Source organism: Micromys minutus (assembly GCF_963924665.1).
Source record: "Micromys minutus genome assembly, chromosome: 20".
Taxonomy (NCBI): Eukaryota; Metazoa; Chordata; class Mammalia; order Rodentia; family Muridae; genus Micromys; species Micromys minutus.
The window spans coordinates 24,886,786-24,939,725 of record NC_137955.1 but is presented as its reverse complement, the minus strand read 5'-3'; the positions used below and the strand labels follow the sequence as shown (position 1 = coordinate 24,939,725).

At 39.1% G+C, this 52,940-nt stretch overlaps 1 protein-coding gene and 2 pseudogenes across 3 annotated transcripts; 1 reads left to right on the top strand and 2 right to left on the bottom strand.

Moving 5' to 3' along the window:
• Nucleotides 1–933: 933 nt before the first annotated feature.
• NUP155 (nucleoporin 155) lies at nt 934–44,818 on the bottom strand. Its single transcript, XM_080933592.1, has 35 exons — nt 44,642–44,818; nt 42,121–42,258; nt 41,005–41,101; nt 39,229–39,299; nt 38,432–38,524; nt 37,705–37,871; nt 37,015–37,120; nt 35,820–35,893; nt 34,848–34,939; nt 33,938–34,035; nt 33,387–33,539; nt 32,715–32,815; nt 32,158–32,328; nt 31,304–31,414; nt 30,145–30,239; nt 27,409–27,497; nt 26,954–27,016; nt 25,878–26,022; nt 23,718–23,784; nt 22,681–22,796; nt 21,488–21,585; nt 20,117–20,247; nt 18,260–18,451; nt 17,234–17,372; nt 16,378–16,513; nt 14,977–15,130; nt 14,689–14,793; nt 13,820–13,974; nt 12,132–12,261; nt 10,917–11,030; nt 9,761–9,881; nt 9,222–9,332; nt 5,571–5,707; nt 3,941–4,047; nt 934–3,128 (listed from the first exon to the last, which is right to left on the bottom strand). The coding sequence occupies exons 1-35, from the start codon at nt 44,793–44,795 to the stop codon at nt 2,990–2,992; spliced, it is 4,170 nt and encodes a 1,389-aa protein (XP_080789718.1). The 5' UTR covers nt 44,796–44,818; the 3' UTR covers nt 934–2,989.
• LOC308433452 (small ribosomal subunit protein eS27-like) lies at nt 29,449–29,600 on the top strand (annotated as a pseudogene). The gene has a single exon. The product of its transcript is annotated as a small ribosomal subunit protein eS27-like (transcript).
• Nucleotides 44,819–50,625: 5,807 nt separating the features above from the next.
• LOC308433543 (COP9 signalosome complex subunit 2-like) lies at nt 50,626–51,946 on the bottom strand (annotated as a pseudogene). Its single transcript has one exon. The product of its transcript is annotated as a COP9 signalosome complex subunit 2-like (transcript).
• Nucleotides 51,947–52,940: the final 994 nt, after the last annotated feature.

The window sequence follows — 52,940 nt, the reverse complement described above, 5'->3', positions numbered from 1 at the left end:
ACTAGTGAAAGAGAGGGACAACATGGAGATACAAAATATCTCAAGGAAGAGAATAAACAATCTGTGATAGACTTCTGAGATCAAACTAACTATAAAAGATAAACAGAAGCCAATGTGATTCCATGTACAATGAAGAAGTCACTAGTTAGCAATTAAAAACCTACCAAGTGCATATTGCATGAGAATCAGGTCAATAATGTGTGTCTTGCATAAATGAAGTTTGTCTCTTCCCTAACCATTCTGCCATACAAAAACTATCTAAAAATACATCACAATCAATGAACTCTCCTAAGAATTATTCATTGCCTGTACATATGCAATACTTACTGACCAAAGTCTGGGAACATACTTACATAATGGATAATATGCCAGAATGTTGCCATTGTTACATCTGACCAATGACTTCCAGGTTAGCATCCCTTTCGAGGTTCAAATCAGACATCTGAATGGATAGGGTATTTAGACGGATGTCATTTGATGAATGTTCAGCTTTTAGCAACAATGGATTAGCAGTGTCTTTCCTTTTAGGAAGGCCATTGCAAATATCAGCTGTGGAACTAAAACTCTTAAGCTCCCTGTAAATATACTGTAATAATAAAGGGGGTTGTGTTCAGACAGTTGTCAATTACATCCTTTTTGACATAGAGTCCTGCAGATCTAATTAGACACTGTGCATATGTGTGTACAGCCATATCTATTCTCAACACTCCTACTGAACATCCTAAGTATAGTGAACAGATGCAAGAGCTACCTCACCCAGATGATTAAGTATATATAACACACATATTAATACGTAAACACGCTTACAACAGAGCTGGAGATAGTGTCATGTATTTCTAGCAGAAATGGATCCACATCTAAATTAAAGCATTTAAACAAGACCATTTTAAAATAAGCATGACAGAATTTTAAATGCATAAAACCATTAATATATCAAATGCATTTATTTTATAGACTACAAAGTTTCTTAAGATGAAAAACTGAAAAATATGAGGTAGTGACACCCAATCAGCGTTACTTTGATCTTTTATGAAATATATATTCAAAGACTGTAGGTGAAAGTGGAACTGAATTCTAAGGTGTTGTGGAAAAAGAAATCCATAATCTCAGAAAAAGATAAAAGTTGAAATATATAAAATATATTTACAAAACCATCCAATCTTTATCATTGACAACAATACTCCCAATTGCATAAATAAGAGTGGAAGCCGGGTATGGTAGCATACACTTGGATTTCCAGTACTTGGAAGCCTGAGGCGGGAGAATAAGCCTATGTTTGCAGCTAGGCTGAGCTATATAGTGAGTCCTTGTCAAAAATAAGGGGGGGGGGTGGTGGTGTTTGAAGACGAGGAACATAACTCGGTTGCTAAGGTGCTCATATGGAACTCTGGGTTTAACACCCTGCACCACAAAAAGTGGGCACTGTGACGCATACCTAGTGAGCACTCAGGTGGTGGAGCCTGGAGGGTGGGAAATTCAGGAACACTCTAGGCAGTCAGAGTTTCTCACTAGCGTAGGCTATGTCAGCATCTGTTGCAAAAATAAGTAGACAACTAAGAAGTAGAGAGCAGTTGTTTTTTCTTTTCCTGGTTAGCCTTAGTAATTCTCAGTCTTTCCTTTTGTCTTTGATAATAATTTGGAACACTTAAAGTTTAGTTAGTTCTTCTAACATGATAATTCAGGGGATGAGGATATACCTTCAGTGGAAGCATACTTACCTGCTCAGCTGGAAAGCCCTGTATTCAACCCAACACTACCAAAAACAAAACCAAACTAGATTACTAAAAATATTGCTTTATACATTATGTCTTGGATAACACTTGTGTTGTGGTTATTGGTAAAAAAAAAAAAAAAAAAAAAAAAGAGGGTTTAAAAAAAACAAATCAGAGAGGAAACTCATCCATATAGAAACAGAGGATTTACAAGTAGGATCATCAATGGGACACGAATCTGGAAGGGTTGTTAAAACAGGAAGATAGCCATTTATGCCAGTTTTTGGTTTGGTGGATCTGACCAGAGACCCAGGATTTAATTTGTAAGACACTCTGGATGTTGCTGCTGTTACTGACTTTAAGACAGTTTGACAGTGAGGATTCTAAGGAAACAGAAGTCACTGCACAAGCATGGCTGAATTGTAGCTCAACTGACTAGACTGGCAACCTACCTCCACAGGTGCTCAGACTGATCAAAGGAAAGAGCCATCTCAGATGGCTGATCGTGAAGGTGTTAAATACAAACAAGTGTTACAAGTTTATCACATGCTCAAACAATCCTGTATATACATACAACAAACATACACATCCTGCACACACATATATAAATGTATACATAAGTCTAATGTACATATTTATGGTGAGAGGGAGAGAAAAAAAAGAAAAAACAGAAAGGACTATAATTGATAAAATTAGTGGTTCAGGAGATCTCTAAAAAATTAACTTAAAAATGAATAATTAAGAACTGTTATAGAACCTATACTTTTTTTTTTTTTTTTTAAAGACAAGGTCCTTTGCCTAGAAATTTCAGTGAGTCCTAGAGATCTACCTGCCACTGCTTCCCCAAGTACTGGATTCAAAGGCATGGACACCAAGCCTGGCATAGCCTACAAGTTTTAATACTGACACAAATCTGGAGATAAATAATACAAACTCAAAAATTGTTACCATTAGTAAAATTCAAAATCTTTGTGTGTCAGAATCATACATAATCTTATTTCAGCTTTTTATAAACTGATGTGTCCATGTGTAGCACTGGCTTTTTACATACTATACAAACATTTTACCACTGAACTACATATCTGGGCCCAAGTTATCAATTAAAAAAAAATACTAGTCATAAAACAAATCATTTGGCAAATGCACTATTTGTAGATGACTATCATTAAAAAAAAAATGTCTACCAAAATTCTTAAGTATACAACACCTGATTTCTGGACCCATCTGAGCTTTTATTTTACAGAACAAAATGCAAGCAAGAAAATATACTACAGTAATCAATGGAGCCGTTCCAACTTTGCTTGGAGAGATTTAAAATTCCCAGTGATGGCTTGAACTGCTACTGAAGAACTCATTGACTGAAGTTCAACCAGATAACCACAGACGGCATCCAGGCAGAGATTTGTAAACCTTCTCCTGTGATGAGAAAAACATCAGGTCACTCATTTACTTTTGTTTGTCTAATATCTACTCATTTATTTTCATGTGTATGAGTGTTTTGCCTGCATGTTTGTACATGCACCATGTACCTCTCCAGTACCCTCAGAAGCTCGAAGAGGGCACCAGACACCCACTCTGCCACAGTCCTGAACTGCTATGTGGTTGCTGAGACGTGAACTCAGCAACTCAGCCAAAGCAGAAAGTGTTCTTAATCACTGAGCCCTTGATTGCTTCAGACCCTCAACCAGCTATACTTAAGCCCATGTATCTCAAAGAGTTGTTTTAGTCCAAGATTTGATTAACTTTCTTAAAGTCCCAGTGAAAAGCAAGGAGAAGATAGCTCAGTAAACAGTAAGTGGCTGAAAGCAGAAGGGGGCCTTAGCACGGTCAGCTACTTCTGAAGCACCATTTTCAATCTGAAGATTGTTAGCCGAGGGGGCAGTAAAGGATGATTCCTGTTAATATTTACATTCTCTCAGGTTTTTAAAAAGACTTTTCCTTAAAATCACACAAATGTAGAACCAAAATGTCTTAGTCCTATGTTATAACACCAAAAACAAAGAAACACACAGTGTTTATAAATTTTCACTTTAGAAAATCTAGCACCACAGATGAAAATTTTCTGATCTTTTATGAATGCTAACGGTTAGGTTATTACCCAAATAGTTATTGCTAATGTATATAAGACAGTCCCTAATGCTCCTTTGTAATGTCTAGAGCATTCCATATCCATTCCCAACTCTTCACCCAGGTACATACTAGAAATACAATATTTAGTTTATAGTTACCTCTCACAATTTAAGACTAGGCTAGGATTCTCAACATATCTTGTCAACAGTACATGGATACAATCCAAAAGGTGCAGTGGGCTTTTCACTCTGTTCCAGAATGGATCCTAGGAAGAGAAAAAAAACATGTATGTATATATGTATATATATCGTATGCATATATACACAGACACAGTCTCTCATAACTTTTCAACTGTGTGTGTGTTTGTGTATTTTTCCTAATTATTTGTTGATTAGTCTTTGGAGTCCACACAAAATTTCTATTAAAAAACATTAGAAGTTGAACGTGGTGGTGCATATCCTTAATCCTTATACACTGGAGGCAGAGACAAGCAGATCTCAGTGAGTTTACTTCTAGATCAGCCAAAGCTACAAAACAAAACAAACCAACAACCCCAAACCGGATATGTAGTTTCTAAATTATGTACTAGATTAAGGTCAGTATTTGAAAAAAAGACCATTATTTGTGAGACAGACAGATGTGGGCTTAGTGGTGCACACCTTTAATTCCAGTACTTGGTGGGCAAAGGCAGGCAGATCTCTGTGAGAATGAGGCCAGCCAGGTCTACATATTGAGTTCTAGAACAGCTAGAGCTAGGGCTGCATAGTAAAACCCTGTATCAAAAAAACAAACAAAAGTTTAAAAAAAATAAGGAAAAAAACTATATTATGATACTTTTACAAAGAATTGATTTATCATTAGAGCATATAATGTGAAATTAAAGGAAAAAACACTATTTCTATGGACTGTGGCCCACTTTCCTTTGCATTTATGCAGTCTGAATGTAGAGTAAAAGAAACTTACAGAACAGTAATCTGTTATTTCCCACATAACTAGAACATGCTGGTGTCTCCATCGTCTTTTAGTAATGTATGATGAAGTATTATTCCCATTATGTGGCTCAGCTGAGTTATTAGTGAACAAGGCAAAATGCCTTAGAGGACACTGCTACAAGATAGCTGCTGTGCCACGTCATGCACTTAGGAAGCTAAGGCCATCTTAGACTATGTAAGGCAGAACCCTGTCTCAGGAAACCAAAAAGCACGGATACCACTATTGGGTGGACACACACACACACACACACACACACACACACACACACACACACACTAACAACACAATCAGACAGGTGTCTCATTGGACACACAGCTAGAAGGCACCAGGATGCACCTGTCTGTCTTTCCAGTATTGGGAATATAATGATACACCACTGCATTGAGTTTTTAAGTTAAGGAATCAACCTTAGGATGAGAAGCACTTTATTGGCTGACTATCTTCCTATCTCTTACAAGAGACATGTATAAATGTGCTGTTATTTTGAGAGCTTAAATCAAGTAGCTGAGAATTATAGTTTGGTGGTATAGCACTCATAAAACATGCAAGGATTTGATCCCCAGAAATCGGATTATGTATGAAGACAAGAGTAAATATAAATGATTATGTTTACCAATGCAAAATATACAGCAAAACAACTCTCAGTTAAGAGCCCAAGGTTTATTTTACTTGCACCATTGAAGCATATGTCCACTGAAAACATTAACCTAAATGATAGATACCTATATATGCAGTCCAAGTACCCCCCTCTGTATCATGGAAAAATCAGTTACAGAAGGTCATTGTTTTCCTTACCCTTGACTTGAAGAGCTGATCATAAACTTCTAGTAGCCTAGGTAAAGGCACGCCAATTTCATTCATGGTCTGTATCACAAACCCTACATCCCAGTTTAACGTACAAACTTGCTGCTCCAAGAACTGTATGATAAAATCTGTGGGGAAAGCCAGAAATAGAAATGATTAAAAGAATCATTTTTATTGCTTAACGATATGAGTGCTATGCGTGCATGCATGCATATATACCACATGTATTACTTGGTGTCACATTCCTGGAACTGCAGTCGCACAGCTTTTGAGCACCCGTATGGATGCAGGGAACTGAACTCAGGCACGTGGCAAGAGCAAGTGTTCTCACTGCCCAGCCAACTATCAAGTCCCAGACTGTCCACCTGAAAGTGAATTTCACACGTTTGAGGGCCAGTGAGGTAGGTCATTAGGGAAAACATTTTTCTTTAAGGTATTAAAACATGACTTTGACACCATAAAAAAAAGATTTAGATGTGGTATGAGCTTGTAATTTTGGCACTGAGGAGCCAGAGATAGGTTGGGTCCTGTGGCTTGCTTGCCAATCAAGAACCAGAAACTCTCCAGGCTATCTCCTTCTCCCCACCCCACACAATAATTCTAAGGGAAGTCTTCTGACTTCCATATTCATGTTTGTATGCACAAACACCTACACCCATGTGAGCATATCTTTCTAAACAAAAACATAATAAACACATCACTTTGGGCGCAGGCTCTTTGTATGTAGAAGGCCTTGGGTATAATCTCCAGGACCAAAAAACAAAATAAAAAATGTGAAGAAAAATAATAAAAGTAAAATATAGCATGCTGATGGGAGACAGAAAGTAAACTTTCATGGTTGTCTACGGCTAGAGGGGAGGAGTGAAAACTACAGGTCCTTTTGGGGACAATGAAAGTGTCCTACAGTTAGACCAGGTCAGATTATACACAGATATTAAGAGGAAATTATAAATATGAAAAATGTGGAGAATAATTTCACTACTGGAGAAGACTTGATAAGAGTAATACCTCTATTCAAGGAAAATCTATATACTCAACAGTCTGTTGTAAAGAACTACTGCATCCCAACAATAAATATACACATTCACTCCCCGCCCCGCTAAGGAGTGTGGCAGAGTTGTAGAGACAGCCACAAAACAGATAGAAGCGACCGTCTGGATTCCCTCTGCTCTGCTATAGCACTGCCTGTCCCCAGACCGGCACCAAGCAGCAGGCCTGGGAAAGATTTGAGTGCAGTAAAATATATTCTTAATACTCTATCCTTCATGTACTTAATGGTTTTGATGCAGAGTTTACTTAAAACCATACACTGGTTGGCCTCAAAATCTCTACACAGTGGTTAACCTTAAATATTTGATCTTGTCACATTGTCTAGACAGCTGGGATTACGTGGCAAACACCAAACACCTGGCTTTAATTTAAAATAAATTTACAATTATAATACTTGAAATTTGAAAGCAACCATATAAATATTTATGGATAAGTGCTATTGCTGATAACAAAATAACACCTGAACATATGCTTACTATAGAATATATCTACCTACCTACCAACCTACCTACCTTTGAACCTTTGAGGGAGGGTCTCTATACAGCTGTCTTGGAACTATTTAGACCAGTCTGTCCCTTCCTCCCAAGTTCTGGGATTAATGGTGTGCGCTACCATGTCAGAGCAAATATTAAGATTCTTCTCTTTTCTTTTAAAGTTGGGGATCTCACTATGAAACCTTGGCTGGACTAGAACTTGCTATGTAGACCAGGCTAGCCTGTAACAATTAGAATGTTGCCCACCTCTGCTTTCTGGATCTGTGTGAAGTCTTGTTGCAGTAATATTAAAAATAAACAATGGTTTATCTCTATCGGCCTTGATGAGGTCTCACTCCTCAAGCCCGACCCTGATGCGGAGTCACCCAATCTGAGCTGCCCTCACAGCCCAACCCTGTCAGCTCAACTTCCTTCCCTTGGCAGTCTTCCTCTGCCTGCTTTCCACCCCCCTCCCGGGTGTTCATTTACCCCAAAACTTAACATAAACACAACTACAGCCCGATAGCTTTTCATACAGGTTTATATATTCAACACTCAATCCACAAACCCTCTACACAACAAGATTGCATCAAATAGACAAAGATACAAACTTGGGACTTGCTAAACCATTGAACCTATACTACTCTAAACTCCACAGGTTTATACAAATTAAGAATCTAAATCCAAGCCAATGTCCCTTAAGTAGTCCCAATGTAACTATTTTCTCATACTGATTAAAAAAGTCCAAAGAATACATAAACCAATCTGTTAATTTTGCTTTCATATAATATGCATGACTTTATGTGTACCATGTTTGTTTAGGAGCTTATGCAGGCCAGAAGAGGTTATTTACGAATTTACACTTGGGTCTCAGGTGCTCTGAAAGAGCATCAAGTGCCCCTACATAGCCACTTTCCTTATTTCCCCACTACTGAAGAGGCACAGACACAAGGCAGTTTTGAGTATCTCTGACAACATCTGAATGTTCATTTCAAAAACAGCGGAAGAGTTAGGAATGATAAATAATTCAGTGTCACTTCCTTAACATGTACAAGGCCCTGCCTGGGCCAAACCCTAAGCAAGGCAAGACAGATCAAATAGGTAATTTAATGTGCGATTATAAATACTTCTAAATACTTTTTAAAAATTATGTAAGCACTCAGCATCCTACCTCATAGTGATACTGTTTCATAGCAGAGAAAACAGTGAGTTATCAATAGGCTCATAACAATTACAATCAGCATATTTGGTTTAGAAGCAAGCTCAAATTATTAAAATTTTAGCTTATGTGTTCTTTAAAAAAAAAAAAAAAAAAAAAAAGCCAGCATGCTAATACACAGCTTGGATCCCATGGTTAAGTCCAGCTTAGACTGTATAGCTAGAACCTATTTCAAAAAACACAAGAGGTGCACATAAAAGGACATGGGTTCAAATTCAAGACACTCACACACACACAAAAGGGAAGAGGAAGTGAGAAGCCTGAGAAAGACGGTGAGATGAAGAATGATCAGGTATGGTGCACATCTTTAAACCCGTGATCCTGGTCCGTACTCAGAAGGCTGGGGCAAGAACAGCCCGGGTTTGAAGTCAATATGGGTTTCAGAGCAAAATGCTGTCACACAGACACACAGACACACACACACACACACACACACACACACAGACACACACACACACACACAGACACACACACACACACACAGACACACACACACACACACACACACACACAAGCCCATCACTTTAATGCAATAGAACAGCTGAATCTCAAATTACTACTGATATACAAAATCACTAGCCATTCTTATTTTTTATTTGATACTTGCATTGGTTGGTTCTCCTACAGTCTAATCACTTAAACTATATTGTTTATCTGTAAACATAATCCCCCAAAATGACATAAAAACTTGAAAAACTATTCAAGGAAACATTTCATAGTCAACTGTTCACTAATAAATTTGGTTATCCTTCAGGGTTTTTTCACCCCTGGAGAGTCAGAATGAAAACTACTGAACAAAACAGTAAAAAGAATAGCAAAAAGAAACTCTCTAGGCCAATGAAGGTTTCCAATAGAGAAAAACTATTAAACAGAAAATAAGACAGCAAGGTCAACGCTTACCCAGAGGGAAAAAACGAGGCGTGCCAGCATAGATTTTACCAAGGAGGACAAGCTTGAGGCTAAGAGCATGCATTCGATCTGATGAGCTCAACGTTACGCTATCATTCAATTCTGGAAGAGACAAGTCAAGATAAATCACAATTATTTTCAATGTGAAATGTTTACATTGGCTACTTAGTTGCTTAAAGATGCAAAATACTTCAGGACTGATATCTGCATTGTAATTAGCAGATTCTGTGCTTCAGAGTTTCTGATACATGTCTCACTGGTGACTGGTAAATGGCTAATAGCACTGGTTACAAGATTTTGAGTGAAGTGTGTGAGTTATTTATGAGGTGGTATACATCAAATGAACTACACAGTCTACCACAAATATTCACCAGGTCACACTGTACAATCACCTGTCCACTGTATGCACACGTCCTCCACATCCCTTTTAGTAGGTATGCATAGCCCACTGCCATAAGCTACTGTTAGCAGCTTGTATTCATCTGGATCCCTAAAAACTATGAAGTAAAGTATCTAAACTGAGCACTTACCTTTCTCTATGATATCTTGCCAAAGTGTGTGTACCAAGATGGGATCTGAATAACCAGCACAATGAATGATTGCAAGTTTACATTCTGCAAGTTTAAATGGGTCAGCAAATTCTCCATAAAGCTGTGGAAAGAAATTCCAAAATTAAACATTTAACTACTGGTCTGTGTTTAGAGATTAACAGTGAAGTGTACCTTTCAATTAAAAACAATTAAATATTTTTCTAAAATATATAAAATACCTTATAAGTTGAGTAGCCGTTATAGAGAATACTTTGAAACACGTATTTTAAAATATGTGCACACACTTAAAATACACTAGGGATGGGAGCCCAGTTTAAATGTGAGGTTCGCATGTTTCACATATCCTATACATGGAGTCCCAGGGAAATTACTAACAACCCCAGGTATTCCGCTGGCGACTCATCACAGAAGATCATGTGTGGAGTTTTCCATTTGCAGTATCATGCTAGTTGTCAAAGTTTCAGTTTTTAGGATGCTGCTTCATATCCTAGAATCAGTGGGAAATGCTGGGCTACAGTGTTGCACACCTTTAATCCCAGCCCTTGGGAGGCAGATCTGGGAATTCGAGGTTAACTTGGTGTATAGAGCAAGTTCCAGGACAAGCAACACTACACAGAGACACCATGTACAAATCACTTGGAGCCATGTACAAGAGTGTCTACTGGAGAAGACACTGTAAAAACCATGCAGAGAGAAAGAGGCTCAACTAGATAAGCAAACAAATAAGGCTATTAATCATCTGGTGTTAAGCTCGGTGTGATGGCACATGCCTGAAATGCCAGCAGAGGCAGGAATGCCACAACACCAGCAGGGTTACACAGTGAGACCTTGTCTCAAAATACCAAATCAAAACTTTATCCATAAAAACAGCAACAACAGAAACGCCTACTGGTTTTAACAGGAGTCATATGAGGCTAACAAGGTTGCTACTGTGACTGGTCTGGCAGGAGCAGCTCTGCCTTTTCTAGGAGTTATACTAAAGTCGTGTGCAGCAGCTGGAACCTAGCAGGGGACAAGCTGTCAGAGAGAGCTTTAGTTATGTTGCCATGAAGCAAATCAATCTCTATTTCTCCACTGCCCACCCCAAGATTTCTAAAAACAAAGTAACTATCATAGGAGTATCATTGGGTTTTACCTTAGTGATGTCCATGAGCTCAGAATCCAGCTGAGAGATGGCATCCTGCACTGAAGAATGATGTGAATACTGCCTTTGTAGTGTCTCTTGTATTTGAAGTTGGATCCTAGCAACCTAGTTTCAACAGAAAATCCGATGTATTAGTATTTTCGTAATACTCAACAGGTTCAGGTACTTGAAGAAATAATCTCTCGTCTAAAGGTTTAAGTTGGCTAAAGTGAGACAGTATATCAACACTACAGACTTATACTGCAAGAGACTATCCTCTCAAGGTAACTGATGCCACAGGAAAAGAGCTGTGACAAGAACATTTGCTACCCAAAGTCACTGCCAATAGTAACCCAATAATCACGGACAGACAAATTTCTAGGCTGGATCTCCAGCTACCAATGCCATTGGATCTAAATCACTCCAGAAGTGAGAAAGAAAGGAAGTCAAACATTTTATGTCAGAGCTGTGGTTTGTAAAGAGTAAATGTTTATCTTGTCAAGTTTATCTTGCCTTCCTCCATGAGATAAAGCAATTTTATCATTGGGAATTGTAGCATCAGAAAACACAACCTGGGGCTGGAGAGATGTCTCAGTGGTGAAGAACACTGACTGCTCTTCCAGAGGTCCTGAGTTCAAATCCCAGTAACCACATGGTAGCTCACAACCATCTGTGATGGGATCTGATGCCCTCTTCTGGTGTGTCTGAAAACAGCTACAGTGTACTTATATATAATAAATAAATAAATCTTTAAAAAATAAAATAAAATAAAAAGATAGAAAGAGTCTGTATTTCTAAGGTGAACCTGAAAGGAAAAGCCGGAAGGACATTTGCCTAATTCTTGTAGAAATAAGCTCCTTCCTTCAGACAACCAGAAGATTTTTAAATCTTAGTTAAGCAGCCCAGTCTACTCCTTACATTTACTTATTAGATCCCAGAATATATAAATACCACATGATCTACCTGCTGCAAACCAGTTGAGAAAATGAAGAACAAAAGTTGTAGATAAACTAAGGAAGAATCTTCCAATTTATACCTTGATGTCCCAAACACAGTTTCCTTAACATTTACAGCCTAACATAACAACAAGTGCACATTCATAAGCGTATCAATCATTTAGGATTAATAATGACTTCAGGAGAATCTGAATCATGGTATGAATAGACAGTAGTGTAACCATGGCAGCTACACTGTAACAGTGATGAGGCCTAAGTATTTAGTACTTACTTCCATTTTCTCTTCTAATTCATGCAGAAATTCACCATCTGCAGCTATGGATGAAATAGCAGTGGAACTTTTTGCACTAAGAATGGCTCGAGCAATGTATTCTAGTCGCTGCTGAAGTGAAATTTCTGTGCTAGGAAGGAAAATCTGTAATTTTAGCTACAGTTTCTTAAAATCTTAAATATTCAATACATATCTAGATTCAAATATATAAAGAAAGACATACTATTTAAAAACAGAACAGAAAAGGCTTTTAAACAAATGTAAAGAATCATTATTATTATTAGAAGTGGTCATGTGAGGAGCTAGGAGAGTCAGAGGCAAAGGCAGGTAGATCTGTGTAGCATAAAGGCTAAGCACAGATACAATGATAAAGGCCAAAAAATTGGGGAATTCGAGGCTTTGGAAAAATAGATAGAGATAGACAAAAAAGAAAAACAATGACTGAGAAAGGTGACTAAAGCGAGGCAGTGGTTTCTTCAAGAGTAAGAGAATTATCTGATTAAGGGAACTCCCTGTCCCTAGCATGTCTTCATGTGAACTAGCTTTCCTGTGGACTAGACTCATGGACAGATGACTGACAGGCCAACTGGATTAACTCTTGTTTTTAAAGATGTCACAGGTATGAAATGGGACTGAGCCACATGAGGAGTACAGCCCGTTAGACTCCATGCACTTTGTCTAGCATTCACTCATATGGATTAACTTTTAACAGAGGACATCTACTGTCACATAACAGTGTGGAATATTTAATCGGAATGTCCCTTAATGGTTGGGGACTCAATAGAGTCCTGATACCCATCTTCAATGGACTCCCAAGACTACTTTGACACCCCTCTGAAGAGCTGAGATCCTAGAGATAGTATGAAATCACATATGCATGAAACTGTCTCAGTAACGAAACAAGCATTCAATCACTGTCAGATAAACCAGTTGCAAGGTGCTGACAAGGTAACTCTGTAGACACAGGCAATTTCAGCTGAGCCTCACAAATCAACTTTGACCCAGGGTGGAAAGAGAGACTGACTACCTCAGGTTGTCCTCTGACCTTCACACCTATGCAGGACACCCGACACAAAGATGAATATAATAGAAAATAGATGCAAACCCAGGTCTAATCTGCATCAGAGAGAAACCAGATTCCTTTCTTTACAAGGCCTCACTGCCAGGGGTACTGCATTCCTTTAATTGCTCACCCCAAAAAGTTACACGGAAAGTTCTCTGTGCATTTAAAAGATTCCCTGTAGTCACTATCTCTACCCCAATTAAACTAAACATCTTTTTAATTTTTAAAAAAGTTTTATGTATATGAGCATGCTGTCACTGACACCAGAAGAGGGCATCAGATCTCATTACAGATGGTTGTGAGCCACCATGTGGTTGCTGGGATTTGAACTCAGGACCTCTGGAAGAGCAGTTAGTGCTCTTAACCTCTGAGCCATCTCTCCAGCCTACTAAACTAAACATGCTAAAACTAAATAAAGCCTTAAAAGAGATGTCTTAGCATCCAAGTCAGTTGGCTGACAAATGCTCACAGATCAAGTTCTAGAAGATTTGATGCTTCTACAGTGTAGGCGGGTGGGTGTGCGCGCGCGCGCACACACACACACACACACACACACACACACACACACACACACACACACACACACACACAGAGCCCTACTCTGAGATTCTGATGCCTTCCTCACCTGTGCATGTCAGCCAACTTGGACAGAACCCGAGCAGCACTGCTGAAACTCCTGTTCTTCTCATAATACCTCCAGAGTAAATCCATATAGCGAACTCGGTTTTGATCCACTTTGGCCATTCGGACAAGATGTGGCTCCAGAAATGGAGATGCAATCTAGAAATTACAGTCACACAGAAAATGTTTGCAATCACCTAGGTGCTTTTAAAGTAGAAACCAGTGTTTTTATGTGTTTATGGGTTTGTGTGTGCCTTGTTTTTTGAAAATATGGAAAACCGAATCCAATATCAATAGGTGAAGTGGAAAATTTACTCATTAAGTGATTTTTGTTACACTAATTAATAGAGAACTTTCTGTAACACACTAGTAAAAGATAGATTCTAATTTCATTTCTAATTCTAATTCTTTTAATGAACTTTGATAATACAGTTACTGGCTCAAAAGGTGCCCTTGGCACTGACAAGTCCCAAGTCTTAAATTTATACATCAATGAACAATAATTCTTAGGAAAAAAAATCTTTGGCTGGGTATGATGGCACATGCCTTTAATCCCAGGACTCAGAAGGCAAGAGGCAGGGGGATCTCTGGGAGTTTGAGGCCAGCCTGGTCTACAGATTGAGTTCCAAGTACTCAAATGACTTGAAGACAGAGCCTAATTTAAAGACAATGCTACTATTCAAATCAGCCTCTAAACAATATTAAAACAGGATATTTTGCTTCTTAGAAAAGTAAGTTATATACTTAGCCACATGCTAACACCTATATGTTATACATAGGATAAAAAACAAATGTCATATATCTACAAGAACGATTGTTATGTAATTTGGGAATATAAATTGACAAACTATATTGCACAAACAGTATTTTCACCTGTAGTAGTTTATCTGCTAGGTCAGCTTGTATTAGCCAGTTATAAAGAGCAATACTGAAGAGCTCATCCTTGGATCGCTGAGCCAATTTAAGCATTTGTTCAAACTAAAAGAAAACAGTGAAAATTAGCTTGGCTAAAGGCTTACTTGCTTGATAACACCCTCCCCACACCCCACCACTGACCTTAGGACAAGGAGACAAGTTTAGCAGTAAGAAGAGCAACTACCATTCCCAGTGATTATGCCTCAACTACCCAGCCCACTTCCAGGAAGCACGCCTGTCCCTTACATGATGCCCTGCTTCTTCATTGCTCAGCATATTGGGGTCAGATGACAGCACCGGAGGACCAGGCTTCTTGGGTACACTAGGAGACTGAGGGGCTGCTTTACTTTGATTTACCAGTTCTTGAAGAGTATCAGTAATGCACTTGTAACTGTTTAATCTGAAAAAGAAAAGGGTCAATCACGTTGTTTAACTAGAACGTGTTTTCTCATCTATCAGGCCAGGATATATAAGCCCTATCTCAAACAATCAAGCAAACAAATAAACAAACAAACAGACAGACAGTCTTTATGTTAATGCCTCAAAATCTAACCAGAGGCTGAGGCAGCATTGAGTTTGAAGCTTGTTTGGAATTGGAGAGATGGTTCAGTGGTTAATGACCCGCCACACTGCCAGATGACTAGGGTTCAATTTCCAGCACCTCCAAGACAGTCAAAAATATATCAGGCACAAAAAATGATGCAGGTAAAACATCATATACATAAAATGATGATGACATTTATATCAATTCACCCTACATCTTTTATCTCTCTTTTTAAAAAATCCAATATATTTTCAAAAGATCTGAAAACTACTTGGTATATTTCTTTAAATCTCTACAGATTTGTGGCCATTTAATACTTTCCTTTTTGAAAAACAAATAAACAAACAAACTTAACTTATTTTCACCTGGAACAGGTGTGAGGGGAGCCAGTTTTGCTCTCAAAATAGAGATCTCAAAAACTACAAGAATTAAAAAAAGAAAAAAAAAAAGGATAAAAGGAAGACAATCCCACGGGTATTGAACTAAAACCATTTATAAGAAACAGGATTTGAGAGGAAGGGAGAAACTGATCACCGAGTTTGCAGCCAGACTGGTTTACAAAGATTTCCAGACTGACAAGGGATACACATTTCAAAAAGTAAAGACCAACAAAGCCATTTGTAAGGCTGAGAAGGCAGCTCAGCAAATAAAACTGGCTGCTACGCAAACATGCGGACCTGGGTCCAATTTTCCAGGACCCATGTGAAAATGCAGGGGTGGCCATCTCTGTCCATGCTAATAGCTCCAGCACTGCTTGGACTTGCTGACTGCCAGCCTAACTGCAGCTTTAGTGAGAAGCCCCCTAAAGGAGAAGATTGGAGAGTGACAGGAAACAGGTTACCTGACTTCCAATGTACACATGTACATATCACATGCATAAACACACAAAACACGCTTTCTCAATTTTCATAAAGCTAAAATTATAACCTGGATTTAGGACTTTATGATAAAGACCCAGTTCTTTTTAACTGAGAACATAGTTAATTTTATAAGGGTTGTACTTGAAATGTTTTTTTTTTTTTTTTAATGATATCAAAAAAATTTTATACAATGAAAGGGCTGTCTCTAAAAGCCCAACAATCATCTAAGGGTTGAGAACTCACCTCTCTTGGAAAGTCTGAAGACCAACTACATCCTCTTCTGGTTCCCCATGTTTATAGAAATGGAGTCCAAGACCTTGAGGATCTTTTTTCTCGGCAGCAGTAAGAGAAAGTTCCACCACACCCTCATAAAAACGAACTAATGGGAAAAGCAAAGGCCAAGGGCTTAGAGCTTACTACTAAGCTGCAAACGCTTTTCAAGAATGGAATGCTGCATTGCTGTTAAACACTTGTTATTCTGGTAATGGCACTGCAAAATATTTCTAATGTGCTTACTTATAGAAAAAAAGGTCTAATATGGCTAGAGGGCAGATATTAATGGATCCCTTCTTTGGGGGGAAAAAAAACTCTTGCTATATAAAATAAACAAGTTCAGAGGAAAAAAAACATGTTGTTCAAACCTGTGCTCATACTTAAGTTTTTACTTTTAAAATTAGTCAAAAATTCTAGGCATTTTAAAATTAAGTATCATTTAGTAGTATGGCTTAAAAAGAACTGAAACTCCAAAAATGTATTAGCCAGAAACAGGGGCACGTGCATAAAGTCAGGCTTTGAAGGAGGCAGAAAGAGCAACCCCAGACTATCCTTGACTACAGCGAGTTCAGTTCATGGCCAGCCTGAGTTACATATAAGATATCTCAGAAAAGAAATAAGCACTTGTCTCACATGTACAGGTGTTAGTTTGCTCTCCAGTATGATAATGAAAAATTAAAGCAAATCTCACAATTCAAAGTATCACTCTGGCCAAAGATGCTAGAAGATCTGCCTCTGAGAAGAGACTCCAAATCATTATGCTGTATTCATACACGGCCTTGTGTCCTCTGAGTTAAGAAAACATAAAGAAGGATTTGGTGCTCACCTTGCCTATACTGAGCACAAACACTGGGAAGGTCTACTTGGCTGCTAATTTTCTGGTACTCCTTCAGGGACTCCCTTAGCATTCTCTCTCTCTCGCCCTTACTCTGAACTTGTCGGGAACGCTGAAGAAGCTCATTTGCCTAAAGAGAAGACAAAAGTTTAAACAGAGGCAAAAACAAGCAGGCAGACGATGCTGTCCATATGTTTTAGTCTGTCTAAATTTACATGTGGCTTATTATCATTATAAATAAAAATTCTACAAACTTACTTCTTACTTTTAGGCAGAAAAGTTTTTGACCAAAATAGTCCTAGCTAGTCTTTCCCAGATAGCCTTGTCTGGGAATGCTCTTGCCTAGTCAATACATTATTGGTCAGCAGGCAGTTCATCATGTGACACTTAAATTTTTTTTTTCACCTGTAGGAAAGGATCAATAAGAATTGCCTCATTAACTTTGATTCACTCCAAATTTACTTAAAGTTTTAGTCATTTTCCTTATTTTCTAAGGAAGGAAACAAACTCCAATTTTCTTAACTATCAAATTAAGTGATTTTTTTCCCCTTAATTGCTAACTTTTACCTTTTTAAAATTTATGTGTGTGGGTATTTTTCTTGCATGTATACCTGTGTAGCATGTTCCTGATGCCCATGAATGTCAGGTCAAAACAACAGAACCCTTGGGACTGGTTTTATAGACAGTAGTAGCTGCGATCTGGGTTCTGGGAGTTGAACCTGGGTCCTCTGGAAAAACAGTCTTAACCACTGAGCCAAAACCACCACTGTCCAGTCCTATATGCTTTGTGTTTTAAATGGTGGCCTAAAAATACTGCTAAAGATCATCAATATGTAACACTTAAGAGAGTGTACATGCATTTTTAAGAACCATGTGTTTCACCCCATCTCTTAGTTGAGGATTCTGACACTGGAACATTAAGAACGATCTTGAGGAGATCTATGGAAAGACCGAGATTCTCCATCCCACTCATCACTATGGGGCCTCACATGAAAACACTGAGGCAGCCACACACACCTTAGAACAAACCGCATCATCTGTGCTATAGAGGAGCGGACAGGTGTCCTGCAGATGTAGACTAATGCCATCCACTGCAGCATTGTCTCTGATGTAACAGTTGATAAGAGAAGCAATTAATGCTCCAGTGACCTCTTTGTCCCTGATTACCAGGTCCTTAAAGGAAGTGATCTTCAGCTGCTCTTGAAACTCCTAGAAAGAGAGAAAGAAGCTTTCATCAAAATCAAACAATACTTTATTTCCTCACAAAGTAAAATTTGTTTATTTGGTTTTTGGAACAGGGCCTCACTAGTTAGCACTTGTGGCCTAGAACTTACTATGTAGATCTGGCTGGCCTTAAATATAGACCTACCTGCCTCGGCTTCCCAAATGTTAGGATTAAAGGTATGAGCTACCTTGCTGAAATTTCATTAGTAATAAAAGACTCTACCAATAGACTCTAATTTAATAAAAATAGGGCGGGGATTTGATTCCCAGCACTAACAAAACAAAAACAAAAAAAACACATAACTGTAATAAATATAAAATTGGAGCTAGTCTACACTAGGTTTAAGTCAAACTTCTAACTTTATGTATGAGAAAATTTGAATCAAGGCAGAGTCAGCACTAGTCAGGCCACTTTGCTTTTGGCCATTGGCAAAAAACAATCACTAGGCAACATGTAGAAAATCCGGCTGGATGAGGTGTTGGAGTCTCAGCACTTAGGAGATTCAGGCAGGCAGATCTCTGAGAGACGGAGGCCAGCCCGGAGAACATGGTAGGTTCTGAGATAGTCAGGGCTACAAAGTGAGAGCCTATCTCAAAAGATCAGACAATATTAAGTTTTCAAGGCATACAATCAAACCTTGAAAAAAATAAAGTACTGACTAAAAAATAAAAAAAAATAAAAATAAAAAAAAAGATCAGACAAAAAGAATCTTGTGCTGTCATTGTTTCTCCTAAACAATGCTGTAATTCTGAAATTAGATGCATGAATTTGACCTGCACTTTAAACAAATGTTCTTGCTAAGATATTGCTCTAAAAGGTCATTTATAGTCCATGAAGTATTTTTATGATGATAAATTTTTTCTTAAATTTCGACAAAAATACCTACAAAAATATTGCAAGTTTTGGGGCAAATATCTAATTTGCATTCCTTGAGCACATAATTACTAATGGAAGGTAAGGAAGGTTTGAAGCCAGATCACAAATGCCACAGAGGCTAGAAAACACCTACGCTAAGTTTATAATCCAATGGGATCCAAAAACATCCTGCTTGGCATGGAAAATGAGATGGTTTTCATCAACTAAATAAAAGAGTTTCAAATTTTCAAAAGGGGGAAACAAAAGTTTATGTAAGTTAAAAAAAAAATCAAGAAAGACTGCAACAACACCCATAACTATGCTCTGGCCACTAGCTGGGGATCACCTTTTCACTTTGAAACGTTGCTTAAAGCTAAAACTGGAGAGGACTGTAGGGGGCTCTCACTAGTCAGAAGCACTGGCCACTCTTTAAGAGGACCCAGGCTCAATTCCCAAGACCCACATGGAAGATAACAGCCACTTGGAACTGCAGTACTAAGAGAACCTGATGGCTTTTTTGGACACCACCAGGCAAGTATTTCAAAATTTGTAAGGCACTCTCTTACAAAAATACAGGCAGAAAACACACATGCACTTTTTAAAATTTTGAGATAGAATTTTCTCTGCAAAGCCCTGGCTGTCCTGATCTAATTCCCTATGTACACCAAGCTGGGCTAAAATTTACAAAGACCCACCTGCCTCAAGGCATGTGTCACCACATATAGCACACAAAAACTTAAAAAAGTAAGTATTCTGAGTATTAAATAACCCCGATGGACAGAAAACCACCTCACCTTTTGAAGTTCTCCTACAATGACAGTAAACTGATGTTCACAAAGGAGTTTCCACAAAGCCAGAGCTTGATATGACTTTCTAACCAGCTGCTGGATTGCCTGAAGTGAAATCTTCTCACTCAGTTGAGCCTCTGATGACAAAATACATCGAATGACATTTCATCTAATGACTCAGGTTAAACTGCTTTCTCATGTCAAGCACAGCATAACTAAGGGTGACATCCCCATGTCTCCCCTGCCTCCACTACAGACAACTGGGGCATTCGTGTTTTCATCCCCATGAAACACACTTGCATGAATACACATGAAAAACATTTGCATATGCTTTATGTGGAAAATAAAAGCCTGTAGTGCTTCTCTCCTTTCTTAAGTATGCCACAGTCAACTGTTCCACCCAACAGACAGCACAGCGCCACTAAAGCAAAAGCTTAGAGGGCCTTCTAGAAGGCATATCCTAGGACATTATTAAACTAACTCAGTCATGATAACCTGTCTTATAAGTAAGCAGAACACATCAAGAGACAAAAATGGATAAATATTATGCAGAATGTGTGTGTGTTACTAAAGACTGCTATTCAATCCTAGACTGGATTCTAACATGCTCCAGCATGGTCAGATGTGAAAAGCAGTATGCTAATGAAGTAAGCCAGCAACACAATAAAAAAAGTGCTTATGCCAAGTACCCAGAGTCAAACAGAGACAGGGAAAATGGGAGTTAGTGCTGTTTATGTGGAGCTTCATTACAGAATAATGAGAAGGTATGATAAACAGATGCTGGCAACAGCCACACACATGAACATACTGAATATGATGAATTATATACCTAGGGAGCTCGGAGCCCAAAGCCAAGTACTCCCTAGTGATGGATTCAGATAGGGGAATCAGTTCCTCAGCTGTGTGCCCACTGGTGACCCCACCAAGTTCAATGGACAAACCTAAGTCAGTGATAACCCAGATGGACCAAAGGATTACACAAGAAAACTCATGAAGCTGAGAGAGGCACGGGTGTGTGGGGGACTTGGACTGTTGTGGAAGTGAAGGAGACGGGGTGGAAGGAAAGAGTAAGCAGACTGTATACGAATGTCTAAAAATGTCAAAAAACAGTCAACTGCAAGGTAAAGATATGCTACCAAGAAAAAATTAATCAAACAAGAGTTTATCATGCTTTCTGGGGGAAAAAGGGGCAAAAATCTTAAGTTGAAAAAAAAAATATGGAAAGAAACAATTTCCATGCTGTTCTATTTTCCCAATCATAAAGATGGCACTTTAATTAAAAGGGAAGAATGCTATGTTTTCAAACTCTCCACTGGGGCGGGGGGGGGGGGGGTCACATATGTGCATATGTGTAAGCTGTCACAAGAAATCAGTCACCATGAAACTTCCTCTGCAGCTCCTGTTGCATGTGCTGGGTGTTTCCATTCTCGGGACGCATGAATCCAACCAGCCTCTGCGGCACTTGGGCAGTAGTGCTGAAACAGAAATTACAGTCTGCGTGTGAGTTGTACTGGAGCACAGACCAGACATTAGGAAATACAGGTGTGTACAGAACTTGTTTTTGCGATTAAATTTCTTATTTTAGTCAGACAAGAATGTGCACAGCCCATTCCCTAGTACGTAAATGAAATATGAGCAATTACTATGTTAAAGTGACTCCAAGGCCAATCTATGCATTCAGCAGGTTTAAACACATTCTTATGCAGGTAAGAGAGCTTAGTAGCCTAGGAAACAGTGCTTGATGCCAAGTCTGATGACCAGAGTTGGACCCCCAGAACCCACATGGTGGAGGGAAGAACCAATTCCAGCAACTTAAACTCTGACTTCCACACAGACGTGACAGCACACATGCTTCCTACCTAAACAACCCCAAACAGAAATAAATCTATGCACAAAAGCTTAAAATATTTCAAATTTTCACTTAGGTAAACTAACAGGCAGATCCACTGTGGTAGAGAATCCACCAGGGTTGCAGGAATTGGGAGTCCATGAGAGGGACTGAAAATAACCATAGAGTTTCTTATTGGCACAAGGTAAATATCCAGGACAACAGTGTTGATGAAAACCTTGTGAACACACGACATCTACAGTAAAGGACTGTTTAGACAACCCTTGGTCTGGGTGTGCTGGCACAAGCCTTTAGTCTCCAGCACTCAGGAGTGAAATCAGAGTGACGTTGAGGCTGGCCTGGTCTAGGAGGTTTGAGTTCTAGGATATCCAAAGCTACATAGTGAGATCAAGTCTTAAAACAAATCACAACTGAAGGCTGAAGAGATGGCTCAGTGGTTAGGAACACTGGTTGTTCTTCCAGTTCAGCACATGGCAGATCATACCTATCTGTAACTCCAGTTCCAAGGTTTCTGACACACTTCCACAGATACACATGCTGTCCAATAAACATTAATCAAAAGACTACGGAAAGAAAGACTAAACTGTAGTTCAGTTGTAGAGTACTTGCCTACAAGGTGTAAGGTCTTGGGTTTTATTCCAATACTTCAAAGTAATAAGAAAAAACCATTCTTCATACACAGGGGGGAAAAGTAAGTAAAATAAATAGATCTGGTTCTCACTTTGGATTTCCTAGTGGTCCTCCTGAAAACTGAGAATTTCTGTCTAGAAATTCTTGCAAACCCTTCAGTTCCTGCAGCACTGACTCCAGCAGCTGGATGGGCACACTGCTTTCAAGCTGTAAGATTGAAAATGAAAAGTTCTCAAACAATGAAAGACACAGAAAAGTATATGTATAAAAAAGAACTCCTTAGACGCAGCAGTGAATATGTACAATTTTATTTTGAGTTATGCTATCATTAATATGTCAAATTATTTTTAAAAGTGTGTGTATATGTCAGTGCATGTGTACAATCCCAGTACTGGAGGATGTGGAAGGAAGATCACATGAGCAAAGCCAGCTTGAAATATATAGCAAGATCTTATTGTGAAAAACAAAAACAAAAGGCTAGAGAGATGGCTCAGTGGTTAAGAGTGTTGACTGCTCTTCCAGAGGTCCTGAGTTCAATTCCCAGCAACCACAACCATCTGTAATGGGATCTGATGCCCTCTTCTAGTGTGTGTGAAGACAGCTACAGTGTACTCATATAAATAAAAATTAATAAAAAATAGACAGAAAAACAGAATAGTAAAGAAAACAAAGCAGAGTACAGAAAAGAAAAACAAAACAAAACAAAAAGCCCTGAGAGCTTATAGCAAGCCTACTTATTCAGTAAAACAGCGCTCTGGGGTATGTTTAACGCAACCTGAAGTGCATGTGAGCTCACTTAATTATGCTGCGATTGTGAGAGTATTATGCTTCTGTAGAAGCCAAGTACAAGTGACAGCAGACGGGCAGCTAAGTCTGAGCACTGGCTCTGGGCTCACAGCCCCTTCAGAAGGAGCCAGGCTACTCTTTCCATTTTGCACTGGAGCACCAGGCTATGAAATGTCAAAAACTTTACTCAGTAAAGTGACTGGGACAAGACCTAAACTAGAGAAAGGACAGTTTACTAGAGAACACAAAACATGCTCACAAAACGAGACATGAGAAACACTGCCTACTGAATAGCATCAACTGGTTACATCCAAACAAGGAGATAACATTACACACACTTACTGCAGTGATCTCCCTGGTGGAACTCTTGAAGACTCTTTCAACAACAAGGCTAGCATCCCAAATATTTCTGGAACAAAAATGTTTTAGTTATTGTACTGTAAATGAATACAACCTTTTATAACATGCAGTTACTTGTCTGTAGGAACATAAAGGCTTATTCATTTTTTAAAACACAGTAATGTCTTTTTTTAAAACATTTTTAAGTTTCCTAGAAAGTGAGGCTCGAGAGACAGTTCACTTCTACAAGACACTTGTAAAAGCCTTGTGACCTGAATGGCATCCCCAGAATGGAAGAGAGTGGAAGGGAAGAAGTGACTGCACAAGTGTCCTCTGGCACGCACATCCTGTACCTCTCCTTCACTGTGCATACACATCAATGTTCAAGAAGAAAATGGAAAAACTGGAAAAATTTCAAACATAACATTACTTCAGAAAATGGAAGTACACTGAAGAAATGGCTCAGTAGTTAAGAGCACTTAATGCTCTTGCAGAGGATCTAGGTTCTGTTCCAGCACCCATAGGACAGCTAACAGCAGCCTGTATCTCAATCTCAGTTCTGGATCTGGTACCCTCTTCTGGCCTCTATGGGCACCAGGCATACATCAGTGCACATACATACTTGCAGGAAAAATATCTGTACACACAAAATTAAAATCATAAAAACACAGGAATATGCACACACCATACACACAGGCATGGTTTATCCTTCCCTCTACCCACTTCCTGTGCAAGATGATTCCACACCTGCCCTTTAAAGCAATGGTGTCTCCTCATCAGCTTCTGAATTAAAGCTGGCCAGATAAGACAGAACAAAGAATGGCACTGTTGTGAACAGAGGCACTGAGGACTTTGTGATGTTCCAACCTTCACTTGCAGTCCCACCACCAGCCGTCCTACTGCAGGATGAGACCATACAGAGAACAGAGCTGTGTACCCATGTCACAGCAGTGTATAAATGGGCCTTGAAGCATATAGCAGTCTAGTCAAGATACATAAACCTCCTTCAACTGTAGCATCTGATTGCATATGCATGAGTGAGCCAACCAGAACTGCCCAGATGAAATCTAGTAGTAGACACATACTATTCAGTAATAGAATACTTTTAAGGCTAGTTATTAATATGCATGTAGATATAATCTGAGGCCATAAGCACAGAAATATAACAATAAATACAGGTAAAAAGCTGAACAATGCAAAAAATGTTGTCAATAGATTAGCTTAAAACTAAAAGTAAACTGGTTAGGTTCCGAGGAGTTTCTGGGGAGACTCTAGCTGAGACTCCTAGCATGGGGACATGGAACATGAAGTGGCCACATCCTGTAGCCAGGCAGGACCCACAGCAGGGGGATAAGGACTTCAACCTAAAATTTATTCTGACTACAAGATGTGCAGGAGCAAAGATGAAGCAGAATCTGAGGGAATGGCTAACCAATGACCAGCCCAACATGAGACCCATCCCATGGGAAAGCACCAATCCCTGACACCATTAATGATAGTTATACCTGCAGATAGGAGTCTAGCATAATTGTCCTTTGAGGGGCTCCACCGACTGAAACAGATGCAGAGACTCACAGCCAAACATTGGATGGAGCTCGGGAAATCTTGTGGAAGAACTGAGAAACCCGAGGGAATAGGAACTCCATAGGAAGACCAACCTAGTCAACTAACCTGGACCCTGGGTGCTCCTAAAGACTGAACCACCAACCAAAGAGCATGGGCTAGACTTAGCACTCACCCCGCCCCCTACATGTAGCAGATGGTCTCATGCCAGTCCCCCAACAACTAGAACAGGGGCTGTCCCTAAATCTGTTGCCTGCCTGTGGGTCCCATTCCCTTAACTGAGCTAGTACTAGAGGTTGTACCTAGTCCTGCAGTGACTTGATGTATCAGGGTGGGGTGGTACCCAGGGGGCTTTCACCTTCTGAGAGGAGAAGGGAAGGAGGAAATAAGGAGAGGGACTCTGTAAGAGGGGATCAAGAACAGGGATGGCTTTGAGAGGGATGTAAAGAGAATAAATTAATGAAGAAAAAAAAAAACCACACGAAGTAAAATTCATTAAGAAACGTCTCAAATATACATTTAGCAATACAGAGTAGAATTCTGTCCTACTACAAATAGGAAAAGTAAGTAATAGTATTAGGTAGTTTATAAAGTACTTACCCCATGATTCGAGAAAAGTAAATGCATATACCGTTGTGTTTTCCTGAGTACACAATCTCTGGTCCAGTCAAACCACTCATACTTGCAGCCTGCATGGCTGGGTTTCCAACAGCACATATTGGGGTTGACATGGTAGGCTGAACACCTGTGTACACATAAGAAAAAGTCTCTTAGAAGTATATCCTAGGCTCATCTCCAAGGCTCAAGAGTTCCACTTTGCTGAACAGATACAGTTAACAACCAGCCTTCTACATTCACACCTCCATCTACAGGGGTCAGTGCAGCTGTCCAGCTCACCAGACAGGCTTCTTTGTGCCATAGATGGTGGCTAACAAAGAAGAGGCTGAAATGCAGAGAATGAGAATTTGTAGAGGCTTTAGTCACCAATGGCACATCTATACACACCTAACCCCGATCCACCACCTGAAGAGACCATCATGGAGAGGGCATAAAAAGCCTACAAAAACCAGAGGTCAGAATGACCCGGGAAAGAGTGTTTTCTGCACACGACAGGGTAGCTGCACTCATGACCTCAATCAATACAACAGCACAAAGAGAGAAGGGCTCTCAAGCCTCTGCCTCTAGCTGAGGACCTAATTCAGAGTTGATGGCTTCTGGGTTCTTTGGGGTATTGACAGTACAAATTGGACTGGATGGGCTACTAAACTAACCAACTAAACAGGACACGAGGTTGAGGAAGGCTGAGGGTTTGGGACACTGGTTCTTGAAGGAGTTGTGGGTAAATAAGATCAAACACATTGTATGCATGTATGAAATTCTCAAATTAATAATGATAGTTAAAGAAATTGTAAATGTTTAGAAATTTTAATAATCCATTTGGTGCATCCTGACACAAAAGGAAAATATTTAAAGACAATGAATAAATACCCATTTGGGTTTGTTTGATAAGTAGATACATGGATGGGCTTTCTCAGCTGTTTTACATTGATTGTGAGGATCAAACTCAGGTCTTCGTGATGAGTGAATTATTTCCTCAAACTGACTTAGTCCCTTCAACATTGAACATTAGAAACAATAATTAATATAGTTCTTCAAAATGAACAGAAAACAGGTACCATGGGATGGTGTCCCCAAAGAGGATGGAGTTGGATACTGACTCCCACTAGGGACAGGAGAACCTGCAAAAGAAAACAAAACCAATAAAATAAAAAATTGTTTCCCTCTGAATACTAAATGAGCTCTGTAAATACTATTGGTTGCATATTATTTTACTGCTTAGTATTTATTAAAGATTCAATATGGCCAAGGGTGGTGACAACACATGCCTTTAATTCTGGCATTGGGAGACAGAGGCAGGGGGGAATCTTTGAGTTAAAAGCCAGCCTGGTCTACACTGCAAGTTACAGGTCAGCCATGGTTGCATAAAAAGACTTTATCTCAAAACAAACAAAAACCAAAAATTAAATAAATTCCCCATCCCCCAAAAAACCTCCAAAGAGTCAACAGTCACTATCTAGAGACTATTTACTAGTAACACAGAAGTACTAATAAAACATCATTTCGTACTCACTGGAATACATAGGAGAGCCCAGGATGGGACCAACATTACTTGGAGTGGGAAGAGTAGCTGGAAATCTCATCTGTGCCTCACCACCATACCTGTTTGTGACAAGAGTAGTTTAATTAAACTGCTAATTTTATAAATGCTGGGGTAATCCTATAGGCGGAGACAAAGTTTTTGTAAGGAGGGAGAGGAGGAAGGAGGGGAATTAAGATGAGACTGCAGAGGAGGACGGTGAAGCAGATCAAGGTGAACTAGATGCATTTTATCTTGTCTAGCTGGGCGGTGTGTATCTTTATTAATTGACAGTAAATTTATTGTTTGAATGTATTGTGGACTGAGAATTCAACATATAAATCTGATTGTTGATAAATATTGATTGTTGAGTCATGATTTTACCGGGCTGTGACATTTTTATTTGCTGCAACATAATCCCTGCTCCTGTGTAGCTTTTATACAACTGGTAGAGACTTTAAGTGTATGGTGCTCAAAGTGAAATAAATACAGATCTTTATTTTAAAAATTATATAATTGTATATTCTATAACCCATCAATAAATGTTCATCTCAAATTGCTACCAGAAAATTAGAAGGGACTCTACTAAGTGTAGCTGTGTTTATGGGTTCTTTTTTCCATCTTCTCTACCCTTTGTCCACCCTTCAACCCCATGTGGAGAGAGGAAAAAGGAAGAAATCTCTGAATCTAATTCATTCTTGTTTCTTCTTGGACCACGAGTACTAACACTGTGACCTCCCCCCTCAACAACTAACAGCCCACCACACCTCTCAAGACCCTAGCATTTATATAGCCGCTGAACAGTTCCCAGAACCACAAACATTGCACAATGGAAGAAACTACCTGCAGCTGATAAAATCATGCCTCTGCTACAGCATGGGGTAAATCATAGTCAGCTGCTACAGACAGTCTGAAGAAGTGCCATATCCCACACTTGGGATTAAAATGAAAACACATTCAAATAATATTTCTGTGGCTTTTAAGAAAAGGAAACCAAACTTCCAAAATTGTCTCTAATGTCTAAAAAAGAGGAGGTGTAATAAATAGTTTACTTAATGCAGAAATAATGCAGAAATGACAGTCTTTCTAATAGAATAGAATTAGTAACATTAAAAAATATTCAAGATTTATTTATCTTTATGTGTATTGTGTCTTGCCTTTACGTATATCTGTACAGCCGCATATGGAGGCCTCAGGAGAGTGTCGGACCCTTGGAAGTAGAGGGACAGACAGTTGTCCTGGGAACTGAACCTGGGCCCTCTAAAAAAGGCAGCAAGTGTTCTCAACTCCTCAGCTGTCTCTCCAGCACCCATAAATTTAAAGATTATACAGCATAGGCATTCTTCATTTTTATGGTTAAATATTCTGTAGAAAAATAATCTCTGAAGGGTAGGCCATGGGCTAATGACACAATGCTTGACTAGTGACTCCTGGTTTAATCCCCAGTGCTGCAAAAACAAAACCAAACAAACACATAAAAAAATTAAAAGACTGTCTCTGACACTAGCTATTCCTCTCAGAATCTCTCAGCATCACTGATACACAAGCTCTAGAACTGGTTGTTTGAGGAAGGAAGATGGAGGAAAGCGACAATGGTAAAAGTACAAAACAAGAGGACAGAAGAAGAAAAAGCCCAGAGAACAGTAATGTACCCCGCCTGCTCCATAGGCAGTGCTAGCTTTCTAGATGTTACTCTTACTAATGAACTTTAGTAATTTTCCTATTTCCTCTGTTTGGCAAAGCCTTAAGCTATCACACTAGTATCATTTAAAAAGTAGCCCAAAAGTGGTATCTCTTTAATCCTAAAATTCAGCCAACACAGGCTGCATGTTAAGTCCCTGTCTTCAAACAAACAAACACCACCACCACCAGAAAACCCCAGGCTGCAGAGAGAGTTCATAAGAGCAGAGGATTTCCGCTTTTGCTCCTTTCTGGCGGTAACAACCTCTCACAAAGGATTTCCAGCATCCCTCTCCGGAAGAGAAGAGGAAACACAAGAAAAAGCACCTGTTGCAGAGCCCCAATGCCTACTTTATGGACGTGAAATGCCCAGGATGCTATGAAATCACCACGGTCTTTAGCCATGCACAAACGGTGGTCTTGTGTGTTGGCTGCTCCACTGTCGGCCCACAGGTGGGAAAGCCAGGCTGACAGAAGGATGCTCCTTCAGGAGGAAGCAGCACTGAAAGCCCCTGATTCAAGGTGAGTGGGAACCTTCCCAATAAACACATTTTAGATAATTAAAGAAAAAGTTAAGAGCACAGAGTGGTCTCGCAGAGGACCTAGTCAGCACCCACATGGATGCTCACAACTGTTTAAAACTGGAGTCCTGAGAATCCATTGCACTTTTCTGGTCCCCAACGGTACTACATGTATGAGCTGCAGATGCATGCAAGGAAAACATTTATACACAAAATAATTGTTTTAGTGACTGTGGAGATTGAGCTTAGCATGTGTAAGACCTAGGTTCAATTTCTAGTACCAATAAACCAACCAAGCCAAGCATATTTTCTATACATAAATATTTCATAATATTTTAAAAGTATTTGATGAACACTTCTGACCTAAGGATGTAGCTCAGTGGTTGAGTGCTTCGTATTTACATGAGCAAAACAAACATCCAAAAACCCAAAACAAACCAATGTTCAACTCTCAGAATGGCTTCCCCAACAAAAAGATGGCTCAGTATATAAACACACACTCTCACCACGCCCCTCCATCTTGACATACCTAAAGAATGCCCGTGTAGCCCAAGCAGATACTTCTCTGTCACAAGCAGCAGTAGAACAAGCAAGAATAAGGCAAGTCGCACAAGCTTGGTCCTCCTGAAAGGAGGAAAAGCCACACATTAACAACAAACCCAGCGTTTAAAGCAAATGCTCAGTAACTACTTGCTGATGGAATGAAATCAACTGACATGAATAAGCAAAAGGCCCAGATATAACGGTAAACTCTGGCATCAGTATTAAAGATACTTCCTCTTTCTTAAGATTTTGATCAACTGTTATTCTAATTTATTCTTATATTATATTATGTTTATAATATAATATATATTATATATTTATAATATAATATATAATATATTCTTATATATATTTATTCTTATATTATATCTTCCTATCTTTTAGAAATTATCAGTAAGAGCCAACATTTGTTAAGTACCTATCATGTGCTAGGCACTATTTTAATAATGTAGTATTGTTGGGCAGTGGTGGCACGTGCCTTTAATCCTAGCACTCAGGAGGATCTCTGAGTTCGAGGCCAGCCTGATCTACATAGAATTCCCGGACAGCCAGGGCTACACAGAGAATCCTGTCTCAAACAAACAAACTCAGTATATATTAGTCCTTATAGCACATAGTACTGCAGTATAATATAGCTTATATAAAACTAAAGTGGAGTGAATACAAGTATCTCACTCCACTAAAAATGGGGGGATTTTAGTAAATATTTTGAATCCTTAATCTGTATACTTGAATTTAACGAGAAAGTACTAATGTTAAATCAGCCTTATGCGTTGTAAATCTATCAATTCTAATGTGGCTATTAACTACTGATGTCTCCACATTTTGCTTCAAGTTACTGCCTTAGTTATGCCATGTGATTGGGAACATACACACATGAGCATGCTCATAAAGTAATACCTGGTGTCTTCACACGACTTGAATATCGTACTCTGATTATTATACCTTAATAAGAATGTGTCAACATCGGAGAATGTCGAAGAGTCTTGTAACATTACTATTTTCAAAATCAATATATATACACGTTGATTTGAGTACAAAAGAGATCAGATAATCAGTGTATTACAATGTTACTTCTTGTTTACAAACTATTTTAATATTTTACGCTTCTTTATTTAAAACCCCTCCATGCAGTGCATAGTTACCTGATGTAATTTGAAGAATCTCTCAATCTCTTCTCCATCCCCTCCCACGTTACTCACAAGCAGGTGTCTCAGCTGATCTACGGGTCTAAGTTTGTGAAACATAAGACTACCCTAAGAAATCAAAACAAAAAATAACATGAGAAAGCCATTACCAAGCCTGACTGGTAGAGGGTTGGAGTTGTAGCTTAGAGGTAGAGCCCTAACCTGGCCTGCACAGCCCCTAAGTTCTGTCCCCACTAATATACACAGAAAACCTGCCTGGTAGTAACCTTACTTAATAACAATCAACTAGGAGAACACAAACTGAAGTGGTCAAGACCGTCTATATTTCAAGAGCCAACCTATACTCAATTTCCATATCTGCAAAAAATAACCGTGCCCTTCTCATGCTGCTTCAAAATCCTGACAATTAGTTACATTACTCACTGGTTATATTAGCACATATATGTCTATATGTACAAAAATAAAGCTGGATCCTTAATCCATAAAACAAGAAAAACTAGGTTAACAAGGAACATTTACACAAAATATTACTGCCAAATACAAAAATCAAAGTATAAGTATAAAAATCTACCAGACATTTTTGAAATTTAAAAGGTACAGGATACTGTACAGACATTAGCAAGAAATATTTATTTTCTCTTAATGTATCTGTAAACAAATAGATACTGATACAGATATCTGGATGGCAGACTTTTATTTTATATACTTTCTAAGTCAATTCATGACTTAAAGTGACACCTGAGAGTATTTGACAGCATTAAATAACTAGACCAGGGGAATGGCTCAGCAGTTGCCTAGCATCATGTTTACTACAGCTTCTTTTCCACCATGGTAAGCAGATACCCACATACCTGTGCTGAGAGGAGAACGAATTTCTTTGGAGGCAACATGTGCTGCTGTACAACAACTGGGGAGTCAGTTATTGGAATATGATCTTTATTTAAAGATGTGATTATTTTATCTACTTTTATCTCATCTATTGCAGAAAGAGCCCAGGAATGACCATCAACACGGGTTGTCATCTATAAAAAAGATATACTATTTTCAAAGTTTAAGTCACACATGTCAAAGCTTTTAGAAAACAAAAAAACTACAAAGCCAAATAAACCTCTCTAGTTCCAACAATACGAATATATTCAGAATTCCAGGCTTCCTGATTGAGCATCAAGTGCTCTCAACCTAGGAGCCATCTCACTGAGCCACTCTAAGAGTTCTAATCACATATTACTATGGGAGTGGCCATAACTGGGAGGACAAAGTGACTAACCATTCCATTTCTCATTTAAAATGATTATACATGGAGTAGGGTTGTGTCGAGATAGTTGAATACCTGACTAACATGCACAGACTCTGGGTCTGATCCCCAACACCACACACAACTTTTACTAAAAGTCTCAAAACAACTGACCTGAGTTTCCATCATTGGCTTTTGGAAAGGAAATGTATCATGGTTGACACACCATAAAATGTCATTATCTTCATTTTCTGAGGCTGTCATCAGTAAAATTCCTAAAAGTTACACACAAAATATTATCACATGCTGCTAAATAATGTGCATTCCCAATAGTCTTAATAATTATCAGCAATATATACAATCTACACAATGACAGAAACAATCTAATGAGAAAAGAAAAGGACTTTGTTTTTCAATAAACAGTGCTTGACAAAAATCATCTATTTATCTAAAAATGTTTGCAAATAAATGGAACATTTTTTTTCAAAATGTACAGTTTCTGAGGTTAAAATATATTTTGTAAATTTATTGGTTTAGCAATCTCATTAACTTATAAAAGCTTACTTATATATATATTTTCTTAAAGACAGTAACTTTTCAGCTGGGAAAATAGTCTATACACCAGTGAATTCAAATGCATCATGACTGCAAACCCACAGGTTCCAGTGTATGCTTTCCTATGCTTGATTCCAGCTCCTCTACCTAGGCGGCCCCATTAAAACCGGTTCTAGTGACATCAGTCTCTATGGACGGCACCAGACATGTTCCTGGTGAGAAGATACACATAAGCAAAACACTCAGAGATATTTGTAAAAATTTTAAATCCTACAGCATTTCAGAACTTACCTTTACTATAAAGTGCTTTATGCACTTTTGAAGGCTTTTCAACTGTTGAAGATGCTGAGAATCCAGGAGGTAATCGGACGTGAACCAGCGTTAGTGTGTTGGGCCGAGCTAATGGCTGTTTAAACGGACAAGTGCTAAAATACAACCTCACACCTGATGAGGTAAATATATGCATTAGGAAGAGAAAGTAAGGATGTTAAGCAGTACACGTGAGCTGAAGAAATCCCACATGGACAAACTTCTGCAAAAGCACACATCAATTTCCTTGTTGGGCTAAAATGATAGACTAGCCACTTAAAACAAACTTCTAAAAATGTCTAGAATTGAGCAGTGGCTCAGTTCATTTCTGTAGCAGGAATCCGGGTCTCAGTTAAGGCTCTGTCTCTAAACACAGGTGCTTCACTTTACATGTCTGCCTGTGCCTCACGATATTAGGAGAGAAAACAGTATCTCCCTCCCAAAAAATCTAAATCTCAACATATCTTAATAACAAATGAAGGAGTGAAACAGTTCTAACCACAAATTTCCGAAGCAGATAGAAACACGCATACCTGCATGAGTGACAGCCAGTAACTGACAGTCCAGCGATTCAGAGTTCTCAATCACAGCTATTTGAACTATTGGCTTAAAAACTGAACGATCAATAGTCCTTTAAGAAACAAAAACCAAAGTTTAGTTCTAATTTATAGAAAGTCTGAGACAGGTGTGGTGGCTTATGCCTTTAATCCTAGTGCATAGAAACAGAGGCAGGTGGATCTCTATGAGTTTGAGGTCAGCCTGATTTATGTATCGAACTTCAGGATGTCCAACTACATAGACCCTGTCTCAATAAATAAATAACTCCTTTGAAAGCAACATAGTAGCAGTAGGAAATAGCAAGATTATACTATATGGATAGTTTTAAGACTGGCTCTCTTTACAAACCACTAAAAAGACCATTAGCAAACATGAAACCAGTTGTACAGTGAAGAGATGTATAATGGGATCTGAAGCCTTCTTCTGGTATGTCTGAAGACAGCAACAGTGTGTGTGTGTGTGTGTGTGTACATGTATATAATTTTTTTTTTAAAAAAAAAAATCTTAAAAAAAAAGGTTAGAGGTCTAGCTAGCTAGGTGGTAGAATATTTGCCTAATCTGAGGGAGACCTTGGGTTTGATTCTCAGCGCCTTTGGGAAAAAAAAGTCCAAGAGGGTAAAACACAAGTATTTCACTCAGTAAGAAACCTTTTGTTTCAAACCAACATGAGGTCTGTAGCAACAAGGCTTCAAACACAACTTATTGTGATGCTCATTAACCAATCATTATCTTTTAAAGGTGTTTGAAGACATAATTTAATCTTAGAATAGTATAAACTGTATACACTGTATGTGATATAATAGAAATATAACATATTATATGCACTATACATAAACCGTGTAAATATGTTTGCAAATGGAACACTGACAGTAAAGTCCACATTACCTAGCAATGTTTCCAGCAGCAGAGACAATGGCATTCTGTGAAACTGAAGCGACTCTACTCATCCCTTGTCCATCATGGCCCAAATCATAAACCTGGAAATCAAGTACTCTTCTTTAGACAGAGTTACATATAATATTAGAGTTAGCGTGTCTTCTTAAGGAATAGTTAATGTGGTATCACTGACCATTAAAATGTTTGAATTTCACTAAGACAAACAACAAAAAATGGCCTAAGAAATGGTTTGAGGTATTTATTTAAAAAGCACACAGATGAAGCCATGATACAAAGGAGCAATGCCAGACAACTGGGAGGTAAAGGCAAGAGGAGTTCAAAGTCATCCTTGGTTAGAACAAATTAAGGCCAGTCTGAGTTACATGAAAACTTGTCTCAAACAATAACAAAGTTCACAGGAAGTTTGAATACTTAAATCTTTCTTAGAACACAGGGATGTACACAGGTAAAGGCAGACTCACACCTTGAGTTCCATCTCTGGATGTCACAGCAGAAAGAGAGAACTGACTCTAAGTTAGCCTTTCCCTTCACATGTGGGCTGTGTCACATAGGTGTGCATACACAATTTGTACACACACAAACAATTTTTTTAAAAATTAGAAAATGATGGCAGGAATGGAGAGATGGCTCAGTGGTTAAGAGCACTGACTGCTCTTCCAGAGGGCCTGAGTTCAATTCCCAGCAACCACATGGTGGCTCACAACCATCTGTAATGAGATCTGATGTCTTAATCTGAGACAGCTACTGTGTACTCATATAAATAAATAAATCTGTAAAATGTTTATTTAAAATGGGGGAGCACCCTCATAAAAGCAGGGAGAAGGGAAGATGGGAGAGGGGGGTTGTGAAGGGAAAATATGGAAGGGGAATAACATTTGAAATGTAAACAAAATAACCAATAAAAAAATAGAAAAGAGGAACCTTTTCTAATCTTAAGTGGTAGCAAATATGCATATTTACCTGTATCACTCCTTTCTCTGATCGTGTATATAAAATATTTCTGGAATTATCAATTTCAATTTGAACAATAGGATCTAAAAGTAAAACAAGAGTAGAAAACTCAACCCTAAAGATTATCAATTGAACACAGGGTCCACTCACAACAAATTAAAACTGCTGCATTAGGATTTACATTCAGGGGCTCCCTGCTCTTCTGTTTGTTATACTCAGCATTTTATACAATATACTTATACAATATCTGCCTAAGGACCAACCCAGGACCATTAGGTTAGACAAAGATGTCGAACACCAACAGGGTAAAGGCTATCATAAACAACTTACACTGTTACTGCTGCTCTCCAGAAATCCTAGCTTGCAGAAGGCTATGGCACAAGGACTGCTTAGAGTGTGAGAAGATACTAAGAGTTACAAAGCCAGATGGTTATAGAGCAAAACTCTGCCTTAAAACAAAAATAATTTATGCCGTCTTCTAAGCAAATTTTGTTTTGAGACGGAGTCTCACCATACACTTCTGGCTTGCCTTACCTTGCTATGCAGCCCAGGCTGGTCTTGGATATACAAAAGTTATCATGTCTCTGCCTCTCAAGAACGGAAATTAGAGGTATGTGCCACTATGCCCAGTTTAGATTAGTCCTTCATTCAGCAATACTTAAGAAATCATTTACAATTTGCTAGAAACACAAAGACCACTACAGTCCTACTTTTTCAGTAAAAACAAAGCACAACATCTAGGCAGGATGACTCAGTGGTAAGGAATGCATTTCAGCCAGGCTGTGCTGACCTTAATCCTATACACCTATCTTTCTATGTCCACTAAAACTCGGGAATATGAAGTTTAACAGGAAATTTTCCTTGTCCCTCTATCACATGCAAATTAGTCTTTTACTTTTGCATGTATGCAGACAGACACACACATACACACAAACCTTTTAGTTAAAGAAGAGAAGCTGTTTATATGTTTTAGAGAAGCTGAATATATGAAGACTTATGTTCCAGGAATGACCAAAGTTTTTAGGAAATAATTAACTTGAGAATAAAATCCATGCTTTTTTGTTTTTATAATGCCTCTGGTCTCTAAGCGACTTAACAGTCTATAACAAATGCAATTTAATATGGCAAGCATTTTAACTAAGGATGAAAAGTTCTGAAGAAAATGAAATTTTTGTTTTACTTGCCAAATGTGTTTCCTACTTACCATCTTCTGAGAATGTGAACTGCAGCAAGGAAGGAACGAGGAAGGAGAGCGAGCTCTTGGAGTGGTTTATCTTCCTACACCTTTGGCTGAACCAGCCTGCTTCTGCCTGGGAGGAGAAACAGCACAACACTTGTAATGCCTGAACAGAACTGTATCCGTGCTTATTAAAGCCTGCAAGCCTCCATGCTTCCCCAGTGCCTGGGAACACACTGAAACAGAGTTTCCAAAACTACCTACTCAGTTTTATTTTGTAATTAAAACTATTAAATACAACAAATGACTTTCAAGACACACAATTTGATAAAAAGCCAATTGTGAAAATAAGTAACAGTAACCTAAGTAAGAACATCCATTTACAAATGTGTGCTGTTTGCTTGTATACACACACACATACACACAGGTATTGATATGTACAGATACACACACCAGTGAGGACTCCTTGACAGGGACAGAGCTGATGCAGCTCAGGGACAGCATGTCTAACAGCTGCCACACTCTGAGCTGAGCTCTAGAGCACTGTCAGGTCAAGAAAAGCAGCTTTACCTAGGAAGGACTGGGTCAATGGGCGTGGAGCAGTGACAGAAGACTGTACTTAAATTTATGCGTAAATATTCTCCCTAATAATATGTTATGCAATTAGAAAATTAAAAGAAAAGCCAAAAGACAAAGTTTGTAAACGTTAAGGCTTACTTGGTATGCTACTTCATACAAACAGCCGTCTTTTCCAGCCAAAAAAATTCTGCCATTATCCGTGGAAGTGATTGTTAAAAGGTAAGTGTTGTCCGTAGGAAGAGAGTATAAAGGATCTGGAAGCAGCTGCATACCACCACACATACTGTCATTAAGAATGCCAGAACCTGAATGTTTGCAACAAGAAAAACCAGTTTCTTAGCTTCTGAAAAGACTAAAGTGATTTTCTCATTATCTTGAAAACTGGTAATTTTACTAAGTTCTTACTAAAATATCCCAAATCACATATTTTATAGTTACCATAGAAGCTTGAGTGGCTGAAGATGACTCAGACTCAGTACACTTGATGCTACTGTAGAGGACCTAGGTTCAGTCCTCAGTACCCATATGGCTGCTCACAAGCTTAAGTTCTAAGGGATTTAACATTATCTGGCCTCCTCAGGTTCCAGGTACACATACAATGCACACACACATACACACAAATCACACAGGCAAAACATTCATACACAAAAAATAGAAATCAGAGATGATGTTTGGTCGTAAGGTGGTGGCCCTGAACTAGCAGTGCGGGAGTGCACGTGCAGCATCACTCAAGATAACCTGGTACTCCACCTCAAACTGCACCTAGAGTACACATATCACTGTAAAATATCCAAGAAAACACAACTCAAACTAGTGTGAGGATTCAGTACTGTAAGCATCATAACACTAATCTAGGTTGCCATACCTGTTTGTACATTAGCATAGCTGAGTCCGAGAATTACTATATCCACAGGGGTCGCCAAAACCAACAAGTGTCTTACATGAGGTTGAAAGATGCCTATGGTAAAGCAGACAAAGGCTAATTATCTTCTGAAAAACACCTACCATTTAGGCATGAATAAAATATGGTTTTACCATTAAAGTAAGCTCCTAATTAAATAGAAGTCTGAATCCAGGTCAGCAGATTCTGATGTTTATTATTACTATGTTAAAGCATTAAAGTTCATAAACAGTAGGAAACACTAACTTGGAAAATAACTGGTTCAACAACTACTGTCATTTAAAAACAATGTCCTAACAGATTTTGGTTTACTGAACTATAAACATTAGTATTTGTATACCCAGAGTCACAGGAACACTACTCACAAAGGTCTAAAAGACAAAAGCCAACAGTAAGCCAGCAAAATGTAGTATAAGCATGCCATACAGGAGGAGGAAATTTTGGGGGGCAGCATTTTAGGTAGCCTCAACATTGCTTTTCCTCCCCTTACCCTCTCCACCCCCAGTGCTGGGATTAAAGGCATGTGCCACCACACCTAGCTGAAAAAGGAAACTCGGATATACCCAACATACAGTATCTATGAAGACTCGTACTAAATGAAGTGAGCTGGACACAAAATGATAAATACTATCGGAAAAAACATATAGAGAAAAGTAGAATGGTCACTACCAGGCATTAGAAGAATAATTTTTCTAATTCAGCTCTCAAACATCAGGAGACTTGTACAGTCATAATCTCATTCTGATAGTTTTACTCCTTACCAGCCTTTGGTTTCACAAGCCCCACAGCAAGAATTGTCTCACTGAGTCCATCAAAATAGGCAAGGTCACCTCTGTCCAAAAGAAAAGATGTTTACATATATACATATGTTAAATCGTATTTGCAATGCTCCTTATTAGTTGAAAACAATTTAGATATAGTCTAAAAACCCAAAACAGCAAACAAGACTAGGGGAACATGAATACCCAGGTATATAGACCTGTGTGTAAGGCTAAGCTAGAGAAGCAGGTAAAGGTATACTGCCTTCTAAACAACTGCCCAACAGAGCTGCAAGCAAGAACTATCCATCCAGTCAACACCAATCTCCTGCTAAGACAGGGGCTGGACTCTGGGAAGGAGCTCAGAAAGCTTACTGCTAATTCTCCTTCTTAACACAGGGAAATTCTAAAGGGATTGACTGAAAAGTTGAAATGACCTGAAAACCACCCAAACCGACTGAAGAGTCACCAGAATGAACTCAACATCGAAAGTGCCTGAAAACACTGCCAAAGTGACCCAAGCTACTGAGATTATTACAGCAAAAAACAAATCCAAAAGCCAATTCTTGCTATATAACAAAAGCTTATCCATTGTACCCTAGGTCAAAGGGGAGGCAAGGCATAGCCACGTGATAAGTATTTATTAAATGAATGCATGTTAGATTTGAAAGGTAAAATGCCGCCAATGCGAAGACCTTTTAGAGCAATTACAACCACAGATCACTGCTAGTATGACCAAAACATCCAAAGAAACATCTAAATAGTTTTAACTGGAAGCATCTTTTCTATAGAATGTAAGTGGTCGTATGGTATCACTTTTGATGTAATTAACTATTTTGAATGTGTGTTCATGTGCACGTGCATGATTCTAAAAGAAATCATGTTATTCAATGCAAGAACAACAGCTTACTTAAATACAAAGTCAAAAGCCATGAAACAGTCCAATTATCCTTGCAATAACTATCAGATTCCTAGTCCATAGGAATGCAAGGAAAGTCTATAAAATGTCAAATAAGGGATCATCACCAGGACCCATACATGATAGAAAGAGAGAATTTCAGATCTCCACAAGTATAGTGTGGTACACACCCACACATCTAAATCTACCTCCCCACACATGTACACAAAAGATATAAAATAAAATAATTAAAATGCCAAATAATGACTCAAAACTACCAGTGTATAGTCTTTTCCACAGACTACGAACTTGGAATTAATGCTGGCTTCTCAAGAGATGTACTTTACAACAGGGAATGTTACTCAATGAGAGAACACCTGCCTAGCATGCATGAGACCCTAGGTTTAATACCCAGGACTGCAAACACGCAAACCAACCAGCAATAACAAACAAGAGCAGTATCTGGATTGGAGAATGGACCTCCTTGGAGTGTTTCCCATGAGTAGGCTCTGCAGTACTGAGACCAAGAGCACTGTTCAAGAAATTGCTACAAACAGAATCCACATGTGTGAATGAGTGTGCATTAGTGAGTGTGCATGTATAGACGCCAGCGGTTAGTCAGTGTTGGGTGTTTTCTTTCACTCTCTGCCTTACTTTTGAGACAATTTCTCTCCTGAACCTGGAGGTCACTGTTTCAGCTAAACCAGCTCACCAGTAAGACCCCAGCATCTGAGCTCAGGCTCTTACTTATATAGTAAGCACTTTAGCCCCTGAGGATCTCTCTAGTCCCCAAACCCACACTTCAGTGCCCCCAGGTCCAGCAAACACCTAGCAGTAGAGGTTAGAGGTCAAGAGGATGGCGACCCAGCCTCCATACATACCCATCTTCATAGTTCCACATGAAAATGTCACTGTCAATCGTAAGCCAGGCTCTGCTGATGGGAGGAAAAACACCCATCATGCAGTTACACTGCATGTCTGAGGAAGCACGAATGTAAGGTGCAAAGAAGCCAATTCTTTTTGTTCTCAATCTGTTCAATAGCTTTTGACTTAAAACTTACGATTAAAATTATCTTTTAGATTTACCACTCAGTGACATAGAGCTTGCCTGGTACCCATGGGGCTACTGTCCACACTGCTCTCTTCTCTCCTTCCTTCCCTCTCCCTTTTAAACATTTAAACACACGCACACTAATGTGTGTGTTTTGTCCTCATGTCTATCTATCTATGTACCATCTGTGTGCCCACGGATCCAGAAAAAGGCACTGGAGACCCTGGAATGGAGTTAGACAGTTGTGAGCCACCTAGGTGCTGGGCCTAAAATCTGGGCCCTCTGCAAGAGCAGCCCCCATGCTCTTAACTGCTGAATCTTTTTCACTTGCCAACAGTTTCCTTTTTTCTTGAGGCAGTCCCACTGTTAGCTCAGGCTATCCTGGAAGCTGCAATCCTCTTGCTTCATCTTTATGACTGCAGAGTTGACAGGCATGTACCACCATATTTACTCATGCCAACTACTCTATCTATCCATTCCTTTTTTTTCCTTCTTTTCAGAGACAAGGTCTCACTATGTAGTTCATTCTGTCTGTCTGTCTGTCTGTCTGTCTGTCTGTCCTAGACTCACTAATATAGACCAGGCTGGGCTTTAACTCATAAAGATCCTGCCTCTGCCTTCTAGGTGCTAGCCCATGCTTATCTGACAGAGGAAACTACCCAGGCAGTCTTATTCTCCAGGTAAGGTCTCACTACATAGCCCAGGTAGGCCACAAAAGTGACAAGTCCTGCCTCAGCCCCGAGTACTGGCATTACAGGTTTACACCAGCATGCAAGGCTGAAAATAAAAGGATTGAGCCGCTGAGCCTCAGACACATGAGCTTCACCTGTGGCTCTAAGAAGAACACTAACTTATAAAAATTATGTAAACATAGAACAAGAATTATAATCATGAAAACGACGAAGCTAATATTTATCAAATAGCTAAATACAAAGCAATAGGATACGTCCAAACTGTTCGACCAGCTCAGGTGGGAGGGGAACTCTTCGGATAGTGCTGATCTCTGGAAGGCTGGGTACTGACAGTAAGCCTGGTCCTTGCAGAGGGTAATCCATATCGGACATTCCAGAAACAGTAGGACTGTCTATAAAGAAGACAAAAGGAAGCATTTATATACAACAATAAAGTACCACTCATCAACTAGGAATAGGTAAGCAAATTGGATCACCCCAGTGCCTATGTCTCTGAAATGAAGGACTTGTTACAGGATGGGACTGTTACTGGTTTCAAAAACAAAAGTTATCAAGATTGGGAATGTAGCTCAGCAGTTTCTGTCTACAGACATGAAACCCTGGGTGATTCCTAGCTCAGCATAAAACAGCAGAGTGGCACATGCCTGTATTCCTAGCTATTGGGAGGACTAGAAATTCAAGGTTATCCTTGACTACAGTTAGAAACCATATCCCCAGTTATATTAGATCCTGTCCTAAAAATAACAAAATGGGTTCAAGCCAAACAATCTTTTTTCCTATAGATTTCTTCCTCAGACCAACACATACAAAAAAAAAAAAAAAAAAAATACCAATAATGTGATGCATCCCTGAAGTTGGTGGGGGTCCGGCCTGCTCTCAATAAAGAATTCTTCTTGTGCTTCCTGTCTCAAGCTCTATGATTCTAGAGGCAAGAGTAGGCTGATCTACTTGACCTGTCCCTCAGGACACTAAACACTAGACCTGACCGACAACCTAATTATTTCAGGCACCTTATAAGGGTCTAGTTCAGAATAGAAGGATCTTGGGGAACTGACATTAAATATTGATTACTGCACTGGAGAGATAGCTCAGCTGTTAAGAACACTGACAGCTTTTCCAGTTCAATTCCCAGCAACTCCATGGTGACTCACAACCATCTGTGATGGGATCTGATGCCCTCTTCTGATGTCTGAAGACAGCAATAGTGTACTCATATACATTAAATAAATAAATAAATCTTTAAAAAAATACTGATTACCATGGCTGAACAATCATTGGTATGCCTGCCCTTACATGGTTAAAATAAATCTAATCCTAAAACACAATTTTAATAGAAGAACGCATATAGGAAATGAAGTGGAAATAAAAAAGGTACAAGTAACTTTTTTGATGATGAGAATGTGAAAATTTTCAAAGAAAGTAGACTTCCTTTTTTGGAGCAGGGCCTCATTTTATTGTTCTGGTCAGGCCAGAATTCACTATGTAGACCAGACTGACCTCAAACTCAAAAAGATCTTCCTGCCTCTGCCTTCCAAGTGCTGAAATTAAAAGCATGTACCACCGTGCCTGACTTACAACTAGAGTCTTTCACTAAGAACTGGATGGAGCAAGGCTTTGATGTCCACACCTTTAATCCAATAATACTTCAGGGGCAGAGGCAGGCAGATCTCTTGAACTCCAGGACAGCCAGGGCTACACCAAGAAAACCTGTCTAGGAGGAGTCTGTTTGGCAGAGGGGGGAAATGCTAGAAGGGAGAGGATTAGTGTGAGGAGGAAAGTATACTAAAGAGATTATACATTTAAGCAAAGCAAGGGGGTGGGGGACAAATGAGGGCAGGAACAGTTCATAGGTCAAACAAGTTTCATAAGGCAAACTCATTTGTTAGTAGTTGTCAAGTACAAATAATAGCTTTGTTTCTGGTATTTTTCTTGTCAGGTTTTCACAACAGGGTTTTTCTGTGTAGCTTTGGTTGTTGTGGAGCTCCCTCTGTAGATCAGCCTGGCCTGGAACTCACAGAGATCCCCCTGCCTCTGCCTCCCAAGTGCTGAGATTAAAAGCATGAACCACCACTGCCTGGCTGCTTCTAGTATTTCCTGTTTTTTCTTTCTTTAAAAAAAAAATCTCTTAATAGAATTTTATGTTATTACACATGTACTTTGGTGTACTTTCCATTGATTATTTTAAGTTACCACCATTTTTTGCTCACCAAGTCTCATCTGTATCTTATATTTCTCTGTTTTTTTTTTTTTCCAACTTTCATCTCACAAGAAACATTTTGTAGCAACGAATGCAACTCCACAACGCTTTAGCTGGTTACAAGTTTTAAAAGTTAAGGCAAATACTTTCAAGTTATCTCCTTGTTGGCAGACTTACTTTGTTCTATTATCCCTGTCAGACAGCGTTCTGACTCCTATATTTCTTTATTAGTCAGTCCCGGCATTTACAAATATACTGACTCTGCCATGACTCCGAGAGAACATGGCTGATTTCCAGATTAACTAGTTTGCTTTTCTGAGTGGCTCATAACTGCGGCACGAAATGAACAGAAATGGAATCTGGATCCGAAGATTCTTCTCATTTGGACTTAATGAGCTTGCTCTTACCTCTTCGGGTGTCTACAGTGAACAAAGAGTAGACAAGGGGAAAAAAATCTCTAAATGTCACTAATCTCAATGTCTACGCGGGCATCAATGTACAGATAAGGACTAAGACAGGGGAATGAGACTAGAATCCTTTGGCAGGGAAACAGAGCGTCCAATGGACCGATCACTCACTTGGGGCCGACACCATGAGCAGCTCAGAAAGGTCCGGGTACATGCGGTCTTCTTGCAACTGTCGGTCGATAAGCCTCCCCGCATTTTCCAACGCTTCCTGCAGGGAGGCGGCCGACGTAGAGGCCGCCACCATAGAGCCCAGGATAGATGGCATGTCAACAATCGTGGTCACCACGTTATAAAAATACTGCAAAGCCGCGGAGAGCCGTGAGAAAAACCAGCAGAATCCCAAACCGCTCCCTCGGATGCGCGCGCCAAACGAATAACTGGGCTCCAGTTCATGACGCACTTCCGGCTCGTCCTCCGGCGTCCTAGAAGACGCCAGTTCAGGGACAGAAAGAGGAAGCCGTTGACGATTGGATGTTGGTGAGGGAGTGAGGGAGGAGACTAGAGTTGAATTTGTAGGTTGCCTGGGGAAGGGAGGAGGGAAAGGGGAGAAGAGGGACAGGAGAGGAGAGGGGACTGGAGGAGAGGGTGGGGCGGGGTGGGAAGGAAAAGGGAGAAGGAAGTCCGGGTGCTGGAGTGGGGTGGAGGACGCTTGTCGCACGTGCGGTGGTCGCCTCGCGCGTGCTGATCCTTTGCTTTAAGCCCCACCCCAGTTTGGAATGCGGCGATTGCCCCTACTTAAGAGTGCACACATCCATAACCGTGGTTCCCTAATGACTTCTAACAGTAGTTAGAAATTGGTCTCCTGTTCTAGATGCAGGTTACCTCTTAAGCCAAAATCCACAGCATTTCAAACAATGGGGTGAATTAAAAATTCATTAGATTTTTTCCATGTGCGTATCTGTCATTGGCTTTGTGGACCAATCATTGTGAAATTTTGTGAGGTCACCGTTGGGTGTTGTCTCACGCCTGTTAATACTTAGGAGGCTGCGGCAAAAGGATTACTGTGAGTTCACTTAGTGAGTTCCAGCTAGCTTGGTTCAGAATGTAATCCTATCTCAAACAAAACAAAACCAAACCAAACGGAGGCGGGGAGGGAGATACTGTGTGATAGGTCTTGCTGGGTATTTGGAAAGTGGAGGCAGGAGGATTAAGAGTTGAAGATCACCTTCGGCTGTGTTGAAAGTTTGTAGTAAACTTGAGGTCACCACAGCACAGCCTCAAGAAAAAGGAGAAAAGTATTTGCTCTTGCTGTATGCCTTGGGAGGGCACTCATCTACTTCATCTGTTCTCATCTGAGAGTACAAGTATTAAGTAGTGTATGCATCTGATTCTAGAAAACCGAACATGTACTGTGTCAGGCATCATGCCTATAGGCTGTTGGAAATATCAAACTAATACACTTTTGCAAAGACAAAGTAAATGCATCATAAAGTCCAGGCCTAGAGGCACAAACCTGTAATTGGAAGCCAGACTTGGCTATATACTGAGACCTTTTGAAGAATCAGCCTGCCTCCATCTTAGACTTAAAAGCCATCTTTTTTTTTTTAAGAATTATTTATTTATTTTAAGCATGCGAGTACACTGTTGCTGTCTTCAGACACACCAGAAGAGAGCATCAGGTCTCATTATAGATGGTTATGAGTAAGTAACACAATATCAGTAAGTAACCTTGTGGTTACTAGGAATTGAACTCAGGACCTTTGGAGAGCAGTCGATGCTCTTAACCACTGAGCCATCTTTCCAGCCCTTAAAAGCCATGTTATAATCAAAACAAACGAGGTTCATTTCTGTTTATGACCAAACCTCTGTTTCTCAAGTATTAACCCATGCCCACCTGTCACCTTACCTACAAATGGTTCTGTACCACCTGTCCCAGGAAGGGCAATCATATCTTTGTTTCAAAAGGTTATATGGCCGGGAGGTGGTGGTGCATGCCTTTAATCCCAGCACTTGGCAGGCAGATGTAGGCTGAATCTGTGAGTTCAATGTCAGCCTGGTCTACAAAGCAAGTTCCAGGACAGCCAGAACTATTATACAAAGAAACCCTTTCTCAACAAACCAACCAAACAAAAAGGTTCTATGACCACCTAGTCTTACCTAGTTTTGTTATAAGTACCTTGGCACACCTACCTTGCAACCATGTCTTTGTTTCAGGAAGGACTAACTTATGTTGTTCATGTTTCCCTCCTATAACCCCGCCCCTCCATTGTAAACCCCCTACTGTCAAAGGATATTTGATCACACTGTGAACCCTGATGTTGTGTTACTTACTGGGGAAGCCTGCTTTTAGTTGTGGTTTGGCTCAGCCTCAGCATATACCTAAAGGTATATTCAAGAGCTTTCTGCATAAATATTGTAAACAGGATTAAATAAAGTCAACTACAGGTCAAGAGGTAGAGCAATTGACAGGAAGTGAACATAGGATTATTAAGAAAAGCCATTGAGAGTAACAGAGTCAGGAGGACATAGAGAGACACAGAGGGAGTAGAAGGGAGGGACATTCAGTTGGCAGGAGTTTTTTTTTTTTTTTTTTTTTTTAAAGTGGGAGTGGGAGAGAGGCATTGTTTCTGGAGTATCCGGTGGGGAGGACGGTCAGCTGGGTGCTTGCTCTTCATCTCTGAGCTAGCAGGCTTTCACCCCAGCATCTGGCTCCCAAGTCTTCACTGGTAAAATCAAATGGGTGAGATTTTGTTAAAAAAACAACAGCCTACCCCTGAGCTATAAAAAGCCTTGTCTTCCTCACATCCAAAGCTGACCTCTCTTTAGGAGGAGTGCACATGTACATGAATAAAATAGTTTGCTTTAATCCATTGCTTGTTTTAAGTAATTTGGCCATGATGATCTTTCTTGTTTCATCTTTGGGATCAACACTTTCTCAGAAACAGAAAATGGAAAGTACTGCAGAAATGGGGTGGGTTGGAATTTCCTAATGGGGTTTATACAGAATTCAGTAGCGTATAGGAGCAATGAGAAGAGAGGCTTTGTTTCCAACAGAAGGACACTTTAGTAGACAGGGTAACTACCTGCCCAAAGCAACTAGGATTTGTTTTTGTTTTTTTCTTTTTTTTTCTTTTCTTTTTTGTAGTGAGACTAGGTTTTACTACCTTGCTCAGACTGGCTTTGAACTCACAATGTAGCCCACACAGGATTCAAATTTGCACCCCTCCCCCACCTCAAGAATCAGAGTATCTGTGACTATAGTTGTCATCTACCACACCCAGACCAAATTCTTTCTTAAATAAATTCCTGGACTTCCCAAAATTTTATTATTTTCTTAATACTTCTGCCCTTGGGCTCTCTGCTAATCCCTATCAATTGTATATGTTTTCAGAAAATCTAACTGCTGAAGGGGAGATACTTTAGATCCTATGTTTAATCTGAAAACAAGGATTTATTTTTATTTATGTGTTGTGTCTGTGTGAATGTATGTCATGTGTATGCATGCGTGCATGTGTGTATGCCCATGGAGACAAAAACAGGGCATCTGACAGGACCTGGAGGTACAGGAGATGGAAGCTGTCCAATGCAGGAAACCAGGTCTTCTGAAAGAGCAGAGAACAATCTCTAAAGCTCCTTAATCTGAATAATTAATGTAACATTTAATTTAATATGTCTAATTTTAAATCAAACATTTATATTACCTATATTTATATAGGATACCAATTCTACAATAACATGACTATATACTGATTACATACCTCAAGGTACTATATACTCTTTCAGAAATGTGGTATTAGAGAAAATAAAACAAAATTAAAGATTTAATATACTAAGAAAAAGATGAAACTTTTATGACTGATTTAAAAACAAGCAGTTATGTTCTCCCATGTTAATTTATTTTGTAGATCACAGCTCTTGCCTGGTAGTTGTCTTTATTTTTATTTATTTTTAGATTTATTTACTTTGTGGGTATGGGTGTTTTGCTTGCAGGTATGCTTGTGCACCACAATACATGTGCCTAGTGCCCTCAGAAGTCAAAAGAAGGCGTCAAATACGTTGGAACCAAGTTACAGATGTTTTGGGGCCACTGTGTGGATGCTAGGAACCTAACTCAGATCTTCTTCAAGGACAACAAATGCTGAGTTATCTCTCCAGACCCCTGGTGGTTGTTTTTAAATTGACATAAAATAGATGCTTGAGTGATTTCTACCACACAAATTGAATGACCTAATATTGTTGGTCTAATATTTCTGCATAGTAATGATGTTCCCAATGGTCAAACTTAACCATAGCTATTTAAAAAATTATGTGTATTTGTGTGATTACGGTGTTTAGCAGATAAAAGTGTTATTTCAGGAGACATATAACAACCCAGTTTTGGTTGTTTTCTTTTTTTTTTCTTTTTAAAAATAATATCTTAAACTTTTTATTCCCTACCATTGACATTTTGTCTTTTATGTTTTCTACAATTTTCAACATATATCTGTATTTAGTGCTGCTTTATTCTGCTAGACATTAGCTGACTGCTTTCCTAAACCTAAGGATTATATAGTTTTAGTATAAATATATATCACATATTTTCATGACATTTTGACAAAACCAAATAAGCATGCCTTGTTTTAAGTCCATGCTCTCTCTACTGTTTATAAAATCTGACTTAATGATCAAAACTCTTGGTTGCCACTCTTGAGTCACATAGTCTTCCTTCTGCACTGGCACTCAACTCTTTAATCACAATGAGCAACAGAAAAACCAAGCACATTATGTTAATCTTAGTTCCTTCCTTTGACACCATATGATAATGTGAACTTTAAAAAAAAAAAAAGAAAGAAAGAAACAAGTACATCCAAATTCAGTACATTCAAATGAGCTGAGTTCTGTCACCATCGAAGGCCATAGTTCATTTCTAACTATACTGCCACTGCACAAAATACTTTAAAATTATTTTGGTATTGCTTTCAAAGCCAGGTGCATACTCTTTATTAATTTATCTAAATTTAGGTTTTTTTTTTTTTTTTTTTTTTTTTTTTGAGACTGGTATTTGGAGCCAAATTAGGGTAAAGAAAGACAAGCTTGTTAATTCTCTTTTCAAACAGGTATAAACAAAGGTTAGTAATGCATCACCTAAATTAACATTAACAGTAATTTTCAAAGAGCAAACCCAAGAGGCTTTGGGCAATGGTTCATTGCTGGCATTAGAAAATAACCTTTTAGTATGGTCACTATTCAGGTAACATTCACTTTGCTGTCTATATTCTGGCCTATTTGTTTAAAGTGACATTCTGAGAGTTAATACATACTCTTTTAAAAAAAAATTTAAAAAAAGAATCGTAATTCTTTAAAACTGTCAGTATGAGTGCTAAGTAGTAGTGCTCTGTTAGAAAGTAGTTCTTACTTTATCAATAAGCAGTAATTTTAAAAATCTGAAAGCAAATAACTAGCTTTAACTATTTGCTCTCAGGCTTTTAAATCTTAACTGAAGACAAAAAAATCTGAAATTTCAAAGATACTAAAACCAAAAGAGCAACCCCGGATGTAATAAAAACACATCAAGAACCAAGCTACAGTATGTGAGCTGCACTGTTTATTTTGCCGCTTGGGCCCTAGGTGACAGCGAGCCACTGAGAGCACGGGCCCTCTGACCTCCACTAGCTGCAAGCACAGAAAGAGACAGACTCGGTGTTGGAGAATTGACACTTTACAAAATGCAGCAAACATTTTCATTTATATACGAGAAAAGGAAGTGTTCAAAAGGGTATAAATTTCAAGTTATTGCAGATTATTTGTGAGATAATTTCTGCAGGTACAACATGTTTAAATTTAACCAACAGTAGCGTGTCAGTGTATTTAAAATCATGACAAAAATCTTCTCTGGTCATGTTGCCCAAGACAAATTACTATGGTGTTGTATGTTTAGGGCAAGATGTCAACACAGCATAAATCCCATGGTGTTTTGGTTTTCTTTGGAGATTACAGATGTTTTTCTTGGGATAAATGCAGCAGCAATACACAAACCAGTTGATCAAAAAAGCCCTTCTGCCATAACTTCAATCACTTTCAGGACACACCAACCCACAGGAGTTTTGCCTTTCCAGTCCTCAAGAATCACATCTCTGCACTGTTGCCTTAAGCATGTCTGCAAAGCTTGTTCTCTGTTAAGCCAGTTTACTGACCACAGACTGGTTCAGAGAATTTAGTTGGTTAGTCCATTTATCTAGTGCAGTATACTGGGTACCACCCCTCTTCTGATGATCCAGTTCATGGAGCTGGTTGACTTGATTAATTCCGCCATGAATAGCGTTATCCAGAATGCACTGCACCATCATGCTTCCCACATCAGCCACGTCTATGTTTAGCTCCTTAGAAATAAAAGGAGTGTGTATTCTTGTGTAAGGCTTAATTAACTTTATGAGGACTTGTGTTCTGAATGGATCATCCACGATATTGCTGTGATTTGTTTTCAGAATCTTTTCAAATTCGGTGATGTCATTATTTCTGATAGGCACTTACTAAATTTGTCATTGCTAGAATTTCTGGATCATTTTTATATGGCTTGGCCTCTTGTGAGTCAAATGGATTTATTCCTGATTTCATTAGCATATTTGTTCCTGATTTCATTAGCAAATATTTTAAACACATGGTTCATCTTGGGCTTCCTGATTCATCATAATTTTTGAAAGCTTCAAAAAAAATCAGTGTGTGCCTTTTCAAATTCACCTTCTCTCAAGTGCGTCTTACCACCACATTCTCTGATGACACCCCCGATCAGAGGGTGAGGGATGACAGACTTGATGTGAAGTGATCGTTCATAAAGTGATTTAAGCTTTTTGTTGTTCTTTCTGTGCTGTGTACATTTGGATTTCCAAAGCATAGATTTCTAATACCCTTTTTCAGGTCGTTTTCTCCATCATCAGTCTGACAAGACTGATGTAACTGGCGTAAAATTTTTTGAAGCTTTTCTTATTCTTCTTGTTCTAAATACAATTTCCCAAGCTTTGTGTTTGTCTTAAACCACAGTCTGTCATTCTTAGCATCTTTCAAAACTTCCAGTATTGTTCTATAAAACTCCTGCAGTGAATTCATCTGACATAAAAAATCAGAATTCTATTTAGAAGTGGAGATGTAATCAAGGATAGAATCAATGGACTTTTCAGAATAGCTCCTGGTGACTGCACTCCGAATATAGGTCAATAGTTTCTTATATCTGTTCATAATTTCTGGAAAGTTTGTCAACTTGAAGTCAATCTTGATCATCTGTCTTAACACTTTGAATCCCCATTCTTCCTTCTCACCTTCAAGCTCCAAAACCTCTTGGAAGCTGCTTAGTGCTGCTTTTCTGTCATCTTCATTCAGTGCTTTGGAATCGTAGTACTGATTTTCCAAATCCACGTTGGGCTCAGAGTTACTGTCTTCAGAGTACTCCAGGTCATAGTCCTCCTCCTCATCGCACATGAAATCATCCTCCATGTCAGACATTTTGGATGGAGGGGGGAAGGGGAGAGCGGTTGTTTTCTTTTAGATAACAGTTATTCTTTTATTTTTATCAGAAGTACATTATGTATAACTTTCATTTTGCTAAGTACTAAAAAGATGTACTTGTGGGTCACAACCTAATGAATACTACTTCATTAAAGTCATTTGTAATGGAAAGTGGTTTCTTTTTGTTGATTTGTGCCAGAAGTAAACATAGTGACTAAGCAACAGTTTGCTTGCCTTGGTGTTTGCTCTAGCTCAGCTTCACCTACTGGTGAAGTGGCTGATTGGAGGGCTGTAGACCTCAGTCGCTCTGGAGCCCTGTGTTCTTACATGAGCAGATCAGAACCCATTTCAGGGACTGGGCAGATCGCTCAGTTGGTAACTCACTTGCCATCAAGCACAAGGACTTGAGCTGAGATCCCGTGTAAGAAGCTGGGTACTCTCATGCTGGGAAGTAGCTACTAGACAGGTGCATCCTGGGACTTACTGGGGCTTGCTGGCCAACTAGTCTTGAGCTCCAGGTTCTGTAAGAGACCCTGGGTCAAGAAATAATGTGGAGGAATAGAGACCACCTGCCATTGACTTCTGACCTCCATACATGAACAGGTACACACGTTTGCACATACACTATATAGTCCACAAAATTCTGATTTGCTATAAATGGTCATATTTTCCACCCATCAGAAACAGATGACCCGGCTAGAGAGATGGTTAAGAACACTATTGCTCTCCCAGAGGACCTGAATTTAATCCCTAGCACCCACATGGAGACATAACTGTAACTCCATTTCCAGAGGATCCAATGCTTTCTTCTGTCCTCTACAGACACCAGGCATGCTCACTGTGTACAGACAGAAGCAAACAAAACACCCATACACTTAACATTATTTAAAAAAACACCACTTGTTGTTCTTACAGAGGACCTTGGTTTGCTTTCCAGAATCCCCACGGAGACTCCCAACCACCTGTAACTCTAGTTTTTAGGAGATTCAGT

Excerpts from the sequence above, each read along its gene's own strand:
- NUP155 (XM_080933592.1), bottom strand. The coding sequence starts at position 44,795 with ATGCCATCTATCCTGGGCTCTATGGTGGCGGCCTCTACGTCGGCCGCC. Across the intron at positions 27,498-30,144 it reads GCTACACGGGCATTCTTTAG|GTATGGTGGTGAGGCACAGA; the intron begins GTATGTCAAGAT and ends TGTCACAAACAG. Across the intron at positions 16,514-17,233 it reads TTGTGCTCAGTATAGGCAAG|TTCGTTTTTATGAGGGTGTG; the intron begins GTGAGCACCAAA and ends TTTTCCCATTAG.